The following is a 72,089-nucleotide window of genomic DNA, read 5'->3' as shown; positions in this document are numbered from 1 at the left end:
ATGTTTATTTTTTTCTTATTTCACTAGAATTTGAAAGTTCATCAATGAATAAAAAATGTTGAACGAAACAAAATTATTTTGAATGGTATGACTCTATGGAGCAACCTGACTGGATGCAATTTACCTGATGTTTGCAATATTGGATTAGAGTTTATCTAAGAAACTGACCGGAGTTTTACTAGGTGATGACAATTTCTTTCATTTTGCCGCCGGCCGGTTCAACTTTTACTGAAAAACCCACTAAATCTTGTTCCTTTGAGAACAATATAAACTTTTTTTGGGAGAATAAAAAGGTTGACTTCTGGTAACTAGAAAAAAATGGAACATACATTGTAAATTCAAATCATAATTGGTATTATAAGGGCAGTTAAGAATAACACGAAAAAAAATGTGTATTCTGGGTGTTTGGTTTGGACAAGAAAGTGATATGAAATATGAATATATTTATGAAGACACAACTTTTTGGAAAAAAATGGAACCAAAATTGATTAAGTTTTATTTTGATCACTTGTTGCTGGAATTAATTGACTCTAGGAAACAAAGATTGTCTATTCCGATCTGCCGTCATTGAGTTTGTATTACCTGTGTATTAGTTAATTGTCAATATTGTAAATAAGTACCTATTATGTAAATACCACTTTTCTTATAAATATTAAAGATTCACGTTCGGTAGAAGTAACTAAATTTAGTAACTTTTATTTTTGAGCTGTGTAACTAAGGTTATAATTTTTCTAGTGTAATGTCTTGTAAAACAGATGTCATCCAAATGACAGTTTTTGGTTTGTCATTAAAGGTAAATATTAATTTCCAAACAAAAAAGAAGAGCTCCGAATCAGATTCAACTAGTTCATCGATTTCATCTTCTGAATCTGACTTTGTTAGTGTTACAATGATTGGTGGAATATTGCTTACAGCTGCGTCTCCCATGAGTGCTGTCCAGTCTTGCCTAATTAATTTTTCGCAGTGTGAAACAAAGTTTTTCCAGTTGTTTGGTGTGTTTTGCAAAATTGATTTTAACCATAAATTTCTGACTTTGTTCCTTCCGATCCTGTTTTCTTCCTTTTGAAACTGCTTGGCTTGTAATAGTTGATTCCATCTCGTTGTATTGTCAAATTTGAATGACAAATTTATTTGATAGACAATGATGCCAATGTTTAATTCCTAGTTATTTCAGAAATTCAACGTAGCGACACAAAAGTATCTATTAGTTACTTCTACCGAACGTGAATCGCTAATACTTACTAGCATGTACATATTATACACATTATTATACTATGTATTTTATATCTTTTGAGTATACCTTCATACCAAATACGTATCTATTTGAAAACAAATAAAATTAAACATAAAACAGATAAGTTTAGTTTTTTTTAGAAAATTTCTGTTTGGCATTCTAATATTAAATAATACTTTAATCTATTTATTATTTGACTAGTTAAATTATTTTTTGAACAACGTACTAATGTACTTACAATTTTAAAATAAATTTTTTTGATTCATATTATTTTACCCATGAAGAAGTATTTCTACCAGACAGAGGCAAAATAAGCATTTATCATTTTACAATCACTTTACGATAGCACAGTAAGGGGTGTTGTAAACAGAGGTACCGCTTGACAACCTTCCCGATGTGACAGCTCAGCTCGAATTCTGACCAGCGACGAGTCTTGGCACTCGCCTTAAGGGTCTACGCTACGCTATACCCGGTATATGGCTTACAATTTTTCGTTTTTGAAGCGCATTTTGGACTTTGAAAAATCGCTCGACCTCTGTATGTATGCGTCTCAGGTAGAGCTATGGAGGTGACATCTTCGAATTTTGAAAAAGTGAAAAATTTGACTTTAATTAATTAAAAACTGAAATTCCCATTTTTCGTTTTTAAGGAATATAAAGCAACCTACGAAGTTAAAAAAAATACCAACATGTGGAGAATTAAAACCTCTATGGAGGTGACATTTTTGTTTTTGTCATTATGCTATAATTTTGAAGTTATTAATAAAAAAACAAATCAAAAATAGGCAACCAACAGTAGAACTAACGCAAATTATCTTATTCAAATCTCATGATTTACGACCGCTCACTAGGGGGTCACTGACGTTCCGCCCAATTGTAATAAACTGCTGTCGGGTAAAAGTAGGTAAAGACCCAACTGGTCGCTCTCGGCAACAAACATCGAAGGTACTTGTAGCAAGTGTATTGAGAAATAATATTTTTAAACTGTAATATAATTCACTGTTTTCCACATCACCCTTGGGGTACAGAGAGACGGCGCGTTTTTTTTTAAGTGCTCTCCCCAATAGGCCTACTGCACTCTTTTGACTCTAACTATAAAACTACTTTGTTTTAGAAATGACAATCCGGACATTTGAACGGACATAATTTATAAGTCTTTCTTTAAAATTGTTTTTTAAAAATTTATATACAAAAGTATGATCACTATTAAAATTCAATGCTGCCGCATAACATCTCCCTTGGTAAGACCCGGCAAGAGAAAAGTTAATTCGTTTCCCACCTACAAATTTATTAACGACAGAATTGAAACTATCCACTATGTTATTAGCCACGTCGTAAAGTAAACTAACTGACAAATTCGCGACTCTATTTAATGCAGGTAAAAATATATCGTAGAGAGAACTATTTTTAAAATTATTATACTCAATCAAATTTGTGGTATTTCCAACTTTATTACAAAAATAAGTTGCGCATTTACTGTGATCACCGAATATATGAGCAGGTCCATTATGAATGTCTCGTTTTAAATTTTCGATTTTTTCTGAGAATGGCAAATTTTCATTTTTTCTGTATCTAATCGCACTTACTACAGTTGTTCTAAATTTAAGTATATTTGTGTAAGACGTCAAAAATTGAGACGAAGGTAACAACATTAATGTGAACAAACCTCCCCGCTAACATATGTTTTACTTGACCTTGACTGATTGGTTCCCTTTAACGTATTTGAGGGAAATATCTTTAGTATGGTGGTGGTCGTGATTACGTGCGCTTGGGCGTCTGTGTCGTACCCGTCAGGGTCGTACTGGCCCATTACGGAGTTGTTGCTCTACGTCGTTCTGAGCAAGTGTATTCCTCTGTGTTAACCCTTTCCTTCAGGGGCTTTGGCCCCTGGCAGACTCGTGTAAGTTGGAATGGCAGAGCGAGTATAATTCACTATGCTATAAAACCCTTGGCAGACATCTAGATGTAATTCTTGAGCACTGGGTCTCCCCTGGGGGGGGAGGTCCAGGTGAGGCAGACTTTAGCTCATGTAATGGAGAATCCGGAAGGGTTCTCGTGGGCACACAATGCAAATGACGAGAATGTACGGCGGACGTGTTGGAGGGGTCCCCGTGTCCTGTCGCTGGGACGCCGCTTAGTACATGGGTGTGATGGGGATGTGCCCCATCACCTTGGTGGCTGGAACTCTCACACACATCGTGAGTTGATGCCGCGGGCTGTATATCCCCGAACTATACACCTTTCAGCGATTACGTCTTTAACCAGGAGGTCATCTCCAGAGGGTTGACAGATGGCAACAGTTCGAGCCTAGCATCGCCTGGGGCAAGGGGGTGAAACACCCCTGGTGAGTGTACCTTTCTTCCTATCCATGATTACAGATAAACAGGTGTTGTTATCTTTTGTTTCGAGTCAATCAATGTGGGCCCAATTCTGGTGGGTCCGGTCCTGACTAAATGTACCGATAGGGTGGTTCAGATGTCTGGTGAGTCGATTAGTAGTTTTGATTGGCCATAGCTAGTACCTGTTAATTAATTTGCGATAATCAACGACATCGAGACCAGTAATGGTCTCACATTTGTTCGCAAAAATTTTCTAACTTGAAGGTCTGTTCTGGGAATTTTTGAAATTTCGCGCAATTTTGTACAATCATTTCTTAAAACATGATTTCTACACTCAATTTTTTGAATAAAATATGTTGGTCCATATGGTCCATATGCTTGAATTTTCTTATACACACTACTGTCTCCATCACCGATAATAAATTTAAATCTTAAATTATGCATCTGAACAGACTTTTTAAAAGCCTCTAAAATAACACCTGCCTCCATTGATGTGGATGATTTTTTCCAATTTGCAAAACATTTATGGCGGGGCACTGATTTCTTATCAGTCTTGAATCGTTTACAAAACTTGCATAATTTATTTTTAACAGCCACATATAAAATTTTTTTGGTTCTCGCACCGATTACACATCCAACTCCCGATAAAGCATTATAATTAGACTTATAAGAGCGCTTGGACCATGCTCCATCAACAATTACAGTAATAAAAGGTACCCCATCAGCATCAATATCACCTAATTCCACCGCTAATTTACTTTCTTCTTGTCCAGCAGATAGCATTTCATCAATAGCCAACGTATTTTTTAGAACTCATTTGTGGAATATCTAAAGCGGCACAAAATTCAGTTAATTGCGCATGACCCCCACCTACAGCAACATTTCCGCAAACAATAGATTTATTAATTTCACATCTAGCATTTTCTGGTTCTAAACTAAAAGTATCTACAATTCTACACATGTTACACTTATACGTAAATATACTTTTTAAACCTATTCGTTTTTCCGCAATTATATTGTAACGGATCAGATAGAGCGAAATCAAGTAGGGAGAACAACAACGGAGGCGGCGAGGGGAGATTGACATTAGAAAAATAAGAGAGAATTGAAATAGTGCAAGAGTTGTTGAAAAGTTGTTATAAAGTTGTTTTTGGGTTTAATAAATAATATAACGAACACGAAAAACGCTACAATTGGTGTCAGGTGTAGGGTATTGAATTAAGAGACATAAAATGGCTATGAGGAAAGTCTTGTTAAAGGATCTGAAGGTAGCAGACCTACGGCGGGAGCTAGAGGAACGCGAGTTGGACGCCGAGGGTAAAAAGACCATACTGCAACAGCGACTGCAAGAGGCAATACGAAATTCAGGAGAAGATCCAGAAGTATTTTTATTTCAAATTCCAAGCGACGTGACTACGATGCTTCAGATGATGGACAAGAGCATTCGAGAAAATGTAGAACAACAGAAAAACGTAAAAAAAGAAATTTTAGAAAGTTTTGAGGGTTTGGAAAAAAAACTGCTTGATAGAACAAATGAGTTGGAGCAAAACATGCTGGTAAATTCTAAAGAGCTGCGTAAAGAATTTAAAGAACAAGCGGAACAATTGAAGGATGATCTATCAGACTTAGAACGTCGATTGCTGGCATTAGAGGAAAAGATAGAAGAGAAGAATGTTCAAGCAACGTTGCCTATATTTGAAACATCAAAACTGCGTCTAAAACCTCCGCCGTTCGATGGAAAGTCCTCATGGGCCACATACGTTCTTCAGTTCGAAGCAGTGGCAGCAACGAATGGATGGACTCCAGCGGAGAAAGCAACAACATTGATTGTGGCCCTGCGCGGTGATCCAACTCAGGTTTTACAAGCTCTTCCTCCAGAACAACAACACGATTATCAGCAACTGGTGAAACACCTAGAAATGCGCTATGGACAAGCTCATCTGGAACGTGTATACCACTGCCAGTTAAAGAACCGGTCCCAGAAGCTAAATGAGAGTTTACAAGAATTCGAGGCCGACGTGGCTCGTTTGACGCGTCTAGCATACCCCGCAACTCCAGAGAACTTGCTGGAACGGCTAGCGGTGGACGCGTTCATAGACGGCCTTCGTGACAGCGATACGAGACACTCTTTACTGATGGCTCATCCCGCGAAATTAATGGATGCGCTTGCTCGTGCTTTAGAATTTGAAACAACGAAGATGACATCAAGAAGCCATCAAAAGATTCGAATGGTTGAGAGCGAAGAGTTGGAATGTAAGGGAGAAGATCTGGAGGCTGCCGTGAAGCAAATCTTGAATGAGGTCATGAAAAAAAACGTCCGATAAGATGTTGGAACTGCGGAAAAGAGGGGCATATACGTAGTTACTGCAAAGAAAAGCTCAAGGAGGCGTCGACTTCGTCGGTGTCGGAAAACTAAGGCGGGTCGAGGAAAGGGGGCAACCGTCGACCTATCGCCAGCAAGCCCCAAGAGCACAAATTGCATCGCTTAAACACCAACCGAACAGCGCTTTCGTGGATGGCCTTATTGACGGAAAGTTACACGTGCTGCTGCTAGATACAGGTGCGACAAAGACAATTGTAAGATCGGATGTTATCAAGACTGGCAAGAAAGTATCGCCCACCAATTGGAGATTACGTACTGCCACCGGGGAAGCAGCTGTAATCCATGGAGAAGTTGAAGCTACCATCACAATTGGAAGTACGTCGTTTAAACATAAGGTTCTAGTAGCCGGCATCGAAGACGAAGTTATACTAGACATGGACATTTTGAATGGAAAAGGTTGCAAGTTAAACTTTGAAAAGGGAACACTAAAAATAAATGGCGAAGAGGTTGTACTTCACCGGGCTGGAGAAAAAGCGGTTCGCGTAGTCCTAGCAGAAGATACCTCGGTTCCAGAAAGAAGCGAGGTGATCTTAAGTGCACGTCTGGAAGGAAAAACACGTGACGGCAGTATTTTACTTTTTGAACCCAGGTGCCACGACAACGAAGTTGGACGGGGGCTAGCGATTGGGAAAAATTTGCTCTGTGCAGGCAAGGTGGTGCCCGTGAGGGTAATGAATGTGAATTATTACTCTATGTCACTGAAGAAAGGCACCTTTCTGGGAAACTGTTCTCTTGTATCTTCAATTGTCCAACAATTAAGCCTTGTGGAGGAAACATCAGAAAGGCTACCTGTCCAGCTCAACTCACTGATTACAACATCTTCTCAGGATTTAAGTACTTTCCAGCAGAAAAAGCTGAAAAAATTGGTCAGCTCGTATCAAGACATCTTTGACGTTGGAGATGGGAAGAAGGGAAGAACAAAAATTGTTCGACACCAGATCGACATTGGAAATGCGCGTCCAATTAGGCAAACGGCAAGGAGGTTACCATTTGCCAAAAGGGAAGAAGCTGAAAACATTGTTCGAGAAATGGAGCAGGAAGGCGTAATTGAACCTTCGAATAGTCCGTGGGCTTCTCCAGTAGTCTTGGTGAAGAAGAAGGACGGCTCAACTAGATTTTGTGTCGACTACCGCCAGTTAAACAATGTTACAAAGAAAGACAGCTACCCTTTACCTCGAATCGACGATACATTAGACACTTTGGCTGGATCAGCAATTTTTTCAACCCTGGATTTAAAAAGTGGTTATTAGTCAGTTGAGTTAGCAGTTGAAGATCGCGAGAAAACGGCATTCACCGTCGGTTCTGGATTGTGGCAATTCACAGTGATGCCATTTGGATTGTGTAATGCTCCCGCCACCTTTGAGAGATTAATGGAGACAGTGCTGAAAGGGTTATCGTGGAAGACATGCTTGGTATACCTCGACGATATCATTGTGGTAGGAAAGCAGTTCAAAGACCACATGAAAAACTTAGAAGAAGTTTTCCATCGATTACGAAGTTCCGGTTTGAAACTTGTCCCAAAAAGTGTCATCTGTTTAAGAAAGAAGTCCAGTACTTGGGACATATTGTTTCGAGTTACGGAGTCGCCGTCGATGAACAGAAGATCAGCGCTGTGAAGAAATGGCCAAGACCCACCAATAAACATGAGCTTCGTAGTTTCTTAGGTTTGTGCACATATTATCGCCGTTACGTGCCGGGATTCGCTAACATTGCTAAGCCACTGACACGACTAACTGAAGAAGAACGAAAATACCAGTGGGACGAAGAAAGTGAGGAAGCCTTCGGGAGGCTGAAAGAGGCTTTGACTAGTGCCCCGGTGCTCAGTTATCCGATGACTGATGGGAAGTTTATACTGGACACCGACGCAAGTAATGTGGGAATAGGAGCAGTACTGTCTCAAGAACAAGACGGACAAGAAAAGGTCATCGGTTATTTCAGTAAGACCTTGTCGAAACCAGAAAAGAACTATTGTGTCACTAGACGAGAGTTATTGGCGGTCGTTAAAGCTGTTGAGCACTTCTACAAGTACTTGTATGGAAAGAGATTTCTGCTGAGAACAGACCATGCTGCATTAAAATGGCTTTTGCAATTTAAGAATCCTGAGGGCGAGGTGGCCAGATGGATTGAGAGACTCCAGGAATTTGATTACGACACCGAGCACCGAGCTGGAAAAATACATCAAAATGCCGACGTCTTATCAAGAAGACCTTGCGAAGAGGATTGTAAACATTGTCAGCGAGCGGAGGAGAAAGATGAATCTGCTCGCAGAATTAGAGTAGTGAACGACCGTTGGGAGAATGAGAAGCTTCAAAGGGATCAAGAAAATGATCCTGACCTGGGGCTGATGCTTCAATGGAAAAAAACGGACCGCCGTCCGACATGGGAGGAGGTCGCGCGGTTTTCACCTGTCGTGAAATCCTACTGGGCTCAATGGAACTCCATTGTCGTCGACAATGGATTGTTGAAAAGGGTATTGCGGACATCGGAGAGTCAGGAAGACAGAAAGCAATTTATAGTTCCGAAGAATCGAATATCCGAAGTGCTAGGAGAAGTCCATAGTGGTACTACAGGGGGGCACTTGGGGGTAGTCAAGACGCTCGGTAAACTGCGAGAGCGATTTTATTGGGTAAACTGCAAGGCAGATGTGCAGGAATGGACATAGAAATGTGTGACCTGTGCGGCAAGTAATGGGCCGCCTAGACGTCGAAAAGCACCCATGCGTCAATACAATGTTGGTAGTCCTTTTGAGCGAATGGCCGTGGACATTGCTGGTCCATTTCCAGAGACTGACGACGGAAACAAGTATATTGCCGTGGTTATGGATTATTTTAGCAAGTGGGTCGAAGCATACGCTTTGCCTAATCAGGAAGCTGTAACTGTGGCGGATGTTTTAGTAAGAGAGCTCGTTTGCCGATTTGGAGTGCCGCTTGAACTACACTCAGACCAAGGAAGAAATTTCGAGTCCGCGTTATTCCAGGAGATGTGTCGCGTTCCAAAAATTCGCAAAACGAGAACAACTCCGTTACATCCGCAATCTGACGGGATGGTGGAGCGAATGAATAGGACAATGAATCGGTACCTGACGAAAGTTGTCTCTGACCATCAAAGAGACTGGGATCGTCATCTTCCATTCTTTTTGTTGGCATATCGTTCTTCGGTTCATGAGACCACCGGACAAACGCCTGCAAGTATTTTAATGGGTCGTGAATTACGTCTGCCTTGCGATTTAATGTTTGGATGTCCGCCTGGACAAGATATCGCAGGTGAAGACTACGTCAGTGGGCTACGCAGGAAAATGGACGATATTCACCACCGGGTGCGTCATAACATCCAGACAGCTAGCGATGAAGCATACGACGTCAACGCAGACCGTGGTGGTTACCAGCCCGAGGATTTGGTCTGGTTTTACAACCCTCGTCGTCGTCGAGGGTTGTCTCCAAAGTTACAAACCTCGTGGGAAGGGCCATATCGGGTTGTCAACCGCATCAATGACGTCATCTATGCTATCAAGAAGCTTCCTAATGGCAAAATGAAAGTGATTCATTTCAATCGGCTATCACCATACTTTGGGGAAGAAGAAGGCGTGGTTAGAACTTTATCGCCACCTGAAAAGACTGTTCCCTGCTACTTTTTCGAGACCTCTCGATGCAACAGAGGATCTAAATGCAAGTTTGCTCACAGGCTGACCGGAAAACACTTCGGGACGAAGAGTATTTAAGAAGGGGGCAATGTAACGGATCAGATAGAGCGAAATCAAGTAGGGAGAACAACAACGGAGGCGGCGAGGGAAGATTGACATTAGAAAAATAAGAGAGAATTGAAATAGTGCAAGAGTTGTTGAAAAGTTGTTATAAAGTTGTTTTTGGGTTTAATAAATAATATAACAAACACGAAAAACGCTACAATATCAAAGTTCTGAAAATTGCAATTAAATTGATCGTGTTTTAAATTTTTTATAGTATTAAACAAATGATTTATATCTACAATTCTACGACCACTGAGAGAAAAATTTGTATTATTGGAAACATTTTCTATTTCAAAGACATCGTCCGATAACTCTGACTCAAAACCGCTATTTACATTTTCACTTTTGGAACTCTTTCTAACATTTTTCCATAACCGCTTCGCAATTTGCTTTCTACTTTTTCGTTTAACTGATGTGCTTACATGATTTATTGAACCGTTCGCCATTGTAAAATAAAATAATTAAAAGCAAATAATAATCTAATCTAAAAAACAAAAATTTGACAGCAACGATAAACACTCTCTATATCTGTAATAAACAGCAATTCTGATACAAGCAACTCACCCACTTTGAACAACAAAACTCACTAAAGAGATTTAGAAAAGTAAATTGATTCAGAAGTCGAGCACAGTCAAAAACACAAGTGTTCACAGACTGAAAGAATTTAAATATTTTTTTTCAAGATATTTATACATAGGGCTTTCATCCCTTTATTTGTTGTTGTAGTGGGATAAAGAAGTGGGGCTATCACCCTCTAAATGTCTTTTTCTAAGTGGGTAAGCTAAGAAACTCAAATTCGTTTTTAATTGCTTTTGGATGATTGGAGTTTAGGGATTTTCAATATTTTCTTGAAATGGAAATTATGGTGTTAATATCGGGATTTTTGAAAGCAAAACATTTTTGAAAGCAAATTGTCTTATTGGTTAAGTCTAAAATCCACCGGTAGCAGGTAGCTTATTAGAGATGAGGATTTTTATGTAAAATTCGTACAATTAAAGACACAAGTGGATACAGGTTTTTAAAAAATAGTTTTTTTCATAATAACATTAAACGACAATTTTGCTTTTCCTGTGTGGTTCTGACTTAAAAAATATTAACCAATATAGAAACTATGATAATTTAAAATGTTAAAATTGTTAAAAATGAATTAGGGAACTATTTTTATTGATTATCGGGATGTATTATTATGAAGAGTTAATTTTTAAATCACAGAAAACAACAAAGTAAAAAAGGCCCAAAAACTCATGTGTCAGGTAAAAGGTTTGGTTAAAAAAAATTAAATGCGTTTTTCTCAAATAAAAATAATAAAATAATAAGTAATTTTAAATTTTCCCCGGCGACCAGTGAGGAAAAATTTCGGACTACATTTACGAAAATTACATTTTTCAATTAAAAAACATTTTGCCATTACGTACTATGGAAACTGGAAATTTGCGGATTTTATACATACATTTTCCATTAATTGAAAAAAAAAAATACGCCCGTAAAATTTTTACCTACTAGAACCAGAAATTTCACGGGCTCAAAACGCAGAGAAACTCAAATCCTGATATTTAAACTCATCTTTGGTCCAACACGAATTTATTGTTCCAACCGCTGGGTTTCTTAGCAAATGTGCAGGTCAAGCGACCGTTTCCATAAAGTTTATGATTCCCTCATTACCAAATCCTCGGTAATCCCTTTTGGCAGCTGTCAATCAAAGGTGTTGTTAAAGTTGCATACTTTTCAAACAGAAATTTTCGGGCAGGCTCGTAGACCCTTAATAATAAGTTTAAGTTATTAGATAAATAAATCTCACTTCTTTTTCTCTTCTTTTTCTTAACCTTTCTTTGGTTTGCATTTAAAGAGTAAAAAAAGAACCTATAGATTCTTTTTGAACAAGAAATACAAATAAATTTGCTTATGCAGGGTGCGTAAAGTAGTATGCAGTATACATATGTACAGAGTGTTAAAGGGAATATGTAGAATGTATATGTAATTATTAATGCAGCTTCTGCCCCATAAATGGAACAAAAATCCCAATAATACTTTTAACAAAACGAAAAATACAGCCGAGCTCACATAAATCCTGTACAAATGTCAAGTTGAATTTTTGTTTTGTTGTAAAACACGGTTTCGATGACAGGAGAAATGTCTCAAAATTGATGTTTACGTAAACGTAAATTAGTAATTTGTTAAAACCTCAAATCAATTTATAATAATCTTTGGTGTGAGCTAAGTGCTATGTGCGATGTGTCTGTCAAGTGTTATGTGCCTCCGTGACAAAGAATCCAATTTGTAAATAAAAATTTGCTTCTTATTGAACTGTTTATGTAAAAACTATTTTTGTTGTTCTTGATACTTCGGCTAATTGTCAACCTTCAATAAAATCATTTTATCGAAACATGAACATTAAGATGTATCTAATACCTTTGTATGCTTACATGTAAAGTACATCATAATAGTGATGATACAAATAATTCATAATAACATAGTTACTGTTTCATAATAGCATAAGTACCTTTCATAATAGCACAGTTGCCATTAATCCATAATATTCAATGTTTTTATGCAAACGAAAGCAACTCCAAAGACCAAAATTAAAAACATTCTGAAGATCTGCATTTATTTATATGAATTCTAACACAAAATATCTTGGAAAATGCTTTGCTCGCTGTTTCATCGCGTTCAAAAATTCCGTCAAAAATTGGAAATTTGCAGAACTGTTGAGTGGTAACATTGCCACCTTCGTACATGTTTCGATAAAGCTTTGTATTTACTACGGTCATTAACTAATTCATAAAAAACTCGGACGTTAACAAGTAACGTCCTCGTTCATTATGAATTACTTAATATCCTTCTCAAATAAATAGCTATTTACATCAGGTAATCGCAACACAACAGTTCATATGAATAAAGTCTAAGGAAATGCTAGTGCTTCTAGCATTTGCTGAAAGTGTAGGTAATACTAGACCCGCGAAGAATATTCTTGACGATGAAGTATGTACTACCGGAACTTACTTTTCGTCTAGCATCTACTATGCATGGCTTTAGTATTTACTTTTTGACAAAGTTGGAGTATCTACTACACTTGCGGCCAATAAATGAAGCATTCTCTAAAGTTGCAAGCAACTTCGAGGCAAATGCTACAACATTTTCTGTGTATACAGGTGTTCCAGAACTCGTGATCCAGAGAAAAAAGGCTTATGAAGGCAACAATTCTGAACCAAAATTTTAAAACAAAAGTTTTCTAGCTTAAAAAATAATAGAGTTAAGGCAACAAAACGTTTGCCAATCCGGATGCTGATGCTAATAAATTTGGAAACTAACTTAATAAAACAGCAATTTTTCTTCAAATTTTTAACACCATTTGCTTAAAATCTAAAATGGCATCTGAGTTCTTTTTTATACACGATGTTCAAAAAATAGCGGACCAACTATTCACTAAGTGAATTTTCAGATAATAGCTAGTAGCTAAATTATTTTTTTTTCAATTATTGAGTGCTTCGTTGGCAATCTACAGGACGCTAATTATAGCACAAATTTTTTATTATAATGAACTCAAGGTTTACAAAATTCTATTAGAGTTCATGTTTTGGGTGACATTTACATACTTACAGTTTTGAAATGCCTTAAATGTTGATACAAAACGTTATTTTGCACTTTTAAAATTATGCTCAAAGCTTTCTCTACAGAGAACACTTTACTAGAGTTTTTAGACAAGGTTTTTACACAAAGTTATCACTTACCTTATTTAAGCACACCTTTGTTAACGCGTTTCACTTCACTGAATATTTTATCTGCAGATTACGCAAAATTAGTAGGTGTCGCGCACAGTTCCAATAGTATTTCGCCCAACGACTTAGTGCGGTTATGGCATTGACTTTTTAAATTGTGAATAAAAAATATATAGACAAACATACTTTGTAAATATATGTAATTATAAAATGTTAAACCCCACCCTTTTTGTTTTGGGTTTCAAGATTTGTTTACGTTAGTGCCGACTCTCAATTGCTTGTTCCTATTAATGTAAAATCTAAAAGTTTCCAAAAACTAAAAATTTTATCAGTAATTTATTAAAAAAAACAGGAAAATTTCCGAAATAAATGGATTTTCCCGTAATCTGAAACGCCCTCGAATCACAAACATAAGCTTAGATAAGAACATTTGCTCTTTTTTTTGCACAACTATGCCAATACCTATCACTTATCTCGGTTTTTATTTTCCCTTGTTTATACAAGGATTATATTCGCAGAATGCAATGGAAAATTTTCCTATCATAACTCGAAAACCATTTGACATATTATCCATTCATTAAACAAAAGTTACATAAAAATGACAGAAGATTGGTAAACCGTAAATTCTCCTGCAACATTTTTAAAGAGCATTAGCTGGATTGACAAATTTTTCGAAACAAATGACTAGCGTGCTTCACGTCATTGTAAATATTGTCATTGCAAGTTTACCACGTCGAAATGTAAAAGAATTATGCTCGATGCAAGGCAGAAAAAGGCACTTGCAAAGTTTTGAATAGGTAAAAATGCGTATTAAACAAAAAATCCTACGATGACTTAACCTGTAAGTTTGTGACAGCTTGTGTCATGGGTACATTCTATTCCAGAAATATTTTCCCCTAACTCCCCAAGTACATTCCGAATTTTTGAAGTTTGACGTTGCTTGTCACTTAGAGAATTGAAATTTTGAATATATGGTGTCCTTACAATTATCTACAGAAAATCCACAGGATTTTTTGATATGCGTCCTCTAACATTAATTACCTACAATAAAACGACCATCAGAACGTCCGGTCCCATTCTTCAGAGATTTCACATTCTTCATTCCTTGTGAATTTATTGTTCTCTTCGAATTCATATTTATTTATCGGTTCATTTGTACTAAACATTATTTTATCCAATCCAATCCTTATACAAGGTGTCCCAGAACTCGCGCCCCAGAGGAAAAGGGCTTATGTAGACAACAATTCTGAACCAAAATTTCGAAACTATAATATTTCAACTCAAAAAATAACCGAGATAAGACAAAAAAACTGTAGCCAATCCTGAAGCTGAACAGAATTTGAAAATTGGTAACTATGGACACATTGGTCAGATGAAAATTAGACTCTCGTTGCCTAGGAAATTGGGATGGCCTTTTACTCCACTTCTCGAATAAGCTTTCGGGATTAGTTATTAATTTTTTATCAGTTCTTGAATACTATTAATCTTAGTTAATTTTTGTTTTGAAATTTACCATCTGTATTGCTGTCGGCACCCTCCCTTGCTCTATGGGGCGCGGGTTCTGGGACATCCTGTATACCTCTTCCTTATCTCCGCTTGAACAGTTGTCGGCATGACTTTAAGACTCAATTGGAGTACTCACTACACAATAGTATCAAACTACCGAATAGCAGATTTTGTTATTGATGAAAAACATCGGTAAAATGCGCCACCCGACTATCCCTGTCTGATGGTCGTTTTTTTTTCTCGTGAAAAAAGATGTGGAGTGGATGTCGGTACTTATAAATACTCATAAATAACAAAACTAACTCAAGTGTTTTGATGGAGTACTCCTTTTGTGTAATAAGTACCCTAATTAAGTCATACACACTTGCATTTTTTGTCTCTCTAATATCTATTTACTGCTTTAGAACGACTAAAAGTCGGCAGAATCGTAAATGGTACTTAGGTTTGGGGTATTTATCATGAACGATCCTTTTTTTTTATGTTCAACTGACCAATGGATGATAGTATGTGTCCATTGTTACCAATTTTCAAATTCTGTTCAGCTTTGGGATTGGCTACAGTTTTTGTCTTATCTCGGTTATTTTTTGAGTTAAAAAATTATGGTTTCAAAATTTTGGTTCAGAATTGTTGCCTCCATAAGCCCTTTCTTTCTGGAGCGCGAATTCTGGAACATCCTGATATGACCATATTACGGTTGCTAATTTCCCAAACTGTATAAATTTTAACATTAATGATTACTTATTATACTCATAACCCTTGAAAAAAAGTCAACAGTTTGTTTAGAAGTATATATCGCATGAGACTCATAATTTTCAGTTTCAGTTTCACTCATTTTACATGCGATTTCACGCGAACTGGAATATCTCCAGACGACCCGATCTACTCAGAAATCTTCGCCTTACAATCTTTTGTAATATTAAATTTTTAATGCATTCACGATCTTTTTAGAGCGCAGCAAGCCATGGAAATCTAGTAACTTTGTTGGTAGTCAACCTTTGTGAGCTAAAGTTTCCTGAAAATGATTGATATTTGTTCTGTCGATTGAAGTTGTCATCTTTTTTTGGTTATAAATTGTGTCTGAAACCTTTCCTCTGTTGCCAGTTTGAATCGAACATTCAGAACTTGATAATTTTATTGAATTTTTATTTAAAATTTATACATTATTTTTTAACAAATAATACTGATCAGTAATCACAATGGAAGATTATTACTGCTGGGACATTCCATTGGCAAAAAGTTTACCATCTCAAGAAGTACTTATGCCAAGTCGCAATTAGGGACATCAACAGGTCTTGAATCTAGTCATAAAATCTTAAAAAAATTTGTTTGATCGAATTAGCACTTGACCTAGGGTTTGTTATGGGATCTCGGACTAAAAGCAAAATTTGACGAATTTCGTTAACTAAAAATTTCAGGAATTTAGAATTTGACTTGTTTTTGTTTACTTCTTTGTGTTTGTAACCCATCGACTTAATAATTTTGAAAACTGTTGTTTTCCCGGCATGAAATTCTAATTGTTACCGCGTAAGTATCAGCCAAAGGTTTTAATCTTTGGTAACCAGGGGTTTGATTTTGTTTCTTGATCGAAGTGATAAATTGTCATTGTGTAGCTTTTAAACTGTTGTTTGCATTTATTCTGTGTATACAGGGTTCGGCAACACTTGTGTCCACCCCTAAAATCGTCTTTAATTTTAAAGATAAAATTTTGAAAATTTGCCTACACTCAAAGTTGACTAGAAGCTGACGTAAAAATTTGTGTTTTATCACTGATAGTTGTATGTAATTTTTAGTTAATTGTGATAGTTTGTAAATTCAACCCCTAATTTAATTGTTTTTCAGTATAAATGTGTTACAAATATCTCAATTGTCATTTTAGATTTAAGGCAAATTGAATTCAAGCCTGTATAGGCTTATTAAATGCTCAAAAGTTTACAATTACCTTAATTTTAAGAACTTGTAACTCAGAATTACGATTTTCAACTTCTATTTTGACATAAATTTCGAGGTTATGTCTCTAAAATTTATCACTTCATTCAGAGCTATCGAGAAAATATTACTTCATGAAGACTTGATTTCGTGACAGAATCGAGAAATGTGACAGAAATGTAGCATCTCAACCAATCAACAAACGAGATTTTATCACTATTGAGTTTTTTTCGATAGATAAACAAAATCGCACGGTTGCACGCCCGCCGCACCTACAAATATTTTGAAAACAAACATCTATGGGACTTTTTACGTTACAGAGAATATATTTGTAACACTTCAGCTCGTTTGTTCCAGTCTTAAATCAAGCCGATATTTTCGAAACTGCAAGTAGCACTTCTTATTTTGTTCGTAAACGAAATTACTTTAGGCATTTTTTGCAACAGTTTCACGATAATGCCTTTAAACTGTTACTTCCATGGTTAAAAAGGAATCATACGATTTTTCCGGAATCAGAAAAGTGGCAAACTAGCATGCTTGAAAGACACATGTCATATGTGACAGTAAAAAAACTACGTCTATCAGTAGCTAACAAAAAGAGGAAAAAAACATGGCCTACTCTGGTCTAAAAAGATCGTGATTGCATTATACATATACATAAGGTTTAGTTTTAAAACAGCTTTTTTAAGTAGGAGAGTGCTTCAAACTTTTGCGCTTGATGTGACTTCACCACTGTTGGACCCTATTGTCCGTTTCTATATCAAATCGTGATTTTTACAGTTATTGAACTCCGTTTATAAATAGCAAAAATTAGCACTGGAAGAAGTTTTAGGTGGGCAACCTTGTATTATTATAGACATATGACAATATTGTTAAATTCCTGATTGTCTATTAATCAATATGAGTAAACGGTAAATATGCACGATTGGCAATCTAGTCTAGCAATCAATTTTGCCAAATGGTTTGAATTTCGAGTTCGCACTGCATAGAGGAAGGGTACAAAATAGTGGATTGGGTAACAAATTTTATAAACGTCCCATTAGTCACGAGTTTATAAACGTGTTACATACTATACTATTTCTACGACCTCAAATTGCTAATATAAAAAACGTTGAAACTAAAACAAAATTTTGACAATTATTAAATCTTGCTAACTAAAATTACAGGGTTCGTAACTAAAGAGCAGGTGACGCGATGTGTTTAAAATGTTACTTAACATTACTGATTGTAAGATGGCAACTTAAAACACATTGTAATGGAATTGATTAAGGTTTGTTGACCTCATTTATTTGTAAATAAAAATAACAGGGTCATAAAACATCTTCGATTACATTTATACAGTCATACAAAAATTTTAGTTGATTCTGAAATAAAAAAAATACACATAATTATTCACTATAAAACGAATCTACAAATTACCTCTGTAACAAATTCTTTTCCACTTCTTCGAGCAACTCTAACAGCAGTGCAAACATCAGTTACACCCTGAGCTTCGTATTGTTCGAGAATATAAGATAAAACCACAAACAAACCACTTGAAGTGCTTCCATCACTGAAAAAAACACACAATCTTAATAGAAACAGAAAAAAGTGGTTACACACTCGCACAAAATTATATGTGGTTTTGACGATTTTCTTTGATTAACTGTCTTCACAAACTCAACGAAATTTTCGGAAGAATTTGGTAATAAACTGTTGTCCTCCCACTCGTTGAATTCAAACACGGATATTTGCAGTTCCTGAATAATCTATTTATTATTTTATTTTATTTATTTTCAATGTCACCTGGTTACTCTTCACACTGTTTCTATGTATTGAGAATATTCTAACTGTGTGGAAGCTCATTTGTTCCGCCATGACATGGTTGAGCTTGACCACTTCTTTTTCCCCATTGAAAGACACATTTCGGAAAGGAATTTTCTAACACAAAACCATCAATAGAAGAACGTTTGTACCAAATTTTACCTTGTTCAGAAACGTAATATTTTGGATGGATTCGTTGGCCACCATGGTCCAAAACGCTGCAGATTCCTCTATGGTTGGATCCCGCGCAATCCAATATTTCTGTCGGCCTCCGAAACGAAGAACTACAACTCTTGAATAACTACAAAAAGAGTTTCATACTAACTGACCTGAGGTGACCAAATCTGTATAGTCTCCAAGAGTTTGGTTTTTGAAAGTAAACTTCTGAAGCAACGAGTCGTGGAAACACAATATTTTCAAGTACTCAAACTGTTCTTTGATTGCGTTTTTACCATGATGTTTTGTAAACGGGTTTGTTTGATCTATATACTCTTTGACTGTAAAATGAGCCAAAACGTAGTGCTCCTAAAACTCCCCGGTTAATTCCTCTCTGGAACATTTATTTAAAGTTACCAAATTCTTGACCATTAAATGTCTTTGTTTCCTCAAACACATCGTCAAAGACCGAAAATCCGCGCTTCCTTTGTAGTCAATCATCTGCAACGCTAAATCGCAGAGAATGATAGCTCCGGTTCTACCAATTCCGTGCCTTAAAATACCGATTTTTATAGCGGGAAAAAGAAAAAGACTACAGACCCTGAATGAATGAGAACTGGACGACAGATGCTACACTTCTCTCTTAGAAATTTGACGATGGGGAGAATATTGTTAGGAAAGTAATGTTCAGTTTCCGCTGTTATCTGGAGCTGGATGACCACTCTGTTACTATCGTTGTACGAAACATCGAGTTCTCGTTCGATGTAAGAGTTGCAATGTCTCTGGGAAATTAGCGAAATTTTTATTCTATCAAATTCTAAAGCGTCGTTTTTCTTGTTTGGCCAATATTGTTTACACGTGTTCTGAAAGTACCGATTTTGAGAAAAAAAATTTGTGTGCCAAACCACTTAACCTCTTTGTTTGACGCCATGATAATGACTACAATGTTTTCTTGCCATATCATTTTCCAGAAACAGCTAAACGTGGTAGGTTGTGGTCCTTGGGCCGCTATGTAGGCCTTAGTGCAGTTAAAGCCCTTAAACAAAAAGTTCAAACCGAGTTTTGGTACAGTCAGCAGCGAAATAAATGAGCTTATCAGCGAGGTGGTGTCGATAATCAGAGACGAAAAAATTTCGAAAAACTTGTAATTGCGCACTATGTTTTTTTTTACACAGTTTTCAATTTCTAAACGACGATTTTAGAAAACACGATTGACTATTGGCAAGTTTGATAACAGTCGCACTTTTAGTTGTTGAAATCTTACGATTTTGGATTTGAAATCAGCATAAAATTCTACATGAAATGAGCCCAAATAAAAATTCAACTTTCGGAAAATGTAAGAGCAAATTCTCAGCAAACAAAATGCAAGAAAAACAATGAAAAAATTAACATTTCTCTAGCTGTTTTAGCGTCCGAGATGTGGAGCAACGATATTTTCAAACCTTCCGACGACTACCTAAAATTTTAATCAGTCAAAACTCAGTTATTTGTTGACTTACGTTAAAAATTTTATCGAAACATGAACATTAAGACGTATACAGTATGTCCCCGGATTGAGTTCACAAGAGGGAAAAAAACTTTATTTTCCATTTTACAAAAAAATGGTAAAGGAATAACATTTTTTGCTTAATTCAAAACAGATAAATCTGCAATTAAAATTTCAAAATTATTAATTTGTACTCTGAAATTCAATTTTTTCATATTTTTATTTACTGAATTGTTTAATTGTAGGTAAATATAAGCAGGCTGTGGAATAGAAATATCAAATAGTGCGTTAAAGATTAAGACAAAATGTCAATAAATAAGGTGTATAAAAGTATATAAGTATTAAAATTCAAAACAATTATTGAGAAAATTGAAAACAGTCTTAAAGAATTACGAGTTAGAATTGAATTATGTGCTGAAAGAGTTTGTGGGTTAAGGGGATATCAAACAAATTTCAGTATAGGGCAAATTCAATGTATTTTTCCAAACACGATTACTCGAAAACTATTTGAATAAATTGCTTTCTGTTTTTTGCATATGAATCTGTTCAACGTGCACTATGTTGAATGCTATATATAATTTTTGAAAAATGATTCTTTAATGACTTTTTGATTAATTAAATATGAAAACTTGGCTAAAAGCGAAATAATTTTTAGCACTCCACATGCGTAGATTAATTTTGCATAATGTCGACCAAACCGATTTTTTTTAAAGTTAATAGTTTTTGAGAAATCGTGTTTGGAAAATTTCATATTCGAAGCATGTTATCCTTGTCTAGCAGTGACATCTCTTTTCTCTGTACCAGAGAGGTCTGTCTGGTAGGTAGAAATGCGGGTACCATAAATCAATTTTGTAGCCGAAGGGATAGTTTACAACTGAAGCTTTTCCATAAACACACAAAATCTTAAATTTGCCTGAAACAAGATTTTTCTCTTTCATTCAAACTGAACGTAGCTTTGAGGATAATCATTTCAAAATTTTGAACTTTATATCTGATGAATTAGGATTTTAAATTGTTTTAGAATAGTTTAGGTGATAAATATTTGCCATTATCCTTAATTTTTAAGGAGATCTCGAACAAATTTCAATATAAGGCAAATTCAATGTATTTTTCCAAACACGATTACTCGAAAACTATTTGAGTAAATTGCTTTCTGTTTTTTGCATATGAATCTGTTCAACGTGCACCATGTTAAATGCTTTATACAATTTTTGTAAAGTAAATATTTAATGACTTTTTGATTAATTAAATACGAAAACTTGGCTGAAAGCGAAATAATTTTTAGCATTTCACATGCGTAGACTTTTCAAAATGCACACATACGTATTTTGAGAACAACCAGACAGTAGTATAACGTCTTGTTGTTAAAATTATGACTTTGGGGTGGTGAAAATACTGAAAAATTACTCGTAATTTAAAGGTTTTAAAAGATAGATCAATCACTAAAACAACAGAATATAATTATTATTTATAATTTAATTATTTATAATTATGTTCACTATTTTTTGTTACATTTACAAAAATCTTGGACAAAATTCGAAGATCTCAGTGCATCTATTAATTCTACAATTTTTGCAATTACACAAATCCCACCTTTTCGGGAAAAATTTAATTTATTTATGAAGATAAACATTAAATAATAACAATAAGATATTGTAATTATTAAGTTTCATAGGTGTAATTTGTAAAGTATCGGACTCTACTATCAAAGTATTTAAAATTTACTGGCCATGGGCAAAAATAATTTCACCATCAGTGCTGTCAAAACTATTAGCTATTGTCCTGACCACAAGATGATGGTAATAATAATCAAAACCACTCGGGTTGGGGTTTTAATTAGAAGTAGTTTTTATTTATGGTTTTATTACCGTAGTAAACAGACTGAACGTGGGTAACTCACTAAAAGAGTGCCGTCTACAAATAATGAGGGTTGAAGGGAGATGCTACATTTGACGTTTGGATGTTTATAGAATGTTTCATATAATTTTTCCTTAACGCAGAATTTTGAAGCAGAATTTACCGTTACAGTTTGTTAAATATCCCCTTAATCGAATAGTTGAAATTTGTTTAAATTAAGGAATAAATTTTATTCCTTTGACATTTTTTGCAAAATAAAAAATAAAAAAGTTCTTTGTTATTTTTTGTTTTTATCGATTTTAAGAACACAGCCTGATAATATTAAAGTTTTGATTAAAGATTTATTTGTTTTTAATTAAGCAAAAAGTATTATTCCTTTGTCATTTTTTTGTAAAATGAAAAATACAGTTTTTTTTCCTCTTGTGAACTCAATCCGGGGACATACTGTATATATAATAATAATATACATAAACGTATATATCTAATACGTTTGTATGCTTACATATGTATAAACTACATCATAATAGTGATGATACAAATAATTCATAATAACATAGTTACTATTTCATAACAGCATAGTTGCCATCAATCCTTAATATTCAATGTATTTACGAGAATTAAAACTCCGAAGACCAAAATCTGACAATTTCCACTTATTTATATTAATTGTAACATAAAATATCTAGGGAAATGCTTTCATCGCTGATTCATCGCGTTCAAAACTTCGGTCAAAAATTGAAAATTTGCAGAACTGTTAGGTGCTAGCATTGCCACCTTTGTACATGTTTCGATAAAGCTTTATATTTACTACGGATATTAAATAATTCATAAAAAACTCGGACGTTAGCAAGTAACGTTTTCGTTCATTATGAATTACTCAATATCCTTCTCAAATAAATAGCTATAAAACAGTTAGAGATTTAGTGTAAGATTATGTGTCAAATAAGCAGTCATAACTGAAGTTTGCTTTACAAATAAACGAGACATTAACTAAAAACTGTTTTCAAAAGATCGTTTTGTGGTTATTTTTTCAAAAAACTTTTTCTAGGCGAAATCGGCCTTAAATACATTTGAGATTACAACAATTGAAAAAGCGGCTTCAGGTTTATCAACTAGCGAAATCTCAGATCGGTTAAATAGCTTACGAGTAGCGGTCAAAAAACGAAAAATTAAAAAATTTTCTTGTATTAAGTCGTTTTTTTTTGTGAAGAAATCGATCACCGAATTTTGGATATTTAAAAAAAAAAAGCACAACGAAAACAATGACCCAGAGCTTTTTTTTCTATCTGTCATACTTTCCAAGATATTGAACAAAAAAAACAAATTGAACAAAAATTTAATTAACCAAAATTCAGTTATCTGTTGTCGTAGGTGGATTTTAAAATCGCTTTTGGAATTTGCGTAAAATTCTGCGTACAATGAGCTCTTACAACTTAAGTTTGCTCTAAAAATAATGATATCGACAGTAGAAATTAGACATAGTTTTAGTAAGGTTTTTTTTTCGAAAAAATCGAATTTTCGATTTCTTAGATAAAAAAAAAGCGTGAAAAACGATGACTTAAAACGTATTTTTCCATCTATCGTAATGTTGGAGATACGGAGCACCGATTTTTCTAAATCTTTCAAAATGAGGCCCTCGACGGGCTGTGTAAAGAACACAATGCGTATTTAGAAACTTTTCAACAAAGCTTCATCTTCTTAAATGCGTTTTATTGAGGGTGCACATGAGCATTATGAGTTTTCTATACCCCGTTGAGCTCATTCCTTTCAATGCGTACTGTACAAACATGACAATTACATCGATGTAACTCGCATTTACGTAGTCGCCATTGGTTTGATCAAAAGCTTTTACAACAACTCTGTTGTAATTATCTGAAAATAAAATTGGTTGAAATAGTAGTAAGGTAGTGCCGGTTTCACTCAACGACCTTGAGGAGTTTGAGAATTTTGACATAGAATGACTCAAGTGATCTGCATCGACATAAAACCTATGACGGGTCACTCCTAAACGTCGTGGAGTGAACTCGGCACCACCACACATTTGGTAATAAAACTTGGGGAAAAACACTTACATGGTACAAATTGACCGCCGTTCTTATTCTTCTCGATGTTCGTTGGTTGCAAAGCGTCGGTGACCGACTCGGTTTGTTCCACTTCAAAACCCTAAAACAATTTTTTTGCAAAATTTGAAGTAAAATTGTAAAATCTTACATCAAATTCTTGTTTCAGTTTCTTTAGAAATCTATCAGACATAAACTGGTTAAACTGTGAGGATTTGATTCCGTCAGACTTTCTTAATTGGTTCATCATAAGCTCTGTTTCATCAGTCCTGAGTTGAGAAATTTTGTTTTTCTTTAAATAAAGACACACCACTAAAAGCAACAAAAAAAATATCAAGACACTTGATGCAAATCCCACGTAGATTAACACTTCATTCTTCTCAGGCGCTGAAATTGCTGGCAATGTCTTAAACGGCAAAATAGGACTGTCCTTGTAAGCCGCGCTTGTAAAAGCTCTCACCACCAACCAATACTCAGTATTCTCTTTTAACGGTTGATTAAACTCAGGTTTACCACACCCGATAATAAACGACAAGTTTTGCTCCAACTTTGTAACATTTCCGAAAGGATTCCAAAAATTTTGAGTCAATTGTGTCTCATTGAGAGGCCACGTCTCGTTACTTCCGTCCCAAAATCCAAAATTTTTCTCTTGTTTCGTATTTTCTGTTAACAAAATCAAAGAATAAGCAATAATTTCTCCATTGATTTCACTGAAAGTTTGTTTTGACAATGTAAAATTAGCAGTTGTGGCGTTGGTCGTCGGTGCAGTCAAACTGCCGTTCAAAACTGGAACTAAAACTTCTATTAGGAGGAAATTTTGTTGGGTCAAAAACGTACCGCCACTCTTGGTTTCAAAGGGAGGCAGAAGAATTAAAGGCAATGTAAAATCAGTGGTCCGAACGCTGATGGTATATTTCCGAAGAGGTTTGAGAGAGATGTGTGTAATATTTTGAGTAGTATAAATACAAACAGTTTTATTTGGAGCACCCTTTTTGGCTTCAGTGCAACAGACATCAAACTTCGTGAGCGTGGTGGGAAAAAAATCGTGTGCCACTTCCACATTGTAAGGATGTGTTTCATTGCCGCAACATTTTAATAGGGGTACTTTGGTAACTATCTCGTAAGAATTGTTTTGATTGCTGGTTGCAAAAGGAGTAGAAAAACTGAAGTTATAAACATCGTTTTCGTCTTTCAATATGTCGATTCGAAAATCGGGAGATTGTTCTTCAAAACTTTTTGTAAACTCTGTCGCAGACGATTCAAATCGGCACAGTACAATCAATTTGGTCGTGTTTTCACCGTCTAGTTTGAATGTCAAATTTACGGATTCTTCCCCAAGACCAATCGTGCTGACATCAAAAGGGTACGGTTCTAAAAATAAAAATTTAAAACTAAATTATTCAAATTTTTATAGTTTTTACGTAATGTCTTGACGATGTATCTAATTTTGGAGCTATTTTTTGATGGTGGGACATAATTTCTGCAGACACTCCAAGGTAAATCCAAAGAACTGTTCAAAACCCGTTGTCCAAATTTGTTTCGTTGGTTATTCTTCCCCAAATCATGTTTAAGGCATGGCAAAATCTTTCTGTAAGTATTTCCCGTGCCATCAAAAAAAATAGTTTCTGTTTTCATTAAAAAAGCGTCATCTCCAAAGTTTTCACTCGCAACTGGAAAAATTTTATAAGAAATTTGAAAGAGTTTTACAAGTTGACACGTCACAATTCTCAGCACTACTTGATTGAGTTTGAGGGCCAACTCAGATGATGTGGCCAATACTCGGTGTTTAGTGGAGCACACCTGAGTGGACCACCAAACCTAGAGCGCCAATTGACCTGGGAGTATATTGATCAAATGCCGCGACACAATCAAAGTATCTGACGAAAGAGTAAAATGAGCACAAAGCTGAACCCTAGAATGACCACTTACTCAAAAACAAAGTAATTTTAGGAGTATGGTAAGTGCCGGTTTCACTCCATGACCTTAAAGAGTGACTCTGGCATAAGTTCAAATACCTCAAACTTGTGAAAATGCCTCAGAAACATCTATCTCGGAGTCACTCCTCAAGGTCCTGGAGTGAAACCGGCATCACCTTAGTTCTATTACCACCAATTTGATTAACTTTCAGATAATTGTTGTCAAATCTTTTGATCGAACCACCAATGGCGATTATAGAAATGCGAGTTACATCGATGTAATTGTCATTTTTACACAGTCAGCAGCAAAAGAAATGAGCGAGATGAAAAGTTACAGTAAACTTTCAATGGGTGGTGTCGATAGTAATCTGCACTATCTTAAAAAAAAATGAGGGAACGAAGAAATTTCGAAGCTTTGTTGTTGAAGAGTTGGTTATTGCGCACTATGTTATTTTACACGGCCATGGATTTATGAGCGACGATTTTAGAATTGACAATTAACCTCTTTATGATGATTTAATGTAAATCTTTCGATTGGTGGTGTATAACTCAAAGGTATTTAAAGTTGTTGTCGCTCTGAAACAATTTTTTGAAAATCACCGAAAAAAAAACTCTTTCAAACAGTTTTTATTTGATAATTTGTGAACCAAACATAAGTTATTGGTGCTTATTTGACGCAGAATCTTACGCTCAATCCAAAACAGTTCTAATTTTTCCCGTACATCAACAAGTAAGTGACTCCGTTATAGGGTTTTATGTCGATGTATCATCACTAGAGGTCATTATAGGTAAAAATTGTCAACCCGCCTATGCCGAAGTCACTTCTCAAGCTCGTAGAGTGAAACCGCCACTACCCTACTACTATTATCACCAATTTAATTACCTTTCAGATAATTACAACAGAGTCGTTGTAAAATCTTTTGACATAAATGCTAGTTACATCAATTTAATTGTCATGTTTGTACAGTCAGCAGCAAAAGAAATGAGCTCATAGACGGGATGGCTCGTAACGAGGTGTAGCAAAGTCACAGTGCTTATCTGCTCTCTTATAAATTACTTTTAAAAGGACAAAGCTTTGTTGAAAAATTTGTAAATGCGCACTATGTTTTTTACACAGCCGTGGAAGGTTACATTTTTTAAGATTTGGATAAAAAAAAATTACGACAGATGGACAAATACGGTTTTAGTCTGTTTTTAGTATTTTAGGAAATCGAAAATTTAATTTTTTCTAAAAAAAATTATATGACTGTCAGATTTTTTTTTGGTCGATATCTCGCTAATTTTTAGAGCAAACTTGAGTTTTTGAGACACATTTTACGCAGAATTTTACGCAGATTCCAAATCTTTATTCAAAATCCACATACTACAACGGAAAACTAAATTATGGCCCAATAAATTTTTGAATAGTAAATTTTCAATTCGAAATTTTTTATGCTCAATATCACTGAAAGTATGACATATTGAGAGACACGCTTTACGTCAACGTTTTTTTGGCGCCTTTTTTCTTTAGAATTTGTTTTCAATTATCCAAAATGCGATGATCGATTTTTTCACGAAAAATAATTTCAACTCAATACAATAAAATTTTTTAATTTTTCGTTTTTTGATCGCTACTACTATTTGATCTACTGATCTGAGATTTTGCCAGTTGAGAAATCTTGAGCCGTTCTTTCAATTGATGTAAACTCAAATGTATTTAACGTTGATTTTGCTCCGAAAAAGTTTATTGAAAAAATCATCACCAAAAAACGCCGTGAAAACATTTTTATTCAATGTTTAGTTTATTTCGAAAGCAAACGTAAGTTATTGGTGCTCATTTGACGCAGAATTTTACGCTGAATCCTAAACTGTTCTAATTTTTGAAGTACGTCGACAAATAACTGAATTATGACCGATAAAAATTTGGGTGGTCGCCAAAATATCGAAAATATCGTTGCTTCATATCTCGGAAGTTAAAACAGATAGCAAGATGTCGTTTTGCAACCAATTTTGAATTGGTGAATTGAATTTTGGAATTAAAAATTTGATTTTTCATTGAGGCTTATTTTCCCAGAAATTCAAATCCAAAATCGTGTAATTTTAGCAACTAAACGTGTCAATGTTATTTAACTTGCAAATCGTAAATCGTAATTTAAAAACCGTTGTTGTAAAATCCATAGCTGTGTAAAAAAAACGTAGTGCGCATGTAAAAATTCTATGAAACTTTTTTGTTTACTTAAATTTGAGGCTTCAGACCAAAGGGTTATTTCGACACGACCACAATTATTAAGAAAGGAGAAAAAAAGAGTTCTAATCTATACCGAAACAACAAAAGAGACCCGCGATGACCAAAATGTTTTAAATTTTGTCTAGACTTATTAGTCTTTCCTAGGTCACTCGAAATGTGGCACTCACCATTTATTGTTGTTTCAATGGTTTTAATAACTTCTTTTCCAATGATGTCTTGATGCGTTTGTGCAGCTACTCCAATCGTATAGTTGGTACAAGCATCCAAATTCTCAAAAAAATAAGAAAAATTGGTTGTGTTGTACGTTTTATTTTCGAATTTGATGACAAATTTCTTAATTTCGCACTCTTCAGTTAAGTTCCAATAAAGCGCGAGAGTAAAATTTGAAAACTCCTTGTGGATAAAGTTGACTTGAGGAGCTGAAATATTGTCGTAGAAAGTTAAAATTAAAAGAATGTTGAGTTTCTTACCGGTGGTACAGTCAACTTGACATGCTTTGGTCATTTTGCAGCCACAATTGTCTTGTTTTGAGTCTTCAACGGAAGCTAAATCTGAAGAACTGGATGTGTTAAGTAACCTTAGAAGTATTATCTATTTTAATAGCTTTTACCTACATCCATTTTTTTTTCTTCGTCGAAACGTCTTAGATCAACACCCCAGTATCCATCATATCTCCCATTTTTTGTCCCTCTGACTAGTGTTATATTGCTTGCATCAATTATATCAAATTTTAGAGGTTTCCACAGTTTTGAAGAGTTACTTTTTGTCGCATCAAGAACCTTTTTTAGTTTTCCTGATATATGAACTTCTACATAACAATAAGAACACAGATATGCAAATAAAGTCAATTCTAAGTTTTGGAATGAAAGATTCGTTGGTTCTTTCGAAATGTGATTAGCTGTTCTTATGGGATCTAAAACCAAAAGTCAACTTTGCTAGTCAAGTAATAAAAGTTCGTACATTCATGAATTTTCCACTTAATGTTTGCTGTGGCCGCTATCTCAAGATGCGAGAAGTTGTCTGGTAAAAAACTTGCAAGCAAAATGTGGTTTTCATACAAACACATTGTAATATTATTTGTCAATATTGTATAGTGAACCCATTTGTCGCTATCATTTGCATAATTACGTTGATCAGTTGATCCTTTCTTTATGACCGAAAACTTAATGTTGTAGGGCGACTGTATAGAGACAGATAGAGACGATCGTGGATTGAAAATCATAGAGTTGTTGACAATCGTCTTCAAACCTAAAATTTTTGGTTATAGTGGTCAAAAATTGAACTGCGACTTCATGCTCATACTTGAAAATCGCTGATCAGTGACAGGTCCTTGTAAAGTGTCCGACGCGTTTCGAAGAGTCCAGCCCTTCCAATCTTCGTCATCTTTTAGAAAATCACATTTATAAATAGTTTTTTTCACTGATGAATACAACCTGTGAGAAAAGTGGTGTTGATTTCTTGACAATTAAAATAGTTTGAACTCAGTGCTAGCATCAAGAACAGAAACATTTTCTTTGGACAAATAGTTCCAACTGAAAAAGTGAAAATATAATATATGTAGTATCAATAAAATGTGGAAGTTTGATCTAAAAGAAAATAGAAAGGAATGATTCAATGAGCAATGCCTAAAGCTGTCGGAATTAAAGAAAATAATGAAGGAAATGTAAAAGAATATTCTGAAACAAAAAAACGTCTCTTTCAATCAGATTATTAATTTCTAAAATCTTACAACTTTGGCATTGTAACCTTTGTAAAACAACGAAAGTTTGTTTTAAAAACAAGCGAAAAATTGACTGAAAAAAAATTGCAAAGTTCTGATCTTAAATGTTTATTTGGAAAAATTAAATCTTTGCCCTCTCGCTATTACTCAAACAGTAATCGGTCATAACTGAGTTATTTATGGACGTGTGGAAAAAACTACGACAGTTTTCAATTCATGGTGAGATTTTGATATAATTTGTTTTCTCGAAAAATGCCAGAAAAACGATGGCGAAAACACATCTCTCTATCTGTTGTAGTTTCCGAGAGATGAAGCAAAGATATTTTAGAATGTTATCAATCTTGCCAATCGTTAATTGTGATTACTAAATCGTCGTTCATGAATTCACAGCGGAGTAAGAAAACATAGTGCACCTTCACAAATTAAGGTAGGTATCTAAAAAAATAATAAAAAGAAACCTCGTAAATATCACTAGTTGCGTTTTTAACAACAAAACTTCCTCGTCTCCACAAATACAGGGTGTACTCGAATAAAGTGCAAAGATTTTAACTCCAATATCAGACACCCTTGTTGATGATAATTCTGCAAAAAAAAATGAAATTCCAATGAGGCAAAACCCCTTTGGATTACCCGTTATTCGACACTTATAGCACGGAATTCAACAACTGTTTTCCGAAGACTATAAAAATGGTTCGTACAAAAAACGTTTACGCTCGCTTCTTATCATACTTGTTTAACTTTTACTTAATTACTGGCTTTAAAAACATCATTTTCAAAAGTAACTATTGCAAAAAAAATAATTTGTTTGAAATAAATTAGGACTTCAAAAAATCTTTATTTGTTTGTAAGGTGACCTAACCGATCAAATGCTCTCCATTGGACAATCCCATTTAGTTTCATCCGTAAAGAAAACACTTTTTGAAACTTTAGCCGCAGCACATCACTTTTGACGACTGGCAAAAAATAAAAAAAAATCTAACTCAAAATAATCCAAATTTGAACAATTTGGCACTGTAAAACCCACATTTCTCTGTCACGATCATTGTTTAACTGACGGGAACTCTGATAAAGACATTTTTTGTCATTTGGCCTGGACTGAACTTAATTGACATTGGATCCAAATGCAGTGGCGCCCTGCGTTTTCTGCATAAAACTTAAATCTTTAATTTTTTTCTCGGAAACGGTGACGTTTCGGAACGCAAAATTTTGCCGTCATGTCAAACTGCGTGGTCTGATTTTGGGATTAAAATCTTTGCACTTTATTCGGGTGCACCCTGTATGTTTTATGAGGGTACAGATTTTCGACACCACCCAATAAGAGATAACTATATGTTATACCAATTTATAGTGTGGCCCCCCCTTTAGTGTTAACGAGTATACATGAATGACCAGTGTATTGTATTGTGTTAGTAAAATTCATTAAAGTTGGTACTAATTGGGTCAATATGTCAAATGGATTTTTTTACACTAACTTACAAATTTAAATTTTTGAACTTCACTGGCTCTTAAAAACGGCACTGTAAATTGAAAGCACTTGGCAAAACACTTGTTAAGTGCAATTGCGGACTGTATGGTGTTTTGAAAGTAAAACGTATTTTAAGTAGTTGCTCGAAGGACCAGAAATTATAAAAATTTTGAATGTTTGATTAGAGTTTATTTGTTGGCAGCTGATACAGGACTGATTATAGAAGCTGTGGTCTCCAGAAAAGCCACCTGCACCGACACTTTCACAGGGCGTGGTGGCGGTGAAGGATGACTAATGTGGAACCACACAAAAAAGAGGTTGGCACATGTGGTTTACTTGGTGCTCCAGTAAACAACACTAAAAATGAAATACCGGTCATTTCTTATACTGGACGGTGTGTAAGTTGCCATTGAAGACTTCGCAATGATAGGTTACATTCGTTACATCTAATACGAAGAGGTACACCTAAACTCATACATAAGCACAATAGACACCTATGCTGTATGCTTATTATTTTTAAACTACAAAATAAAGTTGTGTTTGCCTTTGACAACAATTCATTGCAAAAAATTTAACAATGCTAGAATTTGAAGATTCCTTCAGAGTTTGCCATAAGTAGGGCATTTGATCATAAAGTTAGTAATGTGTGCTTAATTTACGCAAATGCAGTAAGGTTGCAAACATACATGAAGTAAAATCAGACAGTTTCCAACTAAAGTGGTTAAAGAGCTAATTTATCAAATTTTGAATTTACTACTTCTTTGTGGACGAGTAGGCGAAGATTTCGGTTAAGATTTCATTCTAGTTCCACTTGCATCACTTCTCTTGTCGTCTTCAATCCTTTAATTAGGTGATTAAACATTCGTGTTTCAAAAACACAATAGTAAACTGCTAATCGGCGAGATTCTATTACTTCACTGTTAATAACAAACAAAGAAACCACTTATTTAAAAACCATCTCAATTTTTAAGGCAATAACCTCATATTTTTGGAAAAAATCAACAGTTTTTAATGTTATTCCAACGCGAAATGTAAATGTCTCATCAATGTTTACAAATTTTGGCGTTCCTGTCAAAATGCTGCCATGCATGTCGGCAACTTTCGGTGTTTAAAAATATCCCTATCAAGTATAGTTCGTACAGTGAGAGTTTGAATGACAGAAAAGTCACTAAATCTACGCAATAAAAAGTGTACCAAACGCGCGAAATTTAAAATAACAAAATAAGCCAACTTACTGACAACCCTGTCAACCCATTTCGCGTAGGAATTTAGTGTTTTTAGTGTATTTTGTGGCATAATTTGCTGCCAACCTATGTGTCAACTGTCGAAATCTCCCAATCTCTCACCGGATATACTATACATTCCTCGACACAGTTTTTGGGTACAGTCCCAAATTTCGGGCCAGGATCGATCTTTGGACCTCACTAAAAGTTTGATATAAAGTATACATCTTATTACAAGCCATCCCGTCCATAAGCTTATTTCTTTTGCTTTTGAGTGTACTAGGATTGTTTAACCTTTTAACTGTTACAAACGTATATACCGCAATCTCAGTTTTTACAAAATTATACAGGAGGGCAAAAAACTGTTTTTTTGGCAGTGTAAGTATTTTTTTTTCAATGATTAATTGGTATCAAATCTTAGCTTAAGGTCAGATCTATTCAAAAATATAAAAAATAATTTCCAATTTTTTTCACAACTGAGTTTTCGGATGTTGCCGCTTAGACGACAATATATGTTTTGACATTTTTCTCATAAATTACAAAAGATGAAAATTTGAAATTTTGGGAACAAAAATAAGCCAATAAGACAAATCGAATCACAAGATTCACGCATTTGTGACACTTTTGGTTATGTGGGAAGTAGTAGTCAACTTGCTTATTTAAAATGAAACACTTCATAAATTATTCCATTTCAGATTTAACGTCCAAATTAAGGGTGACTTTATGTATAATGTGCTATACTTAAATTGAACCAGTTCAGAGATATCTTGATTTTTGTAAAACAATTGCACAACAGAAGTGATTTTTTTTCCTTATAATCTATTTCAAAATCGCTACGTTAATTGGAAAATAAGCACAATATAAACGTACAATAAAATTTTGCGTTAACTTTATGTTTGTATTGGAGACCTATTTCCTACCAAAAACAAGAAAAAAAGAAGTGTTTTACTCTTTTGTCTTCAATTTTTTTAAACATGCTTTGGAATAGTGACAATTCAATTTTATGTGAATCTTTTATAATCAAATTTGGTGGTCTAGTAGTAACAAAATATTCTCAAAAATGTTTATGAAAATATTTTTTTTGTAAAATGCAAATTTAATTTAATTTTTTTTAAATCGAGATATTTCACAAATGATACCATTTAGGTAAACATATACAGGTGTCCGGAAAGTGACGCAGTACTTTAAAAGGGTGTAATTGGGTGGTCCCCCAGATACCAAAAAATGTTTAAAAAAATTCCTTACTCTCTGTTTTCGCAGGAGGACCAAAAAAATTAGGAAGATGACAACATTGCTGAACTGTTCTCTCAGTAATTTAAATTTCCAGAATTCAAAGCCATAGTAACATTGCTGTTGTATTAATGGCGTTAGTCAGGTCGGCTCATGAACGAGAAATGTAACTATGGTTTCATGTGAACGATGCCACACTGATCGAGACTGTTAATTCAAAAATTTTCTAAACAGTTTTTAGGCATTTCTCACAAGATTTTTCCGATTTTTTTTACACCATGTCTTTGAGCAAAATGTCCTTTAGGTAACAAATTCAATTCAACGTAAAATTATTGCACAGAAATCGTTAATTTTCGCATCAAACTTTGCCTCTTCAATCCATCATATCTCAGAAAATTGAAGACATGCAATTTTTTTAACATTTTTTCGGTGATCTGTGGCATTGTTCGATAATACAGTTTTACGGTGGTGCGCGACTTTCCGGACATTCTGTATACTTTTACAAAGCAGGTATAAATTGAGAATAGCACTACTATTCCTTAGATAAACCCTAGAAATGCGATTTAAGAGCGGTCGCTACCTAAAATCCTTATGGGCAATGCAATGTAAAATAGAGCCATCATAACTCAAAAACGGTTTGGACTAGAAAACTGAAATTTAGAATATATACTGTCCTTGTAGTTATCTACAAACTGCATGCTTTTTTTTATTGATATCGCCCCTGGAACGGTAATTACACTGCATCAATTTTGGCTGAAGACTGTAACTTCGGTTTGCGTTGTTGTATCAAAAATGAATCCAATCGGATTGTAAAGCAAGTCGTTCTGAATACAACGGTCCTAAGTTTTAAAAAATATTCCAATAATTAAGCGAGTATTCGTAGCGTAAAATTTTAGATTTTAAATCGAAGCTGAAATTTTGTAATTTGCAACCAGCAATCGCCGGCAAACCACAGAAATTAGTACTTCTCCACAAGCACAAAATTTATGATGGAGTCAGGTAATTTGACGAAACTAAGAAATCCAGCTGTTTGTGAAATAATAGCTCTTTCTTAGAAATGGCAATAGGAAAATAATAGAACGGTATTTTCATCTTTGCACTGCATTATTGGACCACAGGAAAAATATTAAAAAAAAACCCTCTTATATTAATAAGGATTTCTGTACTAGGATCAATAGCCTATTTCACGTTCCTATGCATTTGTTATACAGAACCGGAAGCCAAAATTTGTTTTTTATCACCAATAATTTTGTCGTTGCGACGCTTTAAAAATGTAGTTTGTAAGTTTTAGCGATTTTTGAGGCATAGTAGAACCAAACACCCAATCCCATTTTTCAAAATAATGCTCACATGGCGTAAGTTTTTTACTGTAATCAAAAAAAGTACCTTAAAAATCATTCGCAATACATTAGTCTATGATATTTAATAAAAATTTTTTGTTAATTCCCATTATTTTAGAATGCGTGACTAATTGATTGTTAAGTTTTGCACTATGTCCCCCCCCCCTCTCCTAGATATAAATGTGTTAAACATATCTTTTGTCATTTCAGATTTGATTCAAATTGTTTTTAAAATATAAGGAAAAATGCTTCTTTATCAAATTAGTCAAAATTGGAAACGCATACACCAAACAATCCTTTAGTTCGCTTTAGATTGTAACAAAAGCCGTACTATCTTAAATGCAAATGACCTCGACGAATAAATGAAGTGATTTGTAACATTTGGAATTAATGTAGTTTGCAAGTGTTTCGTCATGATATTGAAAACTAGCGTTTTTTCTCAAATTTAAAACACAATTTGCATAAAATTTAAAATTAAAACAGAGACTTTTTTATCACAGTTATGTTAAAAAAAAGAGTTAGCGAAAGTTTCCACTAAAACTCGAAATTTCACTTCTTGGACGTCGCGATGCCAAACTGACAGTGATAAAAAAGCGTTACATTCTGGAACTTAATCAACCATAAGCCGTAAGCATTTGAACAAAAGGCGCATATTTGTTTTCCAACTAATTCTGAATTTTTTTTTAATTTAAAAATATAAATTAGGCAATTTTGTGCTCTCATGTTACTTCAATCAATTATTCGCGGTTTTGATCACTTCTTTCATTATTAAATATATAATATACCTTGAATAATATGACGCACCTTACTTTATAAAAAATTCCGGTATTTTTAAATGGTAAAGAAACAAATAAGAAAGTGCATCTCTAGGTTCTACAATTTGCTTTGAAAAATGTATTATGTTAAGCTGATTGTTTTATGGCGGTTATTAGACCCAAGCACTGGCCTGGTCATTTTTGTGACAGCTCACTGCCGAAACCGAAATCTGAAGAGCGGGCTGGGTAGCGACTGCTCTTAACAATCAGTGGTTAGTTCGTAGAATAGATAAACTTGGGTATAACCATGGGTATTTCTTATTCAGCCGACCGGCGATGAGATAGTGAGACATTTCTGGTAAAAGTGGGAATTATATGCGTGTTTACCTGTCATAATTGACATATTTTACTAAAAATTTTTGCACAGTGCTTCAGACAAGTGACAAGTTCAGAAAAGCTCTATAATTTTGCATCAAAGTTGGCGGCTTAAAAGTTATGACTTGCATGGGAATTTTTTTTATTTTTTTGCAACTTTTGTGTTTTCTGATAAATTTGAACATTTATGCAGTAAATAGGTTAATATTATAAATAAAGTTGAATAAATGCATGTTAACAATATTTTTTTATATTTTTTATCACTTTTTTAATTAACACATAACAAAAAAATTATACGTGATACGAAGTTTTTAAGACAAAGGTGTTGTTTAGTACTTTGCTTAGATTTCAAAACACCAACTTTCAAGAAAGGTACTTAACATTAATTTCAATTTATCGCACAGTGTAATTAATTACATCCAATTGATTCACTGAAACTACAAAAGTCTGCTAGTACTAATTATTAATTAGGATTCTGGTTACAGTCGCATCACATGAATATGATTGGTTATAGAACGAATTCTATTTTGAATACTTAAACGGAACCTTTAAATTTCTTATCATTTCCGATAAGTAGTTTTTCTTATAAATATCTACAAATCGTTTAGCGCCTCTCGTACTTATGAAAGTTGTCCGACAATTTCTTTATCATCATTCAAATCAAATATTGGTATCTTTTATCAACATTTTGTGATTTTAATAATTTCAAACCACAACGTAAACCGTGTTAATCCTGTTCATTTGACAAACAAAATTAAATAAAATTTAGTAAAAAGTACTTGTAAAATTGGTCACCATGAATTACGGGCGATATAAAATTATACCTAGGATAACTACCCCGAGCTTATACAGGGTTTATACCTAACTAGGTGGCCCTCGGAATTCTGTAGACTCGCTTTATTCGTGGACCTCGCTTTTCCGTGGCGTTGGATATTAATTTGAAATTGTTTATTTGTTAGATTATGAAACAAAAAAGGCGAGTTTTACAGAATTCCGAGGGCCATTTTGGAAAATTTTAATTGTATTTTGTCATTTAACATTTAGCAAAGAAAGTTTTAAAATAACTTCATATTTTGTGTTTTTTGATTTTTGAAACTCTGATACAAATAACTACGCGTGGCAAAATGAAGAATTTTCTGAAAATTTTAGAAAAAAAAACATACTTAAAGGTTAAAAAAAATAACCAACGGGCTCGCTATTAAAAATTTAACAGTACTACGCAGAACATTCATAAATCAGGCAGGCTGCGCCTTTAAAGGTTTCTGAGTCCATTGCAAATTCTATTACAATCAAAGAAGAAAAAATATACACACGGTGTAGTCTCAGATTTCAGCAATAATAATTATAAATGGGCTACAATAATAATTTATATTTTGGAACTCATTGTTTGGAAACGAACTATTTGTTTAAGCTTATTCATTCATAAATTGGTATTGACCAGAGGCTGAGTTCACCTAATTTCCTCGCTGACTGTCTTGTAATTTTGTCTAACTTCCCCTGATTTTCTTTTGATGTCGTCTAACTCCTGATTTTCAATTGATATCTTAATGTCTTAATATCTTAATGATTTTATCTTATTGTCTAGTGATTTTTTATTGATGACATGACTTGTCAGAGATTAATACTTCTCAAAAATGGCTTACACTTAACTTCCTTTTATTTCCTCGCTAATTTTCCCTGATTTCTTTTATATTTCGTCTAAGTTTCCTTGATTTCGTAACGAATTCCTCTGATTCATAGTAATTTATTAAGACTGATACCTTGATTTCCCAGAAGCATTAATCTCAGAAGTTAAATTTTTCAAAAATGGCGTACGCCAAACTTTCTTTTATTTCTTTGTATTTTCTTGTAATTTCGTCCAAATTCTTCTGATTTTTTTTATGACTTTGTCTAACTTCCCCTGATATCCTAATGATTTCCTCTGATTTCTTTTTGATTGGCCTTTGATGTTCTAATATTTTTCTCTGATTTTTTAGTGATTTCCTATTGATTGATCCTAATTTTAAAGTGATTTCTCATTAATTTTCCTGATTTTCTCGTGATTTTTCTGGGAGGTTAACCTTTCGGGTATCGCTGTTTGCGCTCTTTCTTGAACTCATGCAATTACACAATAGATTCTCAGTTTTTAAAAAAAGACTGCTGTTGATAATTTTTGTTTATGACGACAGTTCAATTCATAGAATTCCACAGTAATTAAGGCGATTTCTAAGTGTCCGCTAAGTCATAAAATGGTTGGAACCCATGACAGGTCCCACAGCTTCTCAAACGCAAAAAATTGAACAAATTTTGTAACTTCAATTATCCCCGATAACATCATTGCTACTTCAATATTCTATTTATTTTGTATTATTTCATTTCTATGTTTAAATGCAAATGTAGACAGAAGGCGAATTCAGTTATTCTTGACAACCTTTTTTGGATAAGTTTTGTCACTGCTGTTCTATTATCAATACCGTTTTGGTGGTTTGTTGATTTCCTTTTCCAACTATTATCATAAGTTATGAACGAAGATGGAGAACACTTATTAGTCGAGAGTCGTACCCGTACCACATTCACAAAAGAAAATCGTAAGTCGGGTAAATAGGATGTGATTATTACTGATTTACAGCAGCTCCATTTTATGGTTTAGAAGACACCAACTCAGAAATCGCCTGTATGTAAATATTCTTTTTTTTTACCGAAATAAGGACCTAAAGAACTCATTAAGCACACCCAAATCAAATAATTGTATCCGAAACATGCATGAAAAATCGTATTTTCTTGTAAATTGAGAGTACGGTTTCGTAATTAATTAATGTCAAATTATGTTTTTTTCAGAGCTCGGACAGATTTTAATAAGTGGAGTTTCTTTCAAACAAAAGAAGCCGCTACCGTAAACTATATTTTATGTATTTAAACATTTTGTATAAACATTGTGTAATTGTAGATGTACGGTTTGGGGTTTGTTCAAGGGTTCTGTTTTTTTTTTGTTAAAGTACAATAAAACGACCATCAAGATGGTCAGTTCAGAATGTCCGGTCGCATTCCTTATATAAGTTTCGCATTTTTTATCTCTTGTTAATTTATTGTTTTCTTGTTTATCGGTTCATTTGTAATGAACATTATTTTATTCGTTAATTCCATCAGTTCCTCTCAAATTACTACAGACCCCGCGAAAGAATCGAACAACATTCGAAGCTCGGCTATGAACTTCTAGTTGTCGGTACCAAATAATGATTTTATGGCTTAATTGGGGTAGTCACTACCCAATAGAACAAAACCACCAAATAGCAGATTCTAAAATTTTCTCATTGTTAAAGACATCGGTAAAATTCGCTTAATTTGTTTAATCCCTCTAATATCTGCTGTCTTACAACGATTAAAAATTTGACCGAATCGTAAATGTTCACCAAAATTTGAACTCGTCGCATCAATTTAATTTATCTGTTGAAATTTTGTTAACTGTAAGTATACAGGGTGTCCCGAAAGTGACGCACCACCGTGAAACTGTATCATCGGACAATGCCATAAATCACCGGAAAAATGTTAAAAAAAATTCATGTCTTCAATTTTTCGAGATACGATGGGTTGAAGAGGCAAAGTTTGATGCGAAAATTAACGATTTCGGTGCAATAATTTTACGTTCAAATAAATTTGTTACCCAAAGAACATTTTGCGCAAAGGCATGGTGCAAAAAAAATCGGAAAAATCTTGTGAGAAATGGCTAAAAACTGTTTAGAAAATTTTTGAATTAACAGTCTCGATCAGTGTGGCATCGTTCACGTGAAACCATCCCAAGCAACATTGACCTGTATAATAAACGCATTTTATACGCAAAAATGGTTTAAATTTGGTAGTGGTATAAAAAATTCCGGTTTATGATAAATTCCTTTTAGAAGTTCCATATAAAAAAAATTTAAAAGACGTATATGTAATATGCATTTTGTTTTATCAACGTTTATTATATTTCAGTTATTAGCAGATAATTAACGTTGTTTACAATATCAATAAAACGTTGATAAAAAATAGTTTTTAAATACCCAGTATATTATAAACCATTAAACATATGCAATATGTCAACGAGTATTCTACGATTTTTTTTTATGTGGAAAACCTTTTTTTTTTTGCAACAATTTGTAACTGCAACAATTTTATACGTACGTGTAATAGATGTTGAATATAAATTGTTATTAAACGTAGAGCTTTTACGTTAAAAGCCTGTATTTTTAATTACTATTTTTAATATATTCGTTTATTAAACATTGAAAAGACAATTATGTAAACCCTTCTCAAATGTGTTTAGTAAATAAACAAAACTTCTTATTTGATACATGTAGCTATGAGTCAGGTAACTTAAGTTTAAATTTAAAACACATTTTTTTATTTTAAGCAGCCGGTATTGTAATCTTAAGAAAATAATTTATTTGTATTATTAATATTATTATGCACAAAGATCGTCATAATTATGTGGACCTGGCCTATCATAAACTTTCCCTCCAAGCTATCGTCTGATAGCTTGGAGGGAAAGTTTATGCATTATTTTGCTTAAAATGATAGGCGGTTTTTTTGTTTCGCTATTATGGTATTTCAAAATAAATTTAAAATCGTATCGCAGCATACCAAATTTTTTTTTGTCAGTGTCAGTATAATTAATGCTCGTAATTTTATTATTTATTAAAATAGTCTTGCAACAATGCAAGATTTTTACAACCTTCCTTACCCCATGCTTTCCCGCCATTATGCATGATGGACTATTCCACATGTGCTGTATCGGCTAGTGGTGGTGCAGAATCATCGCATGTGTAACACGTGTTCGGCTATTATTAATTAAAATTGTTGCTAAAATAACGGAACAAAGAAATCAACCTCTGTGAAAGCGAAATAGGTACTCCGCAAAGGTAAGTTTCTCACTTGTTATTACTTTATCTTTTTTTAAATCAATTTTATATTAGGTAGAAGTGTGTTGCACGTGTTTGCTGCCATTGCATTAGTATAAATTCGCAAAACGAAGCAAAGCGAGAAACGGCCTTATTTCGAAACAGAGGTAAGTTTCCCAAATTTTGTTGATTGACCTTTTATCAAATGAATTTTAGAGCACTTCCTAAACAACTACTTGTAAGACGCAGTTATTTAAATATGGCAAATTTGAACAAAAATATTAGTAAAAGACACTTGAGAAGAAAGATTGCAGCAAATGCAAAATTGGCCATTGAAAGTCTGACGTTACAAAGCAATTGCAATTTAACAAATGATCATGCCAAAAAATGTTTTGCAACTACAACCAATATTAATTTAAATGATACACCCTCGGAAAGTGTTCAAAATTTAAATTTACTTGAAAAACATTTAGTAAAAACAAATCACTTTTATAATAAACAAACGTTAACTGAAACTAAGGAACGTAACACTGAAATAAAAGCTACTAATAATTTGTATGAAAAAACCTTTATGCAGGTGTTGCGTACCCAACGCACATGCATTTTTGTGGAAAGCGCCACACTGATTCAGACAGAGATGTGTGGTGGGGATGCGCTAGCCGCCGCCACGGGCAGTGTGTTGTCGGCGGTAAGACAGTAATGTACAAGTAAAATAAACTGTAGAAACCAGCACCCGATAATTTGGAAGTTAACCCCACCTGCGTTAACATTTGGTCCTTCGAGCCGGATTGGCAGTAGCAACATTTTGGGTACCGTCGACAATTTTGGTTCTCTCAGTACGAGCCAACGAGGAAGCATCCTCTCTCTCACCGGTATCAACACCAGGTGTACACACTCACAGCGACGTCACCAAGACGCCATCGTCAACAAGACAAATTTTCACATTGATCGTCAACAAGACGACTTCATATTCATCGTTCATCAGACGACGTCACCAAGACGTCATCGTCAGCAAACGATCTCACAGCCATCGTCAACAGAACGAAAGCTCATCAAAAAGGTCAGCCCTTCCATTTATCATTATCCCTTTTTTGCTTGCTCAAATAGGCATTGTGTGTAACTTTTCATAAAGCATCGCGATTTTTACTTTGCTAAAATGGCAGAACAAAAATTATTAAATCTCAAATTCAAAAGATCGCAAATCTTTAACAAATTAAGCAGAATTAATGAATTCATCACTACGTTCAAGCCAACTGATCAAATTTCTTTGGTTAAGTCTCGTTTGGATGTAGCTCGATCAACACTTGCAGAATTTGAAAAAGTTAACTTCGACATTGTTGACCGGACACCAGTTGAATCACAAGCACAGGCAAATGAACAAATACAATTTGAAACTTTATATTACAGTATTGTATCAAATTTAGAAAATTTAATTGAAAATTCAGTACAACAAAATGAGACTGCAACAGCTATTCTCAAAGATGCGAACAGTCAAAATCGTAGCAAATTAATTTTGCCAACAATTCAAATTCCGGAATTCAATGGAGCCTTTGAAGCATGGTTAGCATTCAGGGATATTTTTCAGACTCTGATTCACAACAATCCAGAACTGAATAACATCGAAAAATTTCATTACTTAAGGTCATCTCTCAAGGGCGATGCATCCAAAACAATAGAGAGCCTTCCATTAATTGAAACAAATTATGAAGTGGCTTGGTCTTTGTTAAAAAATCGGTTCGAAAACGAGCGATTATTAATTCATGCACATGTTCGGAAAATTCTGAATTTTCCAAATATTCCAAAAAGTTCGGCTACCAATTTAAGACAACTAGTCGATGACTTATCAATTAACCTTGAAGCGTTAAAATCGTTAAACGTATCAATTGATACATGGGACGCGATTCTGATTCCAGTTATTACAGAAAAATTGGATTTTCAATCTTCGAAAGAATGGCAATCAAGACTAACAAACAATTTGCCAACATTGGATGAATTAAGGACCTTTCTTCAATCTCGGTGTCAGTATCTAGAATCAATTGAATACAATTTTCAAAAGCCTCAAAGCGCAACTGTTCCAACAAAGGGACACTCTAAACCTAAATTTCAATCACATGTCGTAACAAATGAAAAAAGACACTGTGTAATTTGCAAGGGTAAAAATCATTTTATCTACAATTGCAATCATTTTCTCCGTATGAAAGTTGCGGAACGAATAAAACAAATAAACTCGTTAAAGCTATGCGTTAATTGTTTACATGATAATCACCAAACGGAGCATTGTAAATCAAAACGAACGTGTCGCGAATGCAACCAAAATCATAACACATTATTGCATCACAATTCCAGTGAAGATTCAAAAGAGTCGGTTACGTCAACAAGCTCTTCTCTTCATTCTAAGAACGGTTCAAAGCAAGAGATGCTTCTCGCAACTGCTATTGTTCTCATAAAGGACATTAATGGTTATTTACAGAAATGCAGAGTTTTACTCGACAACGGGTCACAGTCAAATTTTATAACCAAACGAATGTGTAAAATGTTAGGCTTGAAAACGACTTCTTCGAATAATGCAATCGTAGGCGTTGGTAATCAGCAAACCGTCTCGACAGAATCCGTAGACGTTACAATCAAATCGGTTCATAAAAATTACAACGCACACGTCACATGTTTTGTCTTGAAAGAAATTAGTGCAAACTTGCCTTCAAATAGTTTCTCAATTGATAACCTACACATTCCTTCCGAGTTACCTTTAGCGGACGATCAGTTTTACCTTTCAGATAAAATTGATTTACTTTTGGGCACAGAATTGTTTTTCGAACTTCTGCTAGATGGTAAATTTCAAATTGACGGTAAACGGCTGTACTTACAGAATACCCAACTAGGTTGGATCATTGCGGGACCGCTTGATATTCCGCGAAATAAAGTAAGTCGGTGTAACCTTGCCATAAATTCATCTCTGGACTTGGAAAACCAAATAGAACGATTCTGGGAACTTGAAGGTTATCACCCCATCCAAAAACATTTGACTTCCGATGAAAAATTTGCGGAAACGCATTTCTTGAACACGTTCACACGTGATGATGGTCGTTTTGTAGTTAATCTTCCTATAAAGGACAACGTCATGTCACTAGGTCAATCAGACCAACAAGCCAAAAGGCGTTTTTTTAATCTAGAAAATCGATTAGAGAAAAGTCCAGCACTTAAAGCAAAGTATGTCGAATTTATGACGGAATATTCTGACTTGGGCCACATGGAATTAGTCTCGAATAATGAATCAGACAATTCAGAAACGTATTATTTACCGCATCATCCCGTCTTTAAGGACAAACAACCGTCCTCAAAATTACGCGTCGTCTTCGATGCTTCCGCCAAATCGACCAATGGCAAAAGTTTGAACGATAATTTGGTCGTGGGCCCCACAATTCAAGACGAACTATTATCCATCATTCTGCGTTTTCGTACATTTCAATACGTATTTTGTGCTGATATCGTCAAAATGTACAGACAAATTTTAATCGATTCGAATCAAACTGATTATCAGCGTATATTTTGGCGCAGCGATAGCGATGACGAATTGCGGACTTATCGCTTAACAACGGTCACGTATGGTACTTCATCGGCGCCATTCTTGGCCGTACGTTGTTTACATCAATTGGCGCATGAAAATCGTGAAAAATTCCCGGAGGCGGCAGATATTATTTTACGAGATTTTTACATAGACGACTTAATTACGGGCGGTAACTCAATTGAAGAATTACAATCAATTCAACATCAACTGATAGAAATTTTGCGATCGGCTAAATTCGAATTAGCTAAATGGGCGTCAAACAACATAAACTTATTGCCAAACTCTGCCAAGGATTTAATAGATACCACAATAAATCTCGATAAACAACAAGATACCAAAACATTGGGTCTTTTTTGGAATTGCAATCAAGATACGTTACGGTATAATGTTCAAAACATTCTCATACCAAGTGAGTTAACAAAAAGAACGTTACTTTCGATGATTTGTCGCATTTTCGATCCACTTGGCTTAATTAACCCGATTGTAACAGTGGCAAAACTTCTTATGCAACAACTATGGGGATTGAAATTATCATGGGATGAATCGCTACCTGACGACATTAGTGAACAGTGGACACAATTGGCCAACGATTTACAAAAAATCGGAAAATGTCGAATTCCTCGGAACGTGGTACCAGCAGAAACGGTTTCTATCGAACTCCACGGTTTTAGCGATGCGTCGGAAAGAGCGTATGGAGCTGCCCTGTATTTAAAATGCACAAATTCAAACGGTGAAACGCATGCAAATTTATTAATTGCAAAATCGCGCGTGGCTCCTCTTAAAACGCAAACGATTCCCAGACTTGAACTTCTTGCGGCGCAACTGCTCGCTCAGTTAACAAATCAAACAACACAATCATTAAATTTAAAAATCGACAAGCTCAATTTTTGGACAGATTCAACCATCGTTCTCTGTTGGTTATCAAAACCTCCATCTACCTGGAAAACCTTTGTCTCAAATCGAGTTGCGGATATTCAAAACTTGACAAACATTCATGATTGGCACCACGTAGCTAGTAATGAAAACCCAGCTGACATAATTTCGCGAGGAAGTACAGCTGAACAATTGATAAACAATTGTTTATGGTGGCATGGCCCCAACTGGTTAATTTGTGATCGTGGAATGTGTTCAGACGCATTTATCCAAAACGAGGATTTTGAAAACATTCCGGAACAAAAAAGGTTAACTAAAACGACTTTGGTTAGTACGAATTCATGTGACTTGTTGAACAGATTTTCAAGTTTTACTAAATTAAAACGGATCATAGCATACATTTTGAGATTTGCAAACAATACCAAAAAAGAAAACGCGAAACAAACAGGTCATCTAAGTTCTGAGGAGCTAAATAACTCAGAAAGGTTAATCATCAAATTAATGCAACTCGAGTCTTTTGCTCAACAAATTCAAGAATTAAAATCTTCAAATGTTGTCAATAAAAGCAGTTCATTAAAGGGTCTAGACCCATTTGTTGATAATAACGGAGTACTAAGAGTAGGAGGTAGACTAAAAAATTCTCGATACCCATTCGACAAGAAGCATCCCATGGTTTTACCAAAGAATCATTTTGTTACCTCTTTAATAATTCAATTTTATCACAAACAAAATTTACATGCGGGCGCCCAAGCCACATTATCAGCGCTGCGGCAAAGGTTCTGGATTGTTGCCGGAAGGAGCAAAGTGAGACAAGTACTCCATAAATGTATATCATGCTTCAAGGTAAAGCCAATTGTTGCCTATCAAAAAATGGGTGATCTTCCGCAAGACAGATTAGAGCCGGCTAGACCCTTCGTTAACACTGGAGTAGACTATGGTGGGCCTATTTTGATCAAGGAGTCTAAAGGTCGCGGTAGAAAAACATTGAAGTCATATATTTGTGTGTTCATTTGTCTTTGCACCAAGGCGATTCACCTTGAACTGGTCACAGATCTGACAACAGACAGTTTTTTGAACGCCTTAAGACGACTTATTTCCCGACGAGGCATGGTCAAACATTTTCGGTCGGATAACGGAAAAAATTTTGTCGGAGCTAATAATGAACTTGTCAAATTAGCTGAATTCTTCAAAACTTCCGACTTTTATAAAGATGTTATCACCGTTTTGTCCAATGATAACATCAAATGGTCCTTTTCACCACCAAGGTCACCTAACTTTGCTGGTTTAATGGAAGCTGGAGTAAAATCAGTTAAATATCATCTCAAACGTGTCGTGGGTGACACTTTGCTTACGTATGAGGAGTGGTACACACTGCTAACACGAGTAGAAGCATGCCTTAATTCCCGTCCTTTAATTCCATTATCAAACGACCCGAACGACTTGATGGCTCTAACCCCTGCTCACTTTTTGATTGGAGAAGTCCTAACTGCTCCGCTTGAACATGATTTACGAGAACTAGCAGAGAATAAACTTTCGCGCTGGCAGTTAATAGAGAAAATGCGCTGGCATTTTTGGAACAGGTGGAAGAAGGAGTACACATCTCAGCTACAAGGCCGCTCCAAATGGAGATCCGGAGATGCAATTGGCCTCCAACCAGGAGCTATGGTATTAATGGTAGAAGACGGTTTACCTCCACTATGTTGGGCCTTGGGGCGTATCCAGGCAATCTATCCAGGAAGGGATGGTGTCGCAAGAGTTGCCTCAGTTCGAACCACAAAAGGAGTGTACAAACGTGGTGTTTCTAAGTTGTGTGTGCTCCCAATTAATGACAAGTAGTGAAGAAGTGAAGCGAAAAAAGGGGAACAGCGAGTTTTCTTAAACAATTTATTTCGTTCAATTTTTTGTTAATTGTGTTTTGATTTTTTCTTGTTTTTGTTATTTGTTTATTTTTATTTTTTATTTATTCATTGTATTTCAAGTTTTTTGTTGAAGCCTACAAACCTTCAAGGGGGGCGGCTATGTTGCGTACCCAACGCACATGCATTTTTGTGGAAAGCGCCACACTGATTCAGACAGAGATGTGTGGTGGGGATGCGCTAGCCGCCGCCACGGGCAGTGTGTTGTCGGCGGTAAGACAGTAATGTACAAGTAAAATAAACTGTAGAAACCAGCACCCGATAATTTGGAAGTTAACCCCACCTGCGTTAACAGCAGGGTTTAAAAACTTGGGCAATTAACAATAATGTTACTCATAAGTGCCTTAATGAGTTAGTTGTTCTAATAGCAGAATGTTACCCTTTTTTGCTTCAAGACGCCAGAACAATCTTAGGGACTCCAAGCTCTACTAGTACAATCAAATTAAATAATGGTGAAATGTTATATCTTGGCTTAGTTAATGGACTTAAAGAAAAATTAAAGCGTGGTTACAAGAATGACAATAGTACTGATAATGATACTGATGATCACTTGGTTATCAATTTGGAAATTAATGTTGATGGTATTCCTGTGTATAACAGTAGTAACTTAGAATTTTGGCCAATTCTTGTCCGTAGTCAAAATTTAAAAGATCAAACGCCTTTTGTTGTGGCAGTATTTTGTGGGAATGGGAAACCTGACACTTTAGAAATATTTTTAGACGATTTTATTACAGAATGTGAACTGGTCTTGAAGAACGGTTTTAATGTTTTTAATAAGCACTATGTCGTCGCAATTAAATTTTTCAGTTGCGATGCTCCCGCTCGAGTTTTTTTAAAACAAATAAAAGGCCATACAAGTATTTTTGGATGCGAGAGATGTCGTATCAAAACCATTTACGCTGATAAAAAAAGATATTATCCCGTTGATGAAGAATTTGAGTTAAGAAAAGACAGTGATTTTGAAGTTGAAACAGAAAATGACACTCATATTAAAAAAAAATCACCACTCACGCGATTAAATATAGGACTTGTCTCAATGTTTGTTTTAGATCCTATGCATCTCATTTTTCTTGGTGTCATGAAAAGGTTATTATTGAGTTGGACTGAAGGAAAACGAAATGTAAAATTTTCAAAATCTACTATTAAAAATATCGACAGTTGTATAAAGAGAAACAGAAAATTCATACCAAATGATTTTAAAAGAAAAATGAGATGTTTGAATTTTTTGAAGAGATGGAAAGCAACAGAGTTTAGATTTTTTTTGTTATACTTTGGGCCTGTACTTTTACGCTTTTCCGTTGCTAATAACGTATACAGGCATTTTTTGTTACTTCATGTGGCTATTTTTATTTTAAGTAGTAAAAAATTGAAAACTAAGTATGTGGCTGAGGCAAAATTATTTCTCATAAAGTTTGTCAAATTGTGTCCTAATATTTATGGAAAATATTTTAATTCATACAATGTTCATTCCTTAATTCACGTTTGTGATGATGTGCAGTTATATGGAGATTTGAATATTTATAGTTGTTTTGCATTTGAAAATTGTCTGGGACACTTGAAACGTTTAATTAGGGGTAAAAATCGTCCTTTACAGCAACTGAACAACAGGTTACATGAAATAAATAATTCAGTAGCAAGTAATAGTTGTAATGACAATATAGTATGTTTAAAACCTGTTCATATTTTTGACAAATCAACAAATTACTTTCAATGCTCAAAGCTACAAGTTGATGATAAATTTTTAATTTCTACATCTATTCCTGATAATATCGTGGCTGTGGAAAACAAATTATATGTTATTAAATCTATAATCTGTGTTGACAGTGTTTATAAATGTATTGGAAAAAAATTTAGATATCAAGAAAATTTTTTTGTTTTTCCATTAGATTCTTCAAAATTAGGTATATATTATGCTTGGAGTGAGGGGGACCAAATTTTTTTTAATGTTTCTAATATTACAACTAAATATCTAGCATTCCCTTATAAAAACGGTTTTTACTGTTCCCCTATTCTTCATATTTAATTTTGGTTTACGTTCAATGTGTTTTCAAAATTTATAAAAATATAAAAATTTTGCTCAGTAACGTTAACTTCCATGCCTTCCAGAAGGAAGATGTATGCTGTGATTGAATTTCAAGGCAAAGAATGCTCAGTGGTGCCTTTCGAGTGGTTGACCGAAGAACAAAAGCAATGTTGGTGGCCAACTAATACAGGAAAGAAAGTTATTGAAGATTTTATACGAAATAAAAAAACACCCATGTCTCATTGGAAAAAATATGAAATTAAAAATGTTTGCTTCATGACTGGTAGGTACTGCTTTGTATAATAATTGATAACATTTGTTTTTATAGCCGTCTATGCAGAAGCGGATAATTTTTTAAACACAATCATCGAGCAAAGTACCAGCTCGGATTGTACTTCCAATGAACCCTTGGTGCGGAAACTAACAGAACTAACAAAACAGACTAACAAAAGAAAGACACAAATTGACAATGAGGGGTGTAAGTCCAAAAGACAAATGTTAGTTTGATGAAAGTGTAATGTACAAACACTTATTGTACTTTTTTAGGACACAAGAATCTGAGGAAGAATTTTCTTCCGAAGAGGAAAGCTCGGTAACATCCAAACCAGACGAAAATTCTTGTATTTCCTTTGATACTACCGTGACTTACGTGTCAACACCACGCACACCAATCTCGTTTTTTCACACACCCACTCTAGAATCTCTAGAAACAAATTTCCAGGAAATACTTTTACGACGTTTAGAAAAAATTATTGCTGTTCAAGATCAACACTCTATAGTTCTGGACAATATATTACGTACCCTACAAATGCAAAACAATCATCTCATTGAAAGACCACCTGATTTTCCTAAATTGCCTGTTGCTAACAAATCAGAATACCGAGCAGTGGAGGAATTTTTAAGAAATGAAGACAAATTTGCTTACATGGTAATTCGTTTTGCTTCTCTCTGTTTGAAATGTGTTATGCCTTATCTATTTATTTTTCATAGATTAATAAATTAATGCTTTTAATATATTTTTGTCAAATTAATTAACGAAGTTTGTTTTTAGAAAAAACGTCTGTCTACCATTGGGGGGTCGAATGTGAGGAACACTTCTATGAATATGTTAAAGTTTCTCTTGACCAACCAAGTTGGGATGAAATTTAATTGGTCTGGAAAGGATAAAAGACCGTTCAAAAACACAAAAATGTGTACTGTAATAATGGGTAAGTTAATAAGAAACTTCCACAAGTATTTAATAAAAATCACTTTAGAGGCAATTAAGCTAGCATATCTGGATAGCCCTGATGCAAATGAGAAAATTATTAAATCATCTATCCAAGATTGGCTAAAACTATCGAAGGCCAGGTATACGTATACGTTACAGAAAAAAGAAAAATAAAATTTTATATTAAAGTCAAAATTTCACCAAAAATAGCAAAATATGTGATCGCTAATTGGCGGACTTTTATATAAAAATTTACTCTTGTTAATTTTCATGTCATATGTTATTGTTTCATATAAAATGTTTTTATTTTGTTAGAATGTTTTAGAGAATTACGTTGTATTTGCATTTAAGAACAATAATTTTGTTTTGTTTTTTATATTATGTTTTGATATTATATAGCAGAAAATAAACTACTATTTACTTGTTTAAAATTCGTGCAACAAAAGCATTTTATTTACCTAAAATTAACATCCCTATTAAATGTATATAAAACATCAAAATGAAACGAAATATTAACATCAGATTTATACCAAGAATTAACGTATATAATCTTCTTATTGAAAATGAAGATGAGCTATGTTTTCTAATCGAATAGTGATGTAGTTAAATCAACGTTTAAAATATACGAAAAATAATGGTATGTAGGGCGGACATTTTCCGGTATATTTATACACACAAATATACCGTATTGATACGTATGGTTAATTGTGTTTTTAAACGTTTTTTATACAAGTTCATGTTGCTTGGGATAGTTACAATACTCGTTCATGAGCCGACCTGACTAACGCCAACAATACAACAGCAACGTTACTATGGCTTTGACTAGAGTCTGTCCAACGAATAAATAGATGACAGTTTTCTAACCAAATCTGCGCAGTAAAAACTAGTACCAACAACCGCCAAATTTAAAATACTTGTCATGATGCTAATTTTAAAATTCATTATTTTTACTAAATTTACTGCTATAAAAATGGTTCCTATTACTTGATTATAGAAAGGGAATCAACAAACTGACTAATTCGGTGTTTTGTCATTAATTTGCTAACGTAAAGAAAACCTGGATGCCAGGTAAGTCCTTCCGCCAGGAAATGGAGAAGCACACAAAACTTTATTAGCAGTCCAGTTGTTACAAATCTTTCATTATCAACATTCTAATTAGGAAACTTCGGTCAAGTTGACCAACAGATCTTGAATCTATTCATCATGAAACTTGCAAAAGACAATTTGCACAAGAGAAAAAGCGAAAAACTAGTAATTTGACACTATTTTACCAACAAAACTCAAGGAACAGTGCAAACAGTGGATCTTAAAGTGGTCAAGAATGACGAATGTCAGTGAATGTCAAATCATTGACAAATTTCTAAAAAAGGCGGGAAGGCGTAGTTGCATAACCAACTTAAATCGAGATTAATATCCCCAAAAAGACGGAAAATTCTAGAGTATTTCAAGTTGCCATGTTCATGCCATACAATTCAAATCATCCTATTTACTCGCTGGATTTACTATACTGGAAATTTAAATTATAGGGGGGGTACACTTCTGCAATGTTGCCATTTTCCTAATTTTCTTTTACTCTTCCTGCGAAAACAGAGAGTCTGGAATTTTTTTTAACATTTTTTTGGTACTCTGGAGGACCACCCAATTACCCCCTTTTAAGGTGGTGCGTCACTTTTGGGACACCCTGTATAGTATCCTTTTTACGTCTGCTTTGACTTTGGATAAGATTGTGCAAATCTGTTTGTTGATATTTAGTCGGAATTGACACTTTGAAAAAAGTAGCTTGCTACTTGTCATTGAAAATGTATCAACATTGTGTACTACATATTAAAAATAAGCACCGAACTGGCTCCTCGAGAATTTTTTTTCTTCGAGTTGTTATCCGAGGAGTTATCCGTTCATTCATTATTATACAATGATGAATATTTTTTTATATCATCAGAATAGAATAAGTTAGGATTCATTTGTAGATTTTTTTTGTAACTTCCTCGTTCCAAAATCACACGCTTGCAATAAAATTCCCATCGGTAACTGTTTCCAGAAATATCCCAATATGCGAAAAATGAATGAAAAATCGTATTTGTCTCGATACGCTACGGTTTCCAGAGATAATAAAGTACGACTTTGTTGTAGTAGGTCGAGAATGGATTAAAATTTAGAAAAACAAAATTCATTACAGGTTCGGTTCTTTGATTATGCTTTAAGTAATAAACTCTTCGTCACCAAGAAGGGGCGGTCAAGTTTGTTTATACCACTTCAAATCCCAAGAAAAGAGGTAAAAAATACTGGTCATAATACTCGGGCAACACTTAAAGCTCCGTTGTCAAGTTACAGTTACAGCAGGTACCAAATAGTGATTTTATGGCTTAACTGGAGTATTCACTACACAAAAGCATTAAACCGGTAAATTAGCAGATTCGGTAAAATTCACCATCCGCTTGTCTGCTGGTCGTTTTTTTTTGGGCGATGATGGGTGTGGAGTGTGGAGATCTGCCTTGACTTTCGATAAAATCGCGCCAAATTATTTTTTGATAGTCAAAATTTCAAAAAAAGCCCGTCAGGTACTTGCTATCTATGCAAATTTTTTATACAGAGTGTCGACAAATGTTTGTTCATCAAATGATGATCTGTGATTCTGTATTAAAAATATGCCGAACTCGATTAATAAATCAATCTCCGCTAATGTTTTCTTTGTTGCTCGGACCGATTTAAATAAGTGGCAAGAAAAAAAGCCGCTACCGTACTTGTTATGTATACAAAAAATCAGACCCTTTTTTGGAACGGTGATAGATCTTTAAGACTCTCTCGACATAATGGTTATGGTTTTGTCCCCGCGACAACCGACGTACGGCGATATTTAAAAATTGATTTTGCGAAAACCAAACGGCTGAAGAGGGCGAAAACCCGCCACTTTGTTAGTTTGGAAACTCGTCGGCAAAAGGGCAAAAGAAGCGAGAATGGTACGGTTCGGTCGTGAAAACTGTCAATTTTTGACGTTTGAAAAAAATAGTAGATTTTATCAGACGGCAAAAAAGTGGTACTTTTTGTCGAGCAATTAAAATGTAGTAGCAAGGCGAAGCGTAGCGTATGCAAATTTGCGAACAGCAAAGCCACTTTTCGGAGAAATAACAAATACTACTTTTTAGCCTGTTATTTGATATTGAAAGTGAATCAATGCAATTAAAAAAATAAACCTAACAGTCTATGCCTAACATCTATAAACCGATGAAAAAAAAATTCACTGCCACAAATACGTTCAGTTCAATTCAGAGTACTTCAATCAATCTCCGATTATGTTTTCGTTGTCGCTGGGATCGATTTCAAGTGGCAAAAACAATCACTACCATAAATGTAACCCTTTTTGGGTGGCCGCTGTTTACAACTCACTGAAAGAATCCCCAAGAATTTTTCACTATGTCTACGAACATTTCTCTGTTTCAAAGCATTTTGAAACGTCTAGCACGTCAGCAAAACCGGACGAACGAAAACGACTTTCAAAAGTCTCTTCTCACGCCAAAACTAAAAGTCCGAAAAGGACGAAACCTCCCCTAAACCTTTTTCGGGAAACTGTACTTTGGGAAAAGCTCGATGAAAAGGCGGAGAAAAAATCGGTCTAGGAGAAATTTGTTCCCAAAGTATTATCGGTAATCTCGTTTTATTAGAGGCGTTGCGCCTGTACACGTTTTATATATATAGTAATTTGTAAAAGCGGCCCTTAAAGATTTAAATATTCCCTTCCAGGTAAGTCCGGAAAAACACGCATTTTGATACTAGTGTACCTACTGGGCGGCACATTTAGAACGCCTGCAGGTACATCATGCCTAGCAAAAATATTATGTAATTAACTTTAAAAATATAAAAGGTTTAATATTCTCTCCAATACTTACTTTCAACACTACATTTCGAGACCGACACTAAAATGCGAAACTGCACCGGTTGATTTACTGTACGTTTGCCGACACGGCAAATATACAACGTAACACTAGACAAGCATAAAAAATACTTGTTTAAACATTTATGTCAATGTAGAAAAGATAAGTAAGATAAATTTATTTAATAACATGAAGTTAGTATTTGAAGATAGATAAAGAATTCTGAAAAAATACAAAAAGTAAATGTTAACGCAGGTGGGGTTAACTTCCAAATTATCGGGTGCTGGTTTCTACAGTTTATTTTTCATTCGTACATTACTGTCTTACCGCCGACAACACACTGCTCGTGGCGGCGGCTAGCGCATCCCCACCACACATCTCTGTCTGAATCAGTGTGGCGCTTTCCATAAAAATGCATGTGCGTTGGGTACGCAACATAGCCGCCCCCTTGAAGGTTTGTAGGCTTCAACAAAAAAAAAAAAAAAAACTTGAAATACAATGAATAAATAAAAAATAAAAATAAACAAATAACAAAAACAAAAAAATCAAAACACAATTAACAAAAAAAATTGAAAGAAATAAATTGTTCAAGAAAACTCGCTGTTCCCCTTTTTTCGCTTCACTTTTTTACTACTTGTCATTAATTGGGAGCACACACAACTTAGAAACACCACGTTTGTACACTCCTTTTGTGGTTCGAACTGAGGCCACTCTTGCGACACCATCCCTTCCTGGATGGATTGCCTGGATACGCCCCAAGGCCCAACATAGTGGAGGTAAACCGTCTTCTACCATTAATACCATAGCTCCTGGTTGGAGGCCAATTGCATCTCCGGATCTCCATTTGGAGCGGCCTTGAAGCTGAGATGTGTACTCCTTCTTCCACCTGTTCCAAAAATCCCAGCGCATTTTCTCTATTAACTGCCAGCGCGAAAGTTTATTCTCTGCTAGTTCTCGTAAATCATGTTCAAGCGGAGCAGTTAGGACTTCTCCAATCAAAAAGTGAGCAGGGGTTAGAGCCATCAAGTCGTTCGGGTCGTTTGATAATGGAATTAAAGGACGGGAATTAAGGCATGCTTCTACTCGTGTTAGCAGTGTGTACAACTCCTCATACGTAAGCAAAGTCTCACCCACGACACGTTTGAGATGATATTTAACTGATTTTACTCCAGCTTCCATTAAACCAGCAAAGTTAGGTGACCTTGGTGGTGAAAAGGACCATTTGATGTTATCATTGGACTAAACGGTGATAACATCTTTATAAAAGTCGGAAGTTTTGAAGAATTCAGCTAATTTGACAAGTTCATTATTAGCTCCGACAAAATTTTTTCCGTTATCCGACCGAAAATGTTTGACCATGCCTCGTCGGGAAATAAGTCGTCTTAAGGCGTTCAAAAAACTGTCTGTTGTCAGATCTGCGACCAGTTCAAGGTGAATCGCCTTGGTGCAAAGACAAATGAACACACAAATATATGACTTCAATGTTTTTCTACCGCGATCTTTAGACTCCTTGATCAAAATAGGCCCACCATAGTCTACTCCAGTGTTAACGAAGGGTCTAGCCGGCTCTAATCTGTCTTGCGGAAGATCACCTATTTTTTGATAGGCAATAATTGGCTTTACCTTGAAGCATGATATACATTTATGGAGTACTTGTCTCACTTTGCTCCTTCCGGCAACAATCCAGAACCTTTGCCGCAGCGCTGATAATGTGGCTTGGGCGCCCGCATGTAAATTTTGTTTGTGATAAAATTGAATTATTAAAGAGGTAACAAAATGATTCTTTGGTAAAACCATGGGATGCTTCTTGTCGAATGGGTATCGAGAATTTTTTAGTCTACCTCCTACTCTTAGTACTCCGTTATTATCAACAAATGGGTCTAAACCTTTTAATGAACTGCTTTTATTAACAACATTTGAAGATTTTAATTCTTGAATTTCTTGAGCAAAAGACTCGAGTTGCATTAATTTGATGATTAACCTTTCTGAGTTATTTAGCTCCTCAGAACTTAAATGACCTGTTTGTTTCGCGTTTCCTTTTCTGGTGTTGTTTGCAAATCTCAAAATGTATGCTATGATCCGTTTTAATTTAGTAAAACTTGAAAATCTGTTCAACAAGTCACATGAGTTCGTACTAACCAAAGTCGTTTTAGTTATCCTTTTTTGTTTCGGAATGTTTTCAAAATCCTCGTTTTGGATAAATGCGTCTGAACACATTTCACGATCACAAATTAACCAGTTGGGGCCATGCCACCATAAACAATTGTTTATCAATTGTTCAGCTGTACTTCCTCGCGAAATTATGTCAGCTGGGTTTTCACTACTAGCTACGTGGTGCCAATCATGAATGTTTGTCAAGTTTTGAATATCCGCAACTCGATTTGAGACAAAGGTTTTCCAGGTAGATGGAGGTTTTGATAACCAACAGAGAACGATGGTTGAATCTGTCCAAAAATTGAGCTTGTCGAATTTTAAATTTAATGATTGTGTTGTTTGATTTGTTAACTGAGCGAGCAGTTGCGCCGCAAGAAGTTCAAGTCTGGGAATCGTTTGCGTTTTAAGAGGAGCCACGCGCGATTTTGCAATTAATAAATTTGCATGAGTTTCACCGTTTGAATTTGTGCATTTTAAATACAGGGCAGCTCCATACGCTCTTTCCGACGCATCGCTAAAACCGTGGAGTTCGATAGAAACCGTTTCTGCTGGTACCACGTTCCGAGGAATTCGACATTTTCCGATTTTTTGTAAATCGTTGGCCAATTGTGTCCACTGTTCACTAATGTCGTCAGGTAGCGATTCATCCCATGATAATTTCAATCCCCATAGTTGTTGCATAAGAAGTTTTGCCACTGTTACAATCGGGTTAATTAAGCCAAGTGGATCGAAGATGCGACAAATCATCGAAAGTAACGTTCTTTTTGTTAACTCACTTGGTATAAGAATGTTTTGAACATTATACCGTAACGTATCTTGATTGCAATTCCAAAAAAGACCCAATGTTTTGGTATCTTGTTGTTTATCGAGATTTATTGTGGTATCTATTAAATCCTTGGCAGAGTTTGGCAATAAGTTTATGTTGTTTGACGCCCATTTAGCTAATTCGAATTTAGCTGATCGCAAAATTTCTATCAGTTGATGTTGAATTGATTGTAGTTCTTCAATTGAGTTACCGCCCGTAATTAAGTCGTCTATGTAAAAATCTCGTAAAATAATATCTGCCGCCTCCGGGAATTTTTCACGATTTTCATGCGCCAATTGATGTAAACAACGTACGGCCAAGAATGGCGCCGATGAAGTACCATACGTGACCGTTGTTAAGCGATAAGTCCGCAATTCGTCATCACTATCGCTGCGCCAAAATATACGCTGATAATCAGTTTGATTCGAATCGATTAAAATTTGTCTGTACATTTTGACGATATCAGCACAAAATACGTACTGAAATGTACGAAAACGCAGAATGATGGATAATAGTTCGTCTTGAATTGTGGGGCCCACGACCAAATTATCGTTCAAACTTTTGCCATTGGTCGATTTGGCGGAAGCATCAAAGACGACGCGTAATTTTGAGGACGGTTGTTTGTCCTTAAAGACGGGATGATGCGGTAAATAATACGTTTCTGAATTGTCTGATTCATTATTCGAGACTAATTCCATGTGGCCCAAGTCAGAATATTCCGTCATAAATTCGACATACTTTGCTTTAAGTGTTGGACTTTTCTTTAATCGATTTTCTAGATTAAAAAAACGCCTTTTGGCTTGTTGGTCTGATTGACCTAGTGACATGACGTTGTCCTTTATAGGAAGATTAACTACAAAACGACCATCATCACGTGTGAACGTGTTCACGAAATGCGTTTCCGCAAATTTTTCATCAGAAGTTAAATGTTTTTGGATGGGGTGATAACCTTCAAGTTCCCAGAATCGTTCTATTTGGTTTTCCAAGTCCAGACATGAATTTATGACAAGGTTACACCGACTCACTTTATTTCGCGGAATATCAAGCGGTCCCGCAATGATCCAACCTAGTTGGGTATTCTGTAAGTACAGCCGTTTACCGTCAATTTGAAATTTACTATCTAGCAGAAGTTCGAAAAACAATTCTGTGCCCAAAAGTAAATCAATTTTATCTGAAAGGTAAAATTGATTGTCCGCTAAAGGTAACTCGGAAGGAATGTGTAGGTTATCAATTGAGAAACTATTTGAACGCAAGCTTGCACTAATTTCTTTCAAGACAAAACATGTGACGTGTGCGTTGTAATTTTTATGAACCGATTTGATTGTAACGTCTACGGATTCTGTCGAGACGGTTTGCTGATTACCAACGCCTACGATTGCATTATTCGAAGAAGTCGTTTTCAAGCCTAACATTTTACACATTCGTTTGGTTATAAAATTTGACTGTGACCCGTTGTCGAGTAAAACTCTGCATTTCTGTAAATAACCATTAATGTCCTTTATGAGAACAATAGCAGTTGCGAGAAGCATCTCTTGCTTTGAACCGTTCTTAGAATGAAGAGAAGAGCTTGTTCACGTAACCGACTCTTTTGAATCTTCACCGGAATTGTGATGCAATAATGTGTTATGATTTTGGTTGCATTCGCGACACGTTCGTTATGATTTACAATGTTCCGTTTGGTGATTATCATGTAAACAATTAACGCATAGCTTTAACGAGTTTATTTGTTTTATTCGTTCCGCAACTTTCATACGGAGAAAATGATTGCAATTGTAGATAAAATGATTTTTACCCTTACAAATTACAGTGTCTTTTTTCATTTGTTACGGCATGTGATTGAAATTTAGGTTTAGAGTGTCCCTTTGTTGGAACAGTTGCGCTTTGAGGCTTTTGAAAATTGTATTCAATTGATTCTAGATACTGACACCGAGATTGAAGAAAGGTCTTTAATTCATCCAATGTTGGCAAATTGTTTGTTAGTCTTGATTGCCACTCTTTCGAAGATTGAAAATCCAATTTTTCTGTAATAACTGGAATCAGAATCGCGTCCCATGTATCAATTGATACGTTTAACGATTTTAACGCTTCAAGGTTAATTGATAATAGTTTATAGTAAATTAAAAAGCATTTAATCTTTTTTTTCCTAATTTGTTCTTTAAACATTCCCAAGTTGCTATGAAAACAAAGCTATTCTGACATTCCGTATCGAAATGGATATTCTAGCACTGAAAACGAATTGGAAAATAGCGAAAATAGCTCTGTTACAAGAACAAATTAGGAAAAATAATATAAAAACCTCGTTCATAAGGCCATTTAGGCACTCATCCATTATAAAACTCGCGGCTTTGCCGCTCGTTTTATAAACTTGGATTCGTGCCTAATAAATAGCCTTATGAAACTCGGTGTTTTAATATACTATTTTATTTTTTGAAATCGGTTCATAAATAAAAATTCTACAACGCCTGCCGTTTTTTAAAAAATCACTCTGTATTTTATATTTGTTACTAAAGGTAGGCTGTTTTATCTGTGAATACTCTGTTCTAAAATCACCCAGATTAGAATTAGAAATAATATTTATGTATTAGCAAACAATTTATTGTGAAAATATAATTGCTTTTTATTTATTTGTTAACATGAAAAAAATAGCAAAGTTGTCTTTCTTACCTGATATTACAAATGTTAATATTGATCATTAGCAAAACGAGAGACTTTAAGCGCCTTTTCATGATTGAATCCCACTATAATTCAAATTCGCTTCTCTAAAGGCGAAAATAGACTTACGAGAAATCTCTGCAAGTTGACTCTCTGGAACTCGCGGAAGTTCTCGCGCGAGCGATTTTTTCTCCAGTGTATACCAGCATTTTTGATCTTGCTTAAGTGCTCGCAACTCTTTTAAATATGTAAGGGGTCAGTGAGAAGTTGCAAAAGCCAGAACTCACCAGATTCTCGCGAGAGAAACTTGTAGTATTTATTGCAAACAGTATAAACACACATAAGCAAAAACTCCCGCGAGAAGTGTCGCAAGTTTATCTCCAATCTATTCCAGGCTTATGGTTTTTAAAATGACTCCGACGTAACCACCGAGACTCTGGAGATTTTTAGCACTTATCTTCCGAATAATCAGATCATCAAATAGGTTTAATTATTTAACCATCTTTTAGAAGAATAAATCTATTTCTATATTCTCCCATCTGTCACCATAATTTTTTCATTATTTATACTTGTTGAACATTTTAGTGAGAAAATAAGCAACCCCATGTATTTTAATAATTTAACACTAAATGAGAAAAAAAAAACAAAAATTGTGCCTTGTATGAAATAATAAAATGTTTTTAAAAACATTTTAAAAAATTTTGTTGTTTTTTTTTCACCTACATAGCAATGGACTGTGCGATCTTTTCTGGCCAGGACATGACTTTAACATAAATATGTGTATATTGAGTTCAGTATCTTTGTCTTCACATAAAATTGTAGGAGACCACAATCATAAATTAAAACTCATTTCGTGTTCAGAGTAGGATTCAGTTTAATGCTTCTCGTAACCCAATGATGGTTTAAGTCTGGACTCTACTGCAATGTTAAAATTGCAAAAATAGTTTATTGTGCGCGCGCTTGCATTAAGAAGCAATGAATCATATTTTAGCAATTTTAAAATGGCGTAATTATGACACTGATTATTGTCCTCAAGCCACATTAAAATTAAGATTATAAAACTAAATTCAGTTATAATGATAATAATAATTAGGTGTTATACATATCTAAACATCTTCAAATCTCTATTGTATAATTAAAAAAAATAGATCAAAAAACTCTTAAAACTGAAATTAGCTGGAATATTCTTTTAATTGATGTACCTATTTAATTTATGGGCAATTTAGAAAATTCCAAATGTTTTTGACCATTCCTGTTAAAAAGTGTGATTTTTCACTTTTAGTTGATTAGATAAGCCAGCGCGAAATCCAAAAGAGGCTCTGCAACAATGTCATATTTTTAAATTCTCTTATTTCTAAACCATGCATTTTGGAGTAGGTCCATCGCGGACTTTTTTGTAGAGAATTTTATAATCCATAAGAATGTCTTAGATATTTTGCGGTGTTTATGGCCATTTTTGCTACGCAATTAAAATAAACACATCATGTAAAATTTAATAAAATAAAATTTAATAAAGTCTATAGTTAAAAACATGTTTTTCAAAAAGATTTTCTCACTTTTCTTTTAATTTAAACTTACAAGTATTTACAAAAATCATTAGTTTTGGTGTTTTTATAATATACAACCAATTTATTAAAACATTTTTTCAATTTAAACTGTGATGTCGAGCGCGTGAAACGTAGCTAATGCCACAATGTAATTCTACTAATAATAGTAATAATAATTTTGTTTGGCCCAAAAATTGCCGATGTTCAGACCCATACACGCAAAACTCCAAAATGTTAGCAAAATATGACCTTAAAGTAAATTACATGTAATAACTGATTACAAAACATGTAATCTGAAAAAACACGCCGAAGGTCAAGTGGTTTTTTAGATCACTATCGAAGGAATGAAATGCATGTACAAAACAGTTCTGTGCTATTTGAGCAGGAATATGAAGTAAAGTATAAGAAAACAATTTTTAAAGCAAAACCTGACTGGGTAAAATTAACCCCAATTTGCATGCTTTCTCTTAAACTGGCAAAAAACGCACCTGGAATGACTTGTTTCCCAAGCAACCAGCTGCTTGATTTTTTGTCCACTTTTAAATCAGTGGCACACAAGCAAATTTATTAAAGTTTTTATTTAAGTTTATATCAAAAATAAATATGCTGTCACATTGGCCGCAAATTCAAAGTCTCACTTTTAACAATAACAAATTTATTCAGCGCTATGAACACTCTCGGTAGTTCTCATTTATTCCACTATAATACTTCCAATAACTTTATTATTTATATTCGATCGCTATTGCCTTACATTCTGTATAATGAATTTACAGTATAGCAACTTATATTTTTCTATAGTTCTGTTGCTTACAAAACTATTGAAATCGTTTTCAAGTTACATTTTTTTGAATTTTGCAATTAACGGAACTATGGAAAATGTTGTGTACTATATCTTTGTCTAGAAAGGATCTAGTGAAACACCAAAACGATTATTCAACGTTGTCAACCGTATAAACGTTCATTAATTCGTTACTAGTGTAGCGTTTCAAAATTTGCCGGTGAAGAAGGGCATAATCAATAATGAAATACTTTAGGGACTTCTTCAGATGCTTGGGTTTATAACATCACGGCGTTAACATCGTAGCCAGAGTAGAACTATCATCTCAAAAACTGAAACGTTAGTTTTATCAGTATGAGATAAATTTTTGTTTAATTACCGTTCATTCCGTTTATCAAGCATTGTATCCGTGTAAGGAATTATTTTTCTATTGTGGCCGCCTTGAGGCAGCGGATCAACCACGTGTTACCGCCTCAGAGTTTCAGCTAGTGGAAGTGCTACAACTTTCCACCCGAATTTCACGTTGGGTTCGGTAATCCCGTTTCAACTTTCCTATCTTCTCTTATCTCTTCACAACGTTTATGTTTCGGTCCCATTCGAGTACAATGGTCCGAACTTCTTGTTCTTGTTCTTCTTCTTCTTCTTTTCTATTTCCATCTAAAATTTCATAATTTAATTATCTCCCGTTAGCGCATTTATTTACCATCTCTCAACATCGGTCCAGTCGCACTTTACAAGATCTAACCTCAAATGTAAACAAGGTACCGGCTTGTCACCTGTCAGGTCATAGGTTAGCGTATCTTGGTACTTTTGTAAGATATGGGTACCCCGTACACTAAAACCACCTAATAGACATAATGTGAGGTCAATGAAATCGATGAACTGTCGTACGATCAGACGATGCAATTCAGCAATAGGAAATGCAACGTCTTGATTTGAGGGGGTTCATCGGCTCCTTGACCAATGGAGTTTTGTAAGAAGGGAGTCAGTCGTTAGTTGGTGTTGAAGGTGGTTGTTGGTGTCGGGGGTGCCCAGAAGGCTAAGGGCCAGATCGGCACGAGAATACCCCTCAATAATGTAAGTAGGCTAAGAGTAGAATAAACTAGTAAATGAAACTAAGCGTCTGAATATATACTCCACACCCTGAGCTTACACTTTCTTCGACTAGTGTTGGCGACAAGCGTCGTGAGTACGCATAACCGATTGTGGCTTCCGGTGAATTCAAAATATGACATTTTTTCACTACGGGTTTAAGCGATTTATTTTACCGCCTAATAATATCGAGTACCGCGAGAGATTTCCGTGATGAGGAAGACATCATTGTGACTTTCGATATCGTACCACGAGGTGCGGAGAGTTATCCTAATTTCTACCGTCGATCCGCCAGTGGATGTCGTTATAATCACAACATATCGAATGGAAGTTTCTCTAGATTAGAGGTAATTATGGAATTTTTCGCAATACCCGTGTTAATTTTAAATTCCCGTTAGAAACTTCTTTGGGAGGGTCCAAATATTAGCCACTATACCGCTTGAAATTCCATTGAACGCCATGAGGACGTAGGACTATCGTCCAACTTTTCGGGTGTCCCGATCCTTTTTGCGGATGCCGTCGTCCTCGGCCCATTGCCAGCGATCCAGACAACACCAAAGATAAGTGGTACCCTTTAGTTTGCGTTCAAGAACCTCAAGTCAAGTTAAGTTGCACCGACGCCTCTTGAGATTAAATTACCTGTACTTCTAATTCCTATCGACTTAGAAGGGCGAGTTGGTAGGCAGTTTTAATGCCCTTACCGACATGTGAGTGAGCGACACATGCCGTAGCGTTAAGCTCGTGTCTTTTGTGTATTTTCATTTTATTTTCATTTTATAAAAGGTACAGATCTGAATCTTCCTTAGTTATTAGATAAATTGTTCGATCAGGACCTGCTTCACAGATGTCCTGACTTAGCAATTTCACATTATCTCGATTTAGTCAAAATTTAACCAACCATGTAAGAGTACATTAATAGACAATTTTTGTTTTAGTAATTTTCATTTAATTCAGTCTTATTTCAGTGACCTTCTGCGGGGGTTGCTGATAGTGTTAAACCGCAGTGGCGCCCATTATCTTTTATCTGCCTGGTTTTGGAAATTTAAAAGAATCCTTACCTCGGCCTAAATGCTCTCCGGCGAAAAGCTGCCGTTTGCTTTTGTGTTTGCACGGTTCTGAATAAGAAGTTGCTAGGTCCGTCAAGTTTGAACATCATACATCGCAAAAAAAATTCAAACATATGCCATAATTTTGTGCTAATTCTGTGCCAATTTGTGCTGCAATTTTTAAATTCTGTGCTCTTTTCGTTTTCGAGTTATTCAAGAAACAAAAATGATGCTCAAACTTGACGCCTAGCATCATATGTCATCAAAATGAATCAAACTAGTCTTATAATTTTGTGCTAATTCTGTGCTAATTTGTGCTGTAATTTTTAAATTCTGTGCTCTTTTGGTTTTTGAGTTATTACCAAAACAAAAATGATGCTCAAACTTGACGCCTAGCATCATGACTCACAAAAATTGATCAAATTGGTCTTATAATTTTGTGCTAATTCTGTGCTAATTTGTGCTGCAAGTTTTAAATTCTGTGCTCTTTTGGTTTTTGAGTTATTCCAAAAAACGTACAAAAAATAGTAGGCAACCCGAAATACAGATTTTAACAATTTTGCTTTCAAGAAGCATCATGCATCACGAAACAGCTTAAATAATATGCCATAATTTTGTGCTAATTCTGTGCTAACTAATGGTGCAATTTCTAAATTCTGTGCTCTTTTCGTTTTTGAGTTATTTAAATAAACAAATTTGAACAATCGTCAAGTTTGAGCATCATACATCGCAAAAGAGCTTAAGTGATATGCCATAATTTTGTGCTAATTCTGTGCTGATTGATGGTGCAATTTCTAAATTCTGTGCTCTTTTCGTTTTTGAGATATTCTAATAAACAAATTTGAACAATCGTCAAGTTTGAGCATCATACATCGCAAAAGAGCTTAAGTGATATGCCATAATTTTGTGCTAATTCTGTGCTGATTGATGGTGCAATTTCTAAATTCTGTGCTCTTTTGGTTTTTGAGTTATTCCAAAAAACGTACAAAAAATAATAGGCAACCCGCAATACAGATTTTAACAATGTTTCTTTCAAGAAGCATCATGCATCACGAAACAGCTTAAATAATATGCTATAATTTTGTGCTAATTCTGTGCTAACTAATGGTGCAATTTCTAAATTCTGTGCTCTTTTCGTTTTTGAGTTATTCCAAAAAAAAGTACAAAAATTAGTAGGCAACCCGAAATACAGTTTTTAACAATTTTTCTTTCAAGAAGCATCATGCATCACGAAACAGTTTAAATAATATGCCATAATTTTATGCTAATTCTGTGCTGATTGAAGGTGCAATTTCTGAATTTTGTGCTCTTTTCGTTTTTGAGATATTTCAGTTGCGTCAAGTTGGGGACAATGCATACTCCTCTGATATTTCAAATAATTGAAGTAGTTGGTAAATAAAGTTTTGCAGATAGAAATTGGTTTTTATGGTAGGGTCCCATTGTGCCGCAGTTAAGTATGCCAACAATGGAGCAATACCGCAAATATTACCCTGTCATAAATAATATGCTGCTGGTCTTGCCCAGGTCCGCATTGTGTAGTGAAGCGTAATATTAACGCAAAATTTTAAAATTCACCTACATACTTTGAAAAAATAAGTAACTTTTTGTAATCTTGGATCATTCATACAGTCTGATCTTTGGTATGTAGCTACTTTAGACTACCTACTTATATTTATTATTGGTTCTTAATGATCTATAATGCATTTAGAAATATTAAATATTGTCGTCATTAATCTGTAGCAGAATTTATTGTGACTAATTTTTGCCGTTTCACTTTTATCTGTTGAATGATGGCACCAACCCTTACTATTACAACGTAGCTCGCAGGTATAGTTCCACCAAGTTGGTCTGAGCCACCATAAAATCATAAAAATTTGAGTGTTACCACAACTGGACAGCTTGTGGTAATTTTATATTTATGACGAAACAGCTGCCCTGGCTTGAGATAGTGTTCTTATCGCAGGGTGCAAATTTGGGTAAATAAACCCTCATTATATGCACTTGAAAATCTATTCAAGCTGTCCCGTTGCGGTTGTCCGCAAATTTTTATGATTTTAGGGTGGCTCAGACGAACTTGGTGGAACTATAGTACTCTCAGCGTGTAATAAACAATCCCGGCCCTGTGGAATATCGGAACAATATGATTTATTGTGGGTACGGTCAGCTCTCGGAGGGCTGTGGTAATGACTAGATAATTTTTATTTCACTGCCATAAAAACCAATTTCTATCTGCAAAACTTTACACGCTGAGAGTACTACCTGCGAGCTACGTTGTAATAGTAAGGGTTGGTGCCATCATTCGACAAATAAAAGTGAAACGGCAAAAATTTTTCACAATAAATTCTGCTACAGATTAATGACGACAATATTTAATATTTCTAAATGCATTATAGATCATTAAGAACCAATAATAAATATAAGTAGGTAGTCTAAAGTAGCTACATACCAAAGATCAGACTGTATGCATGATCCAAGATTACAAAAAGTTACATATTTTTTCAAAGTATGTAGGTGAATTTTAAAATTTTGCGTTAATATTACGCTTCACTACACAATGCGGACCTGGGCAAGACCAGCAGCATATTATTTATGACAGGGTAATATTTGCGGTATTGCTCCATTGTTGGCATACTTAACTGCGGCACAATGGGACCCTACCATAAAAACCAATTTCTATCTGCAAAACTTTATTTACCAACTACTTCAATTATTTGAAATATCAGAGGAGTATGCATTGTCTCCAACTTGACGCAACTGAAATATCTCAAAAACGAAAAGAGCACAAAATTCAGAAATTGCACCTTCAATCAGCACAGAATTAGCATAAAATTATGGCATATTATTTAAACTGTTTCGTGATGCATGATGCTTCTTGAAAGAAAAATTGTTAAAAACTGTATTTCGGGTTGCCTACTAATTTTTGTACGTTTTTTGGAATAACTCAAAAACCAAAAGAGCACAGAATTTAGAAATTGCACCATCAATCAGCACAGAATTAGCACAAAATTATGGCATAATACTTAAGCTCTTTTGCGATGTATGATGCTCAAACTTGACGATTGTTCAAATTTGTTTATTAGAATATCTCAAAAACGAAAAGAGCACAGAATTTAGAAATTGCACTATTAATCAGCACAGAATTAGCACAAAATTATGGCATATCACTTAAGCTCTTTTGCGATGTATGATGCTCAAACTTGACGATTGTTCAAATTTGTTTATTTAAATAACTCAAAAACAAAAAGAGCACAGAATTTAGAAATTGCACCATTAGTTAGCACAGAATTAGCACAAAATTATGCCATATTATTTAAGCTGTTTCGTGATGCATGATGCTTCTTAAAAGCAAAATTGTTAAAATGTGTATTTCGGGTTGCCTACTATTTTTTGTACGTTTTTTGGAATAACTCAAAAACCAAAAGAGCACAGAATTTAAAACTTGCAGCACAAATTAGCACAGAATTAGCACAAAATTTTAAGACCAATTTGATCAATTTTTGTGAGTCATGATGCTAGGCGTCAAGTTTGAGCATCATTTTTGTTTTGGTAATAACTCAAAAACCAAAAGAGCACATAATTTAAAAATTACAGCACAAATTAGCACAGAATTAGCACAAAATTATAAGACTAGTTTGATTCATTTTGATGACATATGATGCTAGGCGTCAAGTTTGAGCATCATTTTTGTTTCTTGAATAACTCGAAAACGAAAAGAGCACATAATTTAAAAATTGCAGCACAAATTGGCACAGAATTAGCACAAAATTATGGCATATGTTTGAATTTTTTTTGCGATGTATGATGCTCAAACTTGACGGACCTGAAGTTGCTACACTATCTAAAAGAACGAAATTAAAGAATCTGATTGGCTTATGAAAAATATGTATTATACAGCAACAGTCTTAGAACTCACGCCTAGCAGAAAAAGAGCAAGTGCCGACAGCAAACAAGAAACCATAAATGCATTTTTGTTTGTCGTACTATGTACTAAAACCCAAAAATTACATAATAAAATTGTCCAATCAACTGCACGTGACTTCATGTAAGTACGTTTTACGTTGCTTGGTTTCAAAAATAAGTTCTAAATAAAATGAGTTATTTCTTCAACTACTAACATTTGAATGGTGTTATGCTACAAAAATCCAACCCTCCAACTGTTCATCAACTATTAAGCCTCATAATCACCGGTTTACGGCTAGGCGCGAGATCTGGAAAATTGTGTGTAATCGCAAAATACACCATTTGTGATCAAAATTTACTCTAAAAAATTTTTTTTTTCAATCTTTACATATAAACAGACGTTTATTTTGCTGTTAGGAGGCCACTAAAGCTTTGGTTTATCCGCTAGCGGTATAAAAAATTTAATCCACAAGCTACATACAAATTTTATTTTGCTATTCTAAAACCACGATTATGATAACGCCTTGCTGCTCTGTCCATCTAAGAAACTTTTGATACGCTTCTTTATAAGCATCTCGACTCTTTAATAGAAGCAAGTTTTCCATCAAAATTGAATAAAAGTTTGTATTACACGCGCGCTTAAAATGAATGCAGTCTTCGGCTCTTGCGTTTTAAAGTGACTGCTTGTTATACATTCATTTTAGGCGCTTGTATAATAAATAACTATTAGTCACTCGATGTTGTCGTGAAAAAAATTTCGACCAATTGCCATTACAACAAATCACTCGACTGCGTTTCGTGATTTATTCAATGTCAATTCCAAGTGCAACAACATGCCATACCAAAATAAAATTTATCCGAATAAATTTGAACCACTAAGGATATAATTGCCGAATAAATGTAAACAAGCAGATTGTTCCCAAACAGTGGGCCCCAAAATTGAAATTATTTTAGCTCATTTTTAATTGCTCAAATTTCAAAATGTCATAAAGTTTTTTAACTCAAGTTATTTTTTATGTACGTTTTAAATATGGCTGCGATAATTTTAAACACCCTGTATAAAACCACCTTGAATTATGTAAAAATATTTTAAGTCATGAAGACTTTCTCGATATAGGTGGGTGCAGCAAACGTTTTGCAAAATTTCTCGAACAATTGGGACAGACTGAAGGTGAGATTTCGTATTTGCAACAATATTAATATGATACACGATACGACGACCTTGAAGACGCCAATTCAACTAAAACGCATTTTTTGTGTTCTAACAAGTTATGATAAGGATTCTCATGGCAACATAATAGATAAAATATTTTATTTTTTAACACAAGTGGTATTTTATTTTAAATTTTAGATAAGTTATTGTCAGGATAACACTTATTATAGCTTATACAAAAAAATGTTAATATAAATTTACCCAAAATTAATAAAGCTAATCCTTAAAAATAAAAATATCAACTTGATGTACAAACTGTAGTACCTTGGAAATAAAGCCTGAATAATTAAATAAGTGCAAAACTCCCCAATTATAAATTATATTTTTTTCCATAATAGTACATTATTATACGTGTTTTATAAGACGTTGTATTGCGGTACGAATGGTTTTGGAGCACAACGAAGGAGTGCTCCAATAGAATGAGTACCACAATAAAGTCTTATAAAACGAGTGTAATACGTTATTTTTTCTACTTTGGTCTACTTTTCGAAAAATCGTAAAAAATAAATTAAAATCAATAATTTTACATAAAATATTAACTACAAATTAACTTCGTAGGCTCTGAATTATTTTTCATACAAATGTCACATATCAAACTTTAACCTCTAAAGTCAATTAAAGTTTATTTTTCAATTCTTGTAATAATTATGGAAGAAAAACTTAGTTGTACTCCCCCCGACATAAGAGCGGCAGCACAAATTGCTGTGAATCGGTCGCTGCCCCCTAAGTCAAAACCAAATTATGACAAGGAATTCAACATTTTTAAGAAATGGTGTACAGAAAAAAAGGTTGGACAAACTAGCGAAAATCTGCTGCTCGCATATTATGGAGAAATGGCTCTGGCAAAAAAAGCCTCAACTCTGTGGGCCTCCTATAGCATGCTCAGAGCCTGCCTAAATACATACATATGACAGAACTTGGCTCAAAATACGCCAGGTTTTTCTCGTCAAGCTCATGATGCTTGCAATATAACCATAAACAATTACAATAACTGCACATTTCACAACTGTAAAGATGAATAGGTTTAAGGAGTTAGGAGCTTTAAATAAAACAGGATGATTGGGTTAAATTTATTTGTAGGTTAGAATTTTGATTAAAGTTTGTTGTCGTCACGCTTTTTCTTGCCTTATCGAAATCTGTGCAAACCTCTTAGTTTTAGTAATTAATTATCCCAACTTTATGCCATGGTTTAACACCTTAGATGTTTGACACTGTTGAGAGATAACGGACTAAATACAACCCAGCGCTGCCAATACAACTCCCAAAAATTTACTAAAAGGAGTTGCACAAAAACTTTCTTTGTGATACTACTTTGCGTTTCACAATGAACAATTTGTGACATCAAAGTAGAAAAAAAATTCTTTTAGAGAAACAAATTTTTATATAAATAACGAAATAATTTTATTACTATTAAAGAAATAAGTTGCAATCATAATAACAAGCACTTTTACTATTTTATTACATCAAGTATATTCGAGTGTCAAATAAGGGTGCTATAAAACTAGAGGGTTTTCCCACAATGTCTTCTTTTATATAGTTTAAAATGTAATTAAACAACACTAAGATGACCCGAAAATATTTTCTAAATTTAATTTTGCTGCACTGCAGGTGACGACGAATTAAAATTTCATAAGCACCTTCTTTTGGGCGCATTTTGAACAGGTCGGTCTCACTTAACCTTTCGGGTTCTTTTTCTGAAGATAACTCTTTTTCTAAACACGCCAGTGAAGCAACGTCAAGTTCGTCCATGGTCGTTCAACACACTAATGACTTTATCCTGTACGTTTTCTAACTTTACACCCAAACCCACCGCTACGATCGGGCGCTTTTTCTTACCGCTATTATGACCTCATTGCCGCTATCTTACGGCCGCTACATTACGCCACCGTTTTCTTAGGAAACCATAGCTTTACTGACTTACACATTCTGGCGTCGTGGTGCGCATAAGTTACTGACCCAACCCAAGGGCTCTTAATTACGACATTAATGACTCCCAGTTACGTCATCACCATTATTACAAATATTACATTTTTATGGTCTTAACATTTATTAAAAAAAAAACGATAAATGCGATAAATTTATTTGACTACTTTAAATAGGTGTTTGTTTATAGATACACAGAGATAAGA

At 34.7% G+C, this 72,089-nt stretch overlaps 3 protein-coding genes and 1 long non-coding RNA gene across 4 annotated transcripts; 1 reads left to right on the top strand and 3 right to left on the bottom strand.

Moving 5' to 3' along the window:
- Window positions 1-18,113: 18,113 nt before the first annotated feature.
- LOC148176735 (uncharacterized) lies at window positions 18,114-54,871 on the bottom strand. The gene is made up of 21 exons (XM_088032127.1): window positions 54,789-54,871; window positions 29,787-29,885; window positions 29,656-29,736; window positions 29,314-29,601; window positions 28,964-29,266; window positions 28,824-28,904; window positions 28,521-28,772; window positions 25,632-25,880; window positions 25,048-25,581; window positions 24,362-25,002; window positions 24,223-24,313; window positions 23,949-24,022; window positions 19,721-19,843; window positions 19,408-19,670; window positions 19,225-19,360; window positions 18,981-19,176; window positions 18,814-18,935; window positions 18,634-18,768; window positions 18,451-18,587; window positions 18,268-18,400; window positions 18,114-18,212 (listed from the first exon to the last, which is right to left on the bottom strand). The coding sequence occupies exons 2-21, from the start codon at window positions 29,860-29,862 to the stop codon at window positions 18,159-18,161; spliced, it is 3,969 nt and encodes a 1,322-aa protein (XP_087888253.1). The 5' UTR covers window positions 29,863-29,885; window positions 54,789-54,871; the 3' UTR covers window positions 18,114-18,158.
- On the top strand, window positions 41,177-41,873 carry LOC148176736 (uncharacterized). Its single transcript, XR_015769761.1, has 3 exons — window positions 41,177-41,338; window positions 41,393-41,484; window positions 41,534-41,873. It is a non-coding gene; the product is annotated as an uncharacterized LOC148176736 (long non-coding RNA).
- A 217-nt stretch (window positions 54,872-55,088) lies between the features above and the next one.
- Window positions 55,089-55,952, bottom strand: LOC148176734 (uncharacterized). The gene is made up of 2 exons (XM_088032795.1): window positions 55,408-55,952; window positions 55,089-55,236 (listed from the first exon to the last, which is right to left on the bottom strand). Exons 1-2 carry the CDS (start codon window positions 55,950-55,952, stop codon window positions 55,089-55,091), a joined length of 693 nt encoding a protein of 230 aa, XP_087888921.1.
- Window positions 55,953-56,012: 60 nt separating this feature from the next.
- Window positions 56,013-71,709, bottom strand: LOC148176733 (uncharacterized). The gene is made up of 2 exons (XM_088032794.1): window positions 71,634-71,709; window positions 56,013-58,585 (listed from the first exon to the last, which is right to left on the bottom strand). Exons 1-2 carry the CDS (start codon window positions 71,707-71,709, stop codon window positions 56,013-56,015), a joined length of 2,649 nt encoding a protein of 882 aa, XP_087888920.1.
- Between the last annotated feature and the right edge of the window lie 380 nt (window positions 71,710-72,089).

This window comes from Gnatocerus cornutus, chromosome 3, assembly GCF_029298725.1.
Source record: "Gnatocerus cornutus isolate USDA-ARS CGAHR chromosome 3, icGnaCorn1.1, whole genome shotgun sequence".
Taxonomy (NCBI): Eukaryota; Metazoa; Arthropoda; class Insecta; order Coleoptera; family Tenebrionidae; genus Gnatocerus; species Gnatocerus cornutus.
The sequence above is the reverse complement of the archived record's forward strand: the minus strand, read 5'-3'. Positions and strand labels throughout refer to the sequence as shown.

What these genes read in the sequence shown, in the direction of transcription:
- LOC148176735 (XM_088032127.1), bottom strand. Translation starts at nt 29,862, where the DNA reads ATGTTTCTGTTCTTGATGCTAGCACTGAGTTCAAACTATTTTAATTGT. An exon ending in ATACATCGTCAAGACATTAC is followed by an intron (nt 25,582 to 25,631) that starts GTAAAAACTATA and finishes TTTTATTTTTAG; the next exon opens with AACCGTACCCTTTTGATGTC. An exon ending in CCAGTTCTCATTCATTCAGG is followed by an intron (nt 19,361 to 19,407) that starts GTCTGTAGTCTT and finishes CGGTATTTTAAG; the next exon opens with GCACGGAATTGGTAGAACCG.
- LOC148176734 (XM_088032795.1), bottom strand. Translation starts at nt 55,952, where the DNA reads ATGGAAGCTGGAGTAAAATCAGTTAAATATCATCTCAAACGTGTCGTG. An exon ending in GTGCTCCCAATTAATGACAA is followed by an intron (nt 55,237 to 55,407) that starts GTAGTAAAAAAG and finishes TTTTTGTTGAAG; the next exon opens with CCTACAAACCTTCAAGGGGG.
- LOC148176733 (XM_088032794.1), bottom strand. Translation starts at nt 71,709, where the DNA reads ATGGACGAACTTGACGTTGCTTCACTGGCGTGTTTAGAAAAAGAGTTA. An exon ending in AAAAGAACCCGAAAGGTTAA is followed by an intron (nt 58,586 to 71,633) that starts GTGAGACCGACC and finishes GTCGTTTTGTAG; the next exon opens with TTAATCTTCCTATAAAGGAC.